General features: G+C 43.7%; 2 protein-coding genes and 1 long non-coding RNA gene across 3 annotated transcripts; 1 reads left to right on the top strand and 2 right to left on the bottom strand.

The window, feature by feature from the left end:
- Positions 1-7,293: 7,293 nt before the first annotated feature.
- LOC308566787 lies at positions 7,294-9,253 on the bottom strand. The gene is made up of 3 exons (XR_014000230.1): positions 8,909-9,253; positions 8,628-8,800; positions 7,294-7,644 (listed from the first exon to the last, which is right to left on the bottom strand). It is a non-coding gene; the product is annotated as an uncharacterized lncRNA (long non-coding RNA).
- Positions 9,254-9,344: 91 nt separating this feature from the next.
- Positions 9,345-43,081, top strand: EIF3A (eukaryotic translation initiation factor 3 subunit A). Its single transcript, XM_081157554.1, has 22 exons — positions 9,345-9,539; positions 15,733-15,923; positions 16,085-16,221; positions 16,612-16,775; positions 19,010-19,209; positions 20,478-20,686; positions 22,598-22,769; positions 25,232-25,336; positions 25,717-25,815; positions 26,959-27,075; positions 27,335-27,520; positions 28,120-28,467; positions 28,859-28,963; positions 29,044-29,157; positions 30,417-30,539; positions 31,045-31,198; positions 31,777-31,961; positions 35,188-35,276; positions 36,032-36,867; positions 39,637-39,832; positions 40,626-40,807; positions 41,867-43,081. The coding sequence occupies exons 1-22, from the start codon at positions 9,491-9,493 to the stop codon at positions 42,094-42,096; spliced, it is 4,191 nt and encodes a 1,396-aa protein (XP_081013680.1). The 5' UTR covers positions 9,345-9,490; the 3' UTR covers positions 42,097-43,081.
- A 2,935-nt stretch (positions 43,082-46,016) lies between these two features.
- Positions 46,017-47,761, bottom strand: NANOS1 (nanos C2HC-type zinc finger 1). Its single transcript, XM_081158443.1, has one exon. The coding sequence runs from the start codon at positions 47,710-47,712 to the stop codon at positions 46,849-46,851; it is 864 nt and encodes a 287-aa protein (XP_081014569.1). The 5' UTR covers positions 47,713-47,761; the 3' UTR covers positions 46,017-46,848.
- Positions 47,762-62,690: the final 14,929 nt, after the last annotated feature.

Genomic DNA, 62,690 nt, shown 5'->3' with positions numbered 1-62,690 from the left:
ATTAAAATTCTAATAACAGGTGCTAATAAAATGGTTTTCTTTAGGTAGGTAAGACTTCAGCATTTTTCTCCTTCCTTTTTCTTTTATTTCATAATTTAAAAGAATCCTGTATTTGTTGCTTCCAAAAGTTCACATTTTAAAATCCCTGAAACTATGACGCATCCTATAATCATAATCAGGTGTGTTCTTTTCTTTCTTAATGGTACACAGAATGACTGCATGTCTAGATTTGATAAAACATGGTAAACAGAAAAAAATAAGAAAATATGTTAAATCTACAGACCCCAGGTCTCTGGTCTTTCCCTTTTCACCAAGGTCATTTGCTAAATCTTACAGGGACATTTAGCCCAAAATACATAGTATAATTTTGGCTGGAAGAACATTTCCAATTAAGTTTGTAAGACTGTAGAATCAGTAAAACTTGATTTCCCTTGCTTAGTGTGCAAACATTTGCACAACAGGCTGTGACATGGGCTCAAGGGTGGGAAGATGGACACGCATATAACCATAGCAGAGCTCTCACCTGTGACCGCTTTACTATCAGGTGGGAAAACAAAAAGGGTGAGGGAGGCATGACCAGACCTATTGCTTCTGGGATTTCAGACCTAGAGATCCAAACTCGAGGAAAAGAGAAAGCAGCGACCAGGCTCAGAGGTGGAGCAGGATGGATGTGTGTTAGGTGAATTGCCTCTCCTGTTCCTAGTGGGGTGGTTCATGCTGTGTCTCCTGCAGTCCCTGACTCTAAGCACTTCCTCAATGAATTAGGGAGCAGCCCCATGTGGCCAAGGCCTGCAGGTGCCACCTTTCTCTCCGGCACATAGGGGACACTCAGAAAATAAATGAGAATACAGATGATGGTCAATAGATTCTAAACCAAGGAAGCGGAGGGAGAAGGCAGCGGGTGCAGGGAGGGCAGGCTAATGAAGGCTGAGGCCAAGCTCGGACAGTGAGACACAGGGCGGGTGGAGCGGTTATCTGTGGGTAGGACGGAGGACAGCTGCAGTTGCTGCTGCCCTCCCTCCCATTTCACCACTCACTCGGGTGCTGTCAGACCTGCCAGACAGGTTCACCATAGTTAAGGGGAAAGAAATAAAGGGAAGAGAGAAGGAAGGAAGGTATTCCCAACCTTTAGCAATAAGACTGTTGCACTGTCACCAACAGAAGGAACTGGGGTGTGGAAACAGACAAACCTGAGTTCTAGTCTCAGCTCTGCCATCATAGCTGCGAAACCTCACTCATGTTGTCTATCTTCTCTGCGCTTGGAGATCAAATGGAGCTGTTCTTCCTGTCCTCCATGCCTCTCCCAGTAAAGATCTGGATCAAGAAAACCTTTGTGCTATTTTTACAGATAGGGATAGCCTTGTGTAGGAGGTCCCCAAGACCACCCCCAGATTCCATGATTTGTTGGGGGACTCGCAAGATTCAGCATATAGCTGTCCTCATGGCTATGATTTATTACTGCCAGAGAATACAAAGTGAAGTCAGCAAAGGGAAACGCCACAAGGGGTGGCGTCCAGAGGAAAGCAGGCCCACGCTCCCAGGAGTCCTCTCCTAGTGGCATCACACAGGACACAATTAATTCCTCCAGCAACAAGTTGTGACAACACATATGAAATATTGTTGACCAGGGAAGCTCATTAAAGACCCAGCGTTCATTAGAGACACAGGTTTTTTATTGGGGGCCAGTCACGTAGGCATCTTCTGCCTAACACATCAAAATTCCAGGCTCCCAGGAGGAAACGAACCCCATTGTTTGTACAAAAAGTTTAGGCAGCCAGTCACTCTTACAAATTCTGGGAATGGTGGGAGCACTCCCGAAATCCAAGTTCCCAGGCACCAGCCAAGGGCCTACTTACCAGCAGCCTTTTCGAAGGGCGGCAGTCCCAGCCTGTTTGCACAGCCTGCTCACTCATTACAGCCAGGAAAAATGTAAGAAGTGGCTGGCACTCATGCGGATTTGGAAGATGCCCAAACTGTCGGGGCACATGGACAAGGGCCCCGACCTCTCCACAGGTGTTCTAGTTCCCAGGTCCCTGGGAGCCAAACGGGCTTTTCTTTTTATCTCCCTTCCGTAACTGGATTTAATGAGACCTTAGGCATGTGTCAGCTAAGAGAGCCACTGAGTGGCAGCTCTTTTAAGGGTTTCCAGGCTAGTTTGGGGGCCAGGACTACCTCTGTGACTTTCTAAATAAACTTTCTCTTAAGAGAAAAAAAACAAACAGGACACCAATTTGGAGCAATCTCTGATTCCTTCTTTGGGGCTTTTGCTCAACAGTCTAAATGTGTGCACTTAAATGTGACAGTTTGCCTATAAGAGTTTGCCTCTGCACGTATCCAGGTTGTTGATGGAATGCCATTCCTTGCGGTTGTAGGATTGGGGCCTCTGTGCACTGGCTGCTCGCTGGAGCAATGCCATCATCTTCTAGAGGCTGTCTGCAGTTCCTTGCCATGTGGTTCCCTCTATTTTCCCTCTCATGGTTTGAATCTCTTGGGAAGCTTTAAAGAACCTTAAAGGGCTCATGAGATTGGTCAGACCATCCCAGATACCTCCCCTTCTTCAAGTCAATTGTAACACAGTATAACCTAATCACAGGAATAGTAACCCATCCCATTTACAGTCCCGGGTACTATACAGGGTGTGTACATCAGGGAGTTGGAGTCTTGAGGGGCATCTCAGAATCCGCCTACCACAGTCTCCATTCCTTTATTTACTCACACATCACATGCTTATGGAGTGCCTTCCTTGTGCCAGCCATAGTTCCAGGAGTTGGAGATACAATGGTGAACAAGACAAGCTTGGTCCCTTAAAGTTTACCGTCTAGTGTGGCGAGACAGACAGTAACCAAGGCAACAAAGAAAACTACCGGTGAGTAATGAATGCTCTGCTGAGAATTAACATAGGGTGGGATTTAGGTTTAGATTGGGTGGTCAGGAAAGGAGGAAATCTCTGAGGAGGTGCCATTTTAGTTGCTCCATGAGAAGATAACACAATGAAAAGGTCCTGTAAAGATTGTTTAATGTCCACAAACCCAAGATGGAAGCCCACACCCTGTGGTTCCAGGTTCTCCAGGTTCCCTCTAATCATATTTCACATATTTAACAGAGAAGCCTGTTTTCAAACCACACCCAAAACCACTATGCACAGTGTCTCACTAATTCTGTTTGCTTGGCCCGAGCTGGTCTGTGCAGCTTTGGGCTTAATTTCCTAATTTCCCAATTTCCCAAGCAGGAGCTGGGCTTCAAGGCTTGCCGACAATGGCATGCGTAAGTACGTGCTCCAATTCCCACAAATCGTCCCAGCCGTTACCTTCAAGGGACTTTCAGTGTCATAGTGGAGACCAACATACAGATGGGCAATTAAAATATAGGAGGCTTGCTTAAATCAGTTAAGTCATTTTTTCAACAAATATTTCTTGAGTACTTCCTCTGTGCCAGGCAGTTCTAGACACCAGAGACACAGCAGTTGAACAAAACAGACTCAAATCCCTGCCCTCATCAAGCTTATTATAGTCTAGAGGGGTAGACAATAAAGACATAAACTCATAAAAAACATATTGAGGATCAGATGGTGATTAGCAAATGCACGCTATGGAGAAGCATGAAAAAGAGAAGGTGTTTGGAAGTGTGGGAGGAAGGTAGGTTATTATTTCATGAAAGAGTTGAGGGAAGGCATCATCGAAAAGGTGACATTGGTACAGGATGGGAGGGACAAGGGGGAGGGGGAGGAGTTGTGTAGGGCCTGCAGGCCATTATAAGGCCTTTGACTATCACTGCATGAGCTGGGGAGCCACAAGATGGTCTTGATCAGGGGAATGACACGATCATTTCACTTTTGTTCTGAAAGGATTCCCCTGCTTGCTACGTGGAAAGAGAAGGGAGTGGAGGGGAAACAGGAAGACAAATTAGCAGGTTATTATACACTCCAGGTGAGAAATGAGGTTGCCTTGGACCAGAGTGACAGCTGTGGAGGTGGTAGATATGGGATTTGTTGAAGGACTGACTGGATGTGGGGATGTGACAGAAAAAGTAGAGTTAAGGATGTCTCCAATATTTTTGGCTTGAGCAACTCTAAGAACGAAGTTGCAATTATTTTACATGGGGAAGATGACAGGAGGAGCAGGCTGGAGGCAGAAGACACAAGGAGTCTGGTTTGAGGCAGGTTGGGTTAAATGTCATCAAACATTTAATGCATGTGTCAAATAGGCATCTGGGTGTGAGACTGGCTTTCAGGAGAGAGGCTAAGTGCTGGTGACACAATTTGTAACCTATAAGCATAGAGGTGATGTCTAAAGCCACGAGCTAGAAACAAGAGGTGAATGTAGTTAGAGGTGAATGTAGTGGAAGAGGTCCAGGCGCTGAGCCCTGGGACTTTCCAACCTTAGAGGTTAGAGTGATGCAGAGACATCAGCAAAGGAGACTGAGTATTCAGAGAGGCAGGAAGAAAAGCAGGAAAGGGTGATCCTGGAAGCCCAGTGAGGAAAGTGTTTCAGGGAGGATGGCACAATGAACCCTGTGCGAGCGCAGGCAGAACCCAGTGCAGTAGCAATAGGGGCTGGATTTAGATCGGAGCTCAGACTGGAGAGTAATAGGAAGCAGGCAGTGTATGAGTACAGGGGCAGGTGGGTGGGTAGGTAGTGGAGCACCAGCTCTGCTCCAACTGCTCCACTGTTTGCAGTGCTATAGAAAAGGGGGCCATCAGTTGAGAGTGGAGGATTGGAGAGGGGACAACGCATGCAATTATCACCTGGGGGAACGAGGGAGTGCCTGGGGACCTGCAACAGGAAACTGAAGGGCAGTGCGGGGCTTGTCGAGGCATGTGGTTGGGAATTTAAACTGGTATTTGTCAACAGCATTGTGAATTTTACTCCGGTCACATTAGGCTGCAGGCAAGGAGTAGGTGGAGGGTTGGATTGGCCAGAGTTTGGGTAGAATAAAGGGAGAGCCAAGCAAGGAAAAAACTAAACGATGGAATCCAAGCTGGGTATGGAGGAAACAAGATGGGGATGAGAGCAGTGAAAACCAAGTAGGGCTGATGAGTGGGTTGCAGGGCCCAGTCAGGCAGCAGGGCTGTTGGACTTGGGGTGCAACAGGATTAATTTACCAGAGGTGGTGGTGGCCAGGAAGTGAGATACTTGAAATCAAGATTTGGGAACTGAGATAGTTGGTATGACAAGGTCTACAGTAGAGGTCAGCAAATTATGACCTATGGGTCAAATTCAGCCTGGCCTGCTGCCTGTGTTTATACAGCCTTGAGCTAAGAATGGGCTTTACACTTTTAAATATAATATACAAAAAAGAGAGACTATTTTCCCTTCAGTAAGAGTAATTGCTCCAAGAATTAAAGATATTGCCTCCTGGCCTGCAAAGTCTAAAATATTTATGATCTGATCTCCTACAGAAAAAAATTGCCGACCCTGGTCTAGAATCTAGGGTACTACCGTGAGTGGCTGAGGTAAGGCAGAGGACACCATCATTGAGGCCAGAGAGCCAGGATATTGGCAGGATCACCTATATGGGTATAGAAACTACTGATAATTATGATGGTAGTGTTGGCTAAGAGTCATGGAATGATGGGGTATGACCTGGGATCTGTAGTTGCCTAGAGAGAACTGTAACATGGAGGAATTGAACATGGTCTAGTCTGATGGTGTGAGTGTCAACGCTTGGAGTTTAAGGTAGGAAAGAGAAAGAATGCTCTGTAAGGAGCTAGTGCTAGTGGAAAGAGCTAAGCAGTCATTGATCCACCTCCAGATTCCAGAGGAAAACATACAGCCACCTGGGCTACAGGGACAGCTGAGTGCACAGGATGGGTCCGGTGATGGAGTTAATGGTGGCCTGAGCAAAAAGTATATGCAAAGCAGAAATTATGTCAGCCCTTGGCTGGCAGGAAAGGCTTTGCAGAGGAAAACTTTGAGCTGAGGCTTGAAGTGATAGCAGGAAGCAGGTAACAGTGGGTGGGATGGGGAAGAAAGAAGGGATAGACAAGTGTAGAAAAGCATGATACCTTTGAACAGTGACCTCAGAAAATCACAAATGAACTTTGGCATAGCTGGAGGTTCAGAACCCATGCAATTAGGAGCTTTTGGTGAAGGACGTTATTGTTTCTTCTTTAATATTTGCATGCCAGGGCTTAGGTATATTGAGCGCTCCTTGTTGATGGGTACATGCGTATGAATAAAAGAAGACATACATCTGACTTTCAAACTTAATACTTCCCCACAGGTATAGTAGGAAACTGGTTTATATAAATGTTTACATAATACGGGGATTCATTCATCTCTCTAGCATTTTTTGAAAGCATCCTACCTGCCTGATGCTCTGCCAGGCACTGGGGACACAATAGTGAACAACACAAAGATGGTCCTTCCCCTCTCTGACCGTGCAGTCTGCAAGTAATTGCACTGAAGTATGATCAGTGCTAAGACTGGGTGTTATTCGTGCTCACTGCCTTGGCATCTAAACTAATTGGGGGTGCCAGGGAAGAATCCTGGAGGAAGTGACATTTAACCTGAAGGAGAAATAGGTGGCTGTCGTCAGAGCAAGAAATGGTTGGTGGTGAAGAAAGTTCCAAGTGAAGTAATGGCATGCCTCAGGTTGGAGGTGGGAGAGAGCTGTCTAAGGCACTGAAAGACATTGAGTGTGTTGAGAGATGGGCCTGGAGAGACAGTGGAGGCCCAGATGGCAGTGGCGTCACTGTCTTCATGGAGCTTCTGCCAAGCTCCATGAAGTCTTTCTCTCTCTAGCAAGTCAAGTCCAAGAAGGGAGGAATCATGTCTGTCCTGTTCACTGCTGTGTAACTATAGGTGCTCACTTCCCCCGTCTGGTACATGGTACGCACTTGATAATGGTTTGTTGAATAAATGTGTAACCGTGAGCCTTAGTTTACCTCTCTGAAATGTATGGTCATCAATATAAATATCATCATTACAGCATTCTTGTAAACAAAACGATGAATGTGAAAGCATTTTGTAAACTGTAAAACATAATACTTGTGTTTTTTAAAAAAATATATCTTTATTGATTTCAGAGAGAGGGAGGAAGAGGGGGAGAGAGAGAAACATCAATGATGAGAGTCGTCATTGATCAGCTGCCTCCTGCACGCCCGACTGGGGATCGAGCCCGCAACCCGGGCATGTGCCCTGACCGGGAATCAAACCACGATCTCCTGGATCATAGGTTGATGCTCAACCACTGAGCCAGGCTAATACTTGTTTTAAAGATGTAAGATGTTATGTTGCAAATATGTAGAAGGTAGTACCTCTGTTGTTCTCTTAACAACTATTTTTTTGTGGGTTTTTTTTTGAGAATTTTATTTACTCCACTCATCAGAAAACACCCCAAAACACTATGTTAGAGAAAAAATATCCAGGCATACGTACTACAAAAGTAGCTTCATTAGGAAAAATCCTTCATCAGCCTGATCACTTCCTTTTACCGTTTCCTAAAGTAGCTTCTAACATATTCAGGTTGCTTGTTTTCTACTAAGTGAGCACTAATCAACAGCAAGTAATTATGCTTTTCTCCTGGCTCAGAATAGATCCTACCTTGTCACTCCTGCACCAGTGAATTGAGTCCTTGAAAGCAGGTATCTTGTCTCTCTTTATGCCCAGCCTAACATTATGGCTGTTAGTTGGTATTGAATACCTGTTGGTTGAATGTAATAGGTAAATTTATCCTGGAAATTGACATAGCTTTACTTATTTACAAATATGGTACTAGACTAAATAATTTTACTTAAAGTACTTAAATGATCACTGGCTATTATATTACCAAATGCTTCATATACTTTAACTTGAAAGAGAAAACATACAGAGATACTGGATTTCATTTTACCTCCCAATTTTCAAGTATTTGTCTTATTTTAGGTCTGCCAAACAATGAGTATTAATTAATGAGGTCATTTTACCATTTTCTTTCAGGTATGATAATGGAAAGATAGGAAGGTTGGAAAGCTTTTTCTGCTATTTAGGCCAAGTTTCCTTTTATTGTTATGACTACGGCCTACTAGTTTTTTCTCTACAGCATTTAAAAGCTGTATTTGCTCCTATGTGTAGCTCTTTAATTCTGACTTAATTATTATATACACAAAACGAGTCTCTTGATCCTGCCCCATAAAACAGTTCCTGCAGCTTCTTAGTACTTGTTGCTCAACCCTGCCTGGCTCTTAGTTTTGAAGGAGTAAGCTCAGGCATTTCGTGGTTTAAGCATTTTGGAGGAAGAACCCTCTGAATTTTAATTTTAAAATAATCTTTAAGAACTTGTGATTTATTTTTTGTGTGTCTGTCTGCATTTTCCAAATTTTCTTTCTTTACAGTGATACATTTTGTTGTCTGTACTGTGGTTTCCTCGTTCATTCATGTAACACTCATTAACTCACACAGACCCTCCATTACAAAATGTGTAATAAAGTTGCAATAATTCATCCCACTGCTGCTTTCTGAATTTTTCTTCTCAACTCGCCTTAATTTCATACCCGGGGCTTGAGTAATGAGATTCCGTTTAAGTGGCTTTCAAGTTCTAGGTATAAGTAGTTGAACGTTCATTAGGATTATTAATCAATAATAAAGACTGCAGCAAAGGGCCTGTTATAAGGTGACTTTCTTTTCACTAACGCTCATTTTTCTTACGTTTGTGATGTGCGCGGGATGTAAAGGCGGCAACGCTCCGCCTATTTTCACACGCGCAGGCCGGCTCCGCGGGGCGCCCGTGCCCTCCGCCAGGCTGCGGGGCCACCGGCCTGTCCCCGTCGTCAAGGTCTCCGCGCCACACTCGCCTTGTGTCACCAACTTTTAAATTTTACCTAGACAGGAAACGAGCTTGCTTATTTGTTATCTACTTCGCCGCTCCTCCCCATGCTAGTCCGCGATGCGACAGGTCCCCCCTCTTCCCAGCGGTGAGCGGCGCTGACCTCAAGACACCTGCTCAACGCCATTTCCGTTAAACGGATAAATTCCACATCTTCACTCAGCCCACGCGGGCCACCCCCGGGCCGACCGGGCCTGGTTGTGACTTTGCAGGACTCCGCGCAAATCACGGGAAAAATGAACCTGTGCAGACACCTGCCTGGTAGTGAGACGTGAACTCTGACCCGAGTCTCACCGCTCCCACCCCGAGCGTCGCCGGAGCAGCGAGGGGCCTGGGCCCCACTTCCCTAAAGTTAAACCTCACAGTTCCGAGGCGGCCCCGAAGCGCGAGGGTGACGCCGGCCGCCGCCACGTCAGCCGCCGCGCGTCAAGCCAGCGCGCCTGCGCGCGGGAAGGGGGGCGGTGCGCACGCGGAGGACCGCCCCCCTACATCCGGGGCCTGGGCGGCGGCGCCGCCGCCGCGCTGAGGTCACGTGGCTCCCTCTTTTTTTCATCTCTGGCTGGCTGGGCGCGGGCGACTGCTGGTGAGGCGCGTGGGACCTCGCGCTGGTTTCCCTTCGTCTCCTCTCCCGGCCCGGGCCGCTCAGGAGTTCACTGACGCCGGGTGAGCTGAGCCTGCCGCCAAGATGCCGGCCTATTTCCAGAGGCCGGAAAATGCCCTCAAACGCGCCAACGGTGAGTAGGGGGTCGGGGCGCCCCGGACTGGGGCGGCTGAGGCCTCAGAGGTCGAGGGGCTCGGGCCTGCTTCTCGCTGCTCCGCTGCCTGACTGCGGCGGGAGAGGAGGTCGATGCGGCCTGCCCGCCGCCGTCCCAGGCCGTAGTTGGGCAGGGTTCCCTTCTCGTTCCAACCGACCGGGGAGTGGGAGGCGCGGAGCCGGGAACCGTCGCCCTGGGGGCCCTTCCTTCCCCCCGTCACCTTCTGGGGCGTCTTGGGGGCCGCCGCCTGGGCCACTGGGCTACCCGGGCTGGCGCTAGCTCCTCCAAACTGTCTTCCTCTGCCTCGCTCTTCAGGCTGTGGGTCTTTCGTCTGCTTAGGCCCCCGTGCCCCGGGCCGCCATCTGGGAGTGCCGGGGAGGAAGAAACATGGCTCCCTCCCGGGGACAATGCACGCGAGAACCTCGACTCCACCTCCCGCGGGGGCCGGGAGCCGGGCAGTCCTACCGCCGGCCCTGCCCCGGACCCCTCCGCCCCCCAAATCTGGCGCGGTGTTTGCTGGGTCAGGGTCCACTCACCCTTCTTCTAGCCACTGCATTTCTGCTTCGGGGACTCTGACCCATATAACCTGCTTTCAGTTTTTTTTTCTGGCATTGATTATTGGCTGCCCAAAAGCCTATTCGGAGTCACAGGAAGTTGGAACAGAGTTAATACTGTAAGAGAGAGACTTAGAGTTCTCTCTTAGAGATGGCGAAACTGAGGCCTAGAGAGAGAGAATCATTTGCCCAAGGTCACTCCGGGAGTTAGTTGTTGAGCCAGGGAATAAACCTGAGGTCTCTTGACTTCGAGATGAGTCGTTTTTTCGCCACAGCGTGGCTTCCTGCGACTTGTATTTCCCTATGTGTACTGAAGCCACGAGCTCTTTCGCGAAAACTTGTGCGTGTCCCGGTGTATTCAGTAGACAAGTTATTACGTTGGCATTAGGGGGGTGCAAGTGTATCATGCATGTCTCTGGTCTTTAAAAACTTTCTTGTTTAGGGTTTTTTTTTTTAGCCGAACAATTTTTGTGGGGCATCTATAGCCCTTACTTTTACCCTTCCTCCACCCATACAAGTTTTGGTTCTCATCATGTTGGCGATGGATATTCCTTGTGTTTTATAGCATTATGTTTGTGGAGCTTATTTTTTTAGCTGATTTGAAAATTCCTTTTGCAAAAAGGTCAGTGTCAGTCATTACATAAAATTGATACTACTGATAATCTATCAGGGCCAGAAATGTGTTTGTCTCATGCTTATCATTTGAACGAAAAAGTAACAGTTTGGGGGGAGTAAACAGTCTGGAATAGGTTAATCCTACGTTCTGTGAAATAGAGTAATTATTTAAAAAACAAACATAGAACTACAACCGAAGATCTGATTGAACTACTCATTGTAACCAACCATCTAATGGTTAGAACAGGGGAGAAGTTTAAGTTTATAGGAAAGAAAAGAGATTGAAAACTTATCACTACAAAATAAAAATGTAGCAAAGTTAGGATTTTTTTTTTTTAAGTTTCAAAACTTACAATTATATTAAATGACTTGGGTAAAATTACTACTGGATTTGCCATTGTGGATCTTTTACAGTCATTTGGATGCTTTTACCAACAGGCTTTCTCCTCCATTCTAATAGGCTGAAACACTGTAACTCTGTGGCTTAACTATTACACATTTGATGTGTTAAGGCTTTATTTCCTTTATCACTCCTCCCTTCTGAATCTTCATATGAACTTAATATTTCAGTAACTTTTTAAACTTAGTAGGGATACATGATGTGTAACAAGTCATAAAAACTTTTTTCACTTTTTCTAAGTTGAAATTGATTTAACTCTTGAAGGAGAAGTTGGTGAAAGCACCTAAAATTAAAGTAGGCAAGATGAGAAGGTTACTGCTGGAGGGGAGAGGGAGTGGATTCTGTTTCTGTAGTTTTCAAAAAAGATTGTTGACTCCTTGCTGCAGCCCTTTAAAGTTATAGGATGGGTGTTTCTATGGTAGAAATACATGCCTTGCCATTCATGTAGCAATTTCTGTACCGTTGATCTTGTAAGAGATCTCTTCACAGAGTGTCAAGGTGAGCAGGATGTGGATGGCATATGGCACTGCTCACGAAATTAAATAGGATGGTAAAAGCACATTTCATTCAGTGGAAATCTCATTTCATCTAAATGTTTTATCTTTAATGTTTGTAATCTGAAACACACTAAGACCTAATCCATTGCATTATCTCAATAAAATGTGAATAAATTTAAGTAGAATTAGTCCTTTAGGTCACCCTGAGTCTGTATATCAGAGCAATTATTCAGGAAGATGAGAGCTTGCAGTTACAGGCAAAAAATTCGTACCCTGGCATCACTTGGGAAAAGCCCTTTTTTCAGATTATATTGTTAGTAGTGCCAAATTAGCTGACCCTGACCCTGTAACAGCTTTTTAAATTAAACTACACCAAGGGTTTAAAAATAAAGCTGTTATTAAACCCACAAATTTTGTAACATTATAGCTAATATACTTGGTCTGTTGTACAAATAAACTACTAAAATTTAAGGGTTCACCTAAACTTTCTTTATAGATAGATACATAGTTTCAATCTTTGTGTTTGAAAGGTATGCTCAGAGTGCACACCCGTTAATATAGTTTATAATTCCAGATTTATTTTTTGGGTATATCAGTCTGGAAAGGAACATTCTTTCAACATTGCAATAGAGCTTTTAGTGTGTGTCAGTTCTTTTCAGCCCTCCCCCCCCAATTAGATAATTCAGAGGAACTAAACTAATCCTCCTTGTATACATGTAAGGGCAAAGATTATCGTGGGAAATCTGTTCCCTTTCTAGTTTTTTCTTTAAAAATATCCTTGCCTGGTATCCATGTTTTTTTGGTGATGTTTGAGGTGTTTGTCCTATTAATAATTACTTTTTAATGGATTTGCTTTGGCTTGTTTGAACCTAATTCAGAGTTGAAAGTATGGTATGGGATTTGGAATCACAAATTTTGATTGGCTATCTAGGAAGTGAAAAATATTTTTAATTCTATTCCTAAACAAGACTTTCTTTTTTTTTTTTTAGGATGACATTAAGAAGCCACACACTCTCATTTAAAATTCAGAGATTGGGAAAGTGAACTATTTTTAGACAGTTTAGTATTTTGCTATCATACCATATTGGAGCCAGCTCTCAACTTTAACTCTCTTTGAGCCTATTTTATGTTACAAGATATTGACAGTACTTACGTACAATAGTATAAGATTTAAATCTTCAATATAAGATTGGGAATTGGGTAGAATAGGTTATTTTGGTGCTGCTGTTGTTGATATTTTTTAACGTAAAGGATAAATTAAAAAATATTTGCTCCCCAGTTTTTGGCTGATAGATACTGTTTTTGTTAAATAGTTGTGAAAAAGACCTAAAGTATTGTTGGATATTAGAAAATAACCTTATATGCATGTTCCAAGAATAAGATAGGTAGGTCCACCCCTTAAAACAGGAAAGGTTTATTCCAACAAAGTATCTAGTTGTATTACATCTTTTGTTTCATTTCGTAACATTTTGGGGGAGGGGGTATAATAAAATTGACAACTGAAAATGGACTTTCTTTCATAATGGCAATATTAATATTGAGTTTATTGAAGTTTTAAAGATGAGTTTGCATTCATTTACATGTGAGGAATAGGATTTGATATTTAACAGGATAAAGTAGGATATTGTGTAAAGGTACTTATTTTAGTACGTTTGTGTTGTGATTTATCCTGTTGCAAGCTTTCTAAAATACTAGAGTTAAAATATTGTTTGTAGCTTTCCTCGGGGAAAGAATGTTCACAGTCAATATTCCTGAAAGATCTGATAGTTGGAAGGAAAAATATTAGAGAATTACTAAATCTGTAGATTTAGTAAAATCCCCAAATAAGGGACCTTTTTCTCTGTTCTTTGCCTAGCATAGAGATGCATGGTAGATAATGGTATATACATTGTTAGTTTACTCTTATAGAATTCTTTGTCAAGGATTTTTTGTTGTTGTTGATTTTAGAAAGAGGAAGGAGGTGGGGGGGGAGAAACATTGATTTGTTGTTCCACTTATTTATGCATTCATTGGTTGCTTCTTGTATGCCCTGATGTGGGATCGAACCTGTAATCCTGGTGTATTGGGAGGACGCTCTAACCAATTGAGCTCTCAAGGCAAAGATTTTTTTTAAGGAGGAAGATAATTATTTTTTTTAAATGGAGATGTAGTGATTTAAGACACTTTTTATAGTGTAGACTAGTGCTTTAGTTCTCCCAAATTGTTATTCAAGTGTTCAATGAAAAGTTTCTGTGAAATTTGGCAACTACACATTGAATTTAAGTTGCACAAAACCAGATGACTTACATTAAATAACCTTTCCCCCCCACAGTTTATTATTTGTATAAAAGATAGCAAAAAATAAATTTCAGCTGTAGTCAGAAATAATGTGATGGAGCCTTTGCTTTTGACCGAAATTCAAAATGAGCAGTATACATGAGATTAGAACTGGATTTTGAAATATTGCCAAATATAGAATGACTTCAGGTTTAGGTGGCAGTAAATTAAAAAGTGTGTAAGTTTCTTTGCTCTATATTCTAAAACGTTTTTTCCCAGTTTTAAAAAATAAACTTTTAATTTTAGAAGTTTGAGATTTGTAGAATTATTGCAAAGGTAGTACAGAGTTCCAATGTACACCATACAGTTTCCCCTGTTAATACCTTATATCAATATGATGGTACATTTGTCACCACTAGTGAACAAATACTGATGCATTATTATTAACCGAAGGCCATTCTTCATTCAGATTTCAGATTTCCTCAGCTTTGCCTAATGTCCTTGTGTTTCAGGATTTCACTTGGGATGCATCACATTAGTTGTTCTGTCTCCTTCGGTTCCTTGGTTGTGATAGTTTCTTAGACTTTTCTTGTTGATGACCATGATAATTTTGAGGGGTACTGGTCTGGTATTTTATAGAATGTCCCTCAGTTGGGATCTGTCTTAATATTTCCTCACAGACGGATAAGTGGAGACATACTATGTGCTTATGTATTGGAAGACTAAGTTTTGTTGTCAGTTCTGCCAAACTCAATGTATAGAATATTCCAATTCAACATCCCAGTGAACTATTTTGTAGATATCTACAAATTCTAAAGTTTATATGGAAAGGCAAAAGACCTAGTATAGCCAACACAGTGTTGAAGAACAGCATTAGAACACTCACACTACCCAGTTTCAAGACTTGACCATGCGTTCCTTTATAGCAGGGTTGGGGAACCTTTTTTCTGCCAAGGGCCATTTGGATATTTATAACATCATTCTCGGGCCATACAGAATTATCAACATAAAAATTAGCTATGAAAAAAGCTCCTAGATTAATTGAATTTCGAGTCCCACCTGTGGTTGCCTTGACAGGGCAGAACAAATGATTTCGAGGGCCGCATGCTGGACATTAATCAAGACATTGAGGTATTAGCAAAAGACCAGGCACATAGATCAATAGAGAATGAATAGCATAGAGAGCCCAGAAATAGTCTGACACAGTCAATTGATCTTATAGGAACATCAGTCTAATGTATTTTTCTGCCTCAAGTCTTAGCATGAACTAGCAAAAATTACACCAGCCAGAGAACTGGTGACTAAAGTCATACTTTTCTCTGTTTGTGGGAAGATTTCTTTTCCTCCTCATGACTTCAGTCTTTGGAACTTTAAAGTCACTGGTACAGAGGAATTGAGTGAAATCTAGTTTTACCTGTATACCATATTTTGAGATAGTACCAGGTTTTCATAGTTTTACCTTGGATAATTTTGGCATAGCTTTAGAAGTCAAAAATAAATGTGACCTAAAAAGAGATGGTAATGAGTTCAGAAAATAAAAATAAAACAGCCAATTTAAGAAGCAAGAGTTAGCCCTGGCTGCTGTGGCTCAGTGGTTAGAGTGTTGGCCCACCCACCGAAGGGTCGAGGGCTTGATTCCCAGTTAAGGGCATGTTCCTGGGTTTTGGGTTTGCTCTCCCCAACCCCAAATCGGGGTGTGTGTGGGAGGCAACCAATCGATGTGTGCGTGTCCCCCCCAACTCTGAAAAGCAATGGAAAAAGTATCCTCAGGCGAGGATTAACAAAAAAAGGTAAGATTTAGACTGTTATATATTATTGCTGATTTTAATTCTCCTGAATTACTTTTCCAGAATTTCTTGAGGTTGGCAAAAAGCAACCTGCTTTGGACGTTCTTTATGATGTTATGAAAAGTAAGAAACATAGAACATGGCAAAAAATACACGAGCCGATCATGTTGAAATACTTGGAACTTTGTGTGGATCTTCGCAAGAGCCATTTGGCTAAAGAAGGATTATACCAGTATAAGAACATTTGTCAACAGGTATGAACAGAGCTGGGTTTAATATTTTTGATAAGTGCTTTTAGTAATTTTGAGTTTACCTTTCAAAGGTAATAATATGTTGTGTCATAAAATTTGCTTTTAAAATATTATATGGTTTGTTGGGAAAAATGTTCTAAGTTTTGTTTTTGTTTTTTTGTTAGGTGAACATCAAATCTCTAGAGGATGTTGTTAGGGCATATTTGAAATTGGCAGAGGAAAAAACTGAAGCTGCTAAAGAAGAATCCCAGCAAATGGTTTTAGACATAGAAGATCTGGATAATATTCAAACTCCTGAGAGGTATGTGGGTTAAACTACTGGTAAATTTTTCTCTGTGTTTTTCTTAACATGTGTCTCCTTCCTGATTTGAAGTAGATGTTTATTAAAAAGACTGCTTATCTTTGAGATTTTTAATGTATAGTAACCAGAAGAATCATGTGTTATTCAAAATTCATAAAAGTGGAAAATTACAGCCTTCAAATAAGTGGGTGTATATTAATTGAAATGGTTGTACTGCGGGTTGGGAATTCAAATACTTGGACACTAAGTGTGACAGCTTTTATAGTGTGTCCAAAGTTGTAGGAAGAATTTGCACTATTTTACAACGATCATTTGGTTTTGGTGTTTTAGTCATGGCAAAGTAGGAAACTATGTCTAAAAGTGTTTTCAATATTTTTTATGTTTTTGTAGTGTTCTCCTAAGTGCTGTAAGTGGCGAAGACACTCAGGATCGTACTGACAGGTTACTTTTAACTCCATGGGTTAAATTCCTGTGGGAATCATACAGACAGTGTTTGGACCTTCTTCGAAACAATTCTAGAGTAGAGCGTCTCTACCATGATATTGCTCAACAAGGTAAAGCAAGAACTGATTTGAAAAGTTGACTTAAGAATAGATTTTGCAGCCCTGGCTGTGTGGCTCAGTTGGGCATCGTCCTGGTAGAGGTTGCCAGTTCGATTCCCCATCAGGGCACATGCCTGGGTTCCCTGGTGCGGGGTGTACAGGAGTCAGCTGATCAATGTTTTGCTCTCACATCCATGTTTCTCTCTCTCTCTCACTTCCTCTTTTTAAAAATCATTAGTAATTAAAAAATTTAAAGAATAGATTTTGCAAAAAAAATTAACTGTTCATGTTAACCTCCTTTTTCCATAGTGCTTATTTTACATAGTTTTTATCCTTATTGAAAGGCTGGCATTCATTTGAATATTAAATAAGTGACAGAAATTTGTTTTACTATTTAAGGTAATTCTATATGAAATATATTCCATTGATGGCTGAAAGACCTTTTAAAGTCATTTTGGAATTTTCCAGGTGATTCAAGAAACAAACTTGAGTTCTACCTTTTGCTCTGCTGTGCATATTCTTGGGAAAGCTACTTAGCTGTACATTGTATTTCTAAGGTCTTTTAAAGCTCCAGACTTAAGATTCCTTGAAAAAGATATTTTTCTTAAACAGTGTTACTAAATACAGAACAAAGCCTTTTTGATGGCCCTGGATCGTCATTATAAGTATCCAGTTATTATACTGCACATACTTTAAATCTGAAGAACGTATTGTTTATTTTCCTAACCTCTTTCCTTACCCTCACTTGCTGTCATTGCAACCTTTTAACTATATGTGACTGGAATGTATGTGACCGTATATAACTTGAGAGTGGCTCTTGTCTTTTTTCTACTTTGGCCTTAGCAGGAGCTTGTGCTGCCATTCTTTTTACTGTTGGGATGATTGGCATTTGTTCAAGTTTTAAGTGACTTCGTGATTATAAATATTTTACTAGGAGTATTAGAACCTGTGTTCTGTTTTGCTTACATGGCTAGCATATATGAATTTTCACTTAACATAAATAAACTTGGGTTTTTTGATAGCTATTGATATAAATATTAGATTGTGGTTAAATTGCATCCCTTTGTCTTAGGTCTATCAAAATAGGAATACTGTTTAGAGAAGGGCAGAATAATTTCTCCGAAATTATTCTAATAGTGCATATATGACAGTAGAAAGTTACTTTAATAGTTTAAAATTATTAATAAATTTCCATTCATAATTAAATGATTAAAGTATTTTTAAAAACATGGTTTTTACTGATTTTAGAGAGAGAGGGAAGGAGAGGGAGAGAGAGATACAAACATCGATGAGAAACATCAATTGACTGCCTCCTGCATACCCCCCTACCGGGGATTGAGCCCGCAACCCAGGCATGTTCCCTGACCGGGAATTGAACCGGTGACCTCTTGGTGCACGGGGTGACGCTCAATCCACTGAGCCACACTGGCTAGGGCTAAATTATTAATATTTTAATGACAGCAAGTAGTTCATGCGTACAACTATGTACACAGTTGAAATTAGGTTACTGTAAGTTCCCAGTTTGTACGGTATTCATTAGTACAAAAGCTTGCTGTCTATGTAAGTTAGATAACAAAGTTCATTGTGCATATGACCCTTGAACAACACAGGGGTTAGGTGCTGGCCTCTATTATGCAGTTGGAAAGTCTGTATAGAACTCCTGACTCCCCAAAAACGTAACTAATAGCCTACTGTTGACTAGAGAAGTCTTACTGATAACGTAAAATTAACACATATTTTGTATAATTATTCTATTTTGTATAAGTATTATATGCTGGATTCTTATACTAAAGTAAGCCAGAGAAAGAAAATGTTGAGAAAATTGTAAGGAAGAGGAAATAAATTTACAGTACTTAACTGAAAAACACACCTGTGTATAGGTGAACCTGCACAGTTCGAACCTGTGTTGTTCAAGGGCCATCTGTATTTCAGGCTAGAATTTTTTTGCTCTTTTAGGATTTGAAATGGTAAGTGTTTGAAAGGTGAGTCCCTCCTAGACTTAAATTTGAATAATTTCTCATTCGCAAACTCAGAACCGCATTTTAGTCCTAGGACTGGATGACTATGTCCAAAAGGTGGTCAGGGCACATGAAGTGAGTTTTAGGACTCAGATCACTTCTAAAGACTGACGATGAGCTTGGTAAATCTTGTTAAAGTAACTGATCTTAATATTTGGAATAAAACCTATTCAAATCCTTCAGTTGATGGGGGCAAGTACCTAATGTGTTTTACATTTGTGCTTATAGCTTTCAAATTCTGCCTCCAATACACCCGCAAGGCCGAATTCCGTAAGCTGTGTGACAATTTGAGAATGCACTTGTCTCAGATTCAACGCCACCATAATCAAAGTACGGCAATCAATCTTAATAATCCAGAGAGCCAGTCTATGCATTTGGAAACCAGGCTGGTTCAGTTGGACAGTGCTATCAGCATGGAATTGTGGCAGGTATGGTGTGAACCACTAGCTTATCTTTCAAGTAATAATAGCCCATATTATCGCCTCCTTCTTAGTATCTTTATCTTGATATCTTTTGGTTAATTTTAATAGGTGAGGAGTTTAAGGTTGTCTGATGGAGTAGGGAGAGTCCTGGACAAGGAATCTCAGAATATTTTGATTCTAGTTGCCAGCTATGAAATCTGGGCCAAATCATGTAATCTCTTTGGACCCAGTTTCTTTCCATATAAAACAGCTTATCCTCGGTGCTGCTTAATGTGTGGCTCAATTCCTGGTGCATCTGTGAACTTTTCACTGGTTTGTGATGAAATAAGTTTAGAGGAGAATATGCATATATAAAGCGTTTTGTTTTTAAACGGCAATTTCATGATAATTTTGTGTCTGTTTACTTTGATTTAAAAAAGCTTGTCTTTCCACTTTATTTTTGTAGTAATATTATTGTATTTTGTAAAGGTATTGGTGGTAGCAGGTTGGAAATTAAAGAACAAAGATTTCCTTCACTGCAAATAGAGAAGTGCTGCACTCGATTGTCTCCTGGGTTTCTTAGCGTTGCTTCCGCTTAGTTAGCATACATGGTTGGTAATCAGTCCTGCATTGGAGGTCTCAGCCATGTTGGGAATCCTCCTCTGCTTGGCCTTCTTTCTTTAATTCCACGAAGACATTTTCACATGATTTTGTAGTCATAAGCTGAAACTTTAATATATTTGATCTCCCAAAAATCTAATAGAAATTACAGAGGAAGAAACTAAAAATCGGTAGTTTTTCAGCCTGCTGAAAATGGGATTTGATTTCCCTCTCTCTTGTGATACCTTCTTTTTCTATAGGGACACCCTTAAATTACCTAATGAACTAGAGAGGAAAAAGTTACAGAATAGAAGTAAATGTGTTCATTATAGGAAATATGGATAAGTAAAAAGAGGACAACATTCATGATCTTATAATTCAGAAATAATCTGTTGTGTTTTATGTTCTTCCGGATTTTTTTAAATATTCCCCTAAGTGGTACTATATTATGCACATTTTTCTTAAAAAGTCTGTTCTACTTTAAGGAGTTTTAAGAATTTTGTAATTTTGCAATTATGGCAGTTTCCAGTAACATACTAGATATTAAGTTATAGATGAATAAAAAAAACTACACATGAAAGCATTTTATTTACCACTTTTATTAAGTGTTTTGTGCTTTAGATTTCATAAATAAATTTCAGTTAGATTTTTGTTTTGTTTAGAATGCAATGACTAATTCATACTACTAATTTTAGGAGGCATTCAAAGCTGTGGAAGATATTCACGGGCTGTTCTCCCTATCTAAAAAACCACCTAAACCTCAGTTAATGGCAAATTACTATAACAAAGTTTCAACTGTGTTTTGGAAATCTGGAAATGCTCTTTTTCATGCATCTACACTCCATCGTCTTTACCATCTGTCTAGAGAAATGAGAAAGAATCTTACTCAAGAAGAGATGCAAAGGTAAGAATGTTATGGTCGGGTAGAACTAAGATTCTGAAACAAATGCCTACTACTAAATGGTATGGTAGTGTGTTCTAGATTAGGGTTTCTCAACCTCTGCACTGTTGACATTTGGGTTTGGATAATTCTTTGCGATGGGGGGCTGTGCCTTTAGGTTGTTTAGGCTCATCCCTTGTGTGTCTGCACTGGATTCCAGCAGCAGTCCTTCCAGTTTGTGAACCAAAAGTGTCTCCAGCAGACATGCTTCTTCTTAGATAGTATTCTTGATCTTCAGTAGCTGTCTTGTCCAGTAACCAGCTCTGTCAAAACTCAGTTGAGAAGCATTGAATATTAGGAATATTGGATATGAAAAACAGTGTTAAGATATAAGCTTTCTAGCCACATACAGGTATTTAGAATCTGTTCTTAGTAAAAAAATTAGACACTTAAAAACAAATATGTTCATGAATTCACTTTTCCCCAGTTATAAAAGGTTAACTATGAAATATTTGGGGTACATACATAAATGAATATTTTAAAAGGGTCTATAACTTAACAACGTAAAGACCTTTTTAAAAAAACATTACATGTAGTCTATTATCTTTCAGTCATTTTCCTTTTTAAAAAAAATACATTTCCGCTGGATTTGTGACTCATGTACGTTCTTTTTCTTTTATTGGTAGACCATGATATTTTGGCCTCTAGTAGAATTATGTACACAATTGTTTTTCTTTTAGTTTTACAGCAATACACAGAATCAACTTAAATGAAATTTCTACTGTATTTTCTTTGAAACTCTTAAGGACAGTGCTTATTATGTCATTTGCTGTTCCTTATGTAACCCAGGCCTGTTTGAGATTAAAAAAAACTTGGTTTCCTTTAAGGTACTTTGGTAACCTCTCTTTAGAGGGTACTATAATAGTAAGCATTAGGCTATTTAGCTCTATGTATATTGTTTTGCTTAATCTTCACAACAACCTTGTGACTTAGAAAATTAAGTATATTGCCTAAGATTTAGTCTTGAAAAAAATCTTAAAGCTGAGATGCCAACCCTTGACTCCAGGGGCTACAGAGCCTGCAATCCTTTTTTTTTTTTTAATCCTCACCTGAGGATATTTTTTCCATTGTTTTCCAGCGAAAGTGGGAGGGAGGGATGGACGGACGGCCAGTCAAACAGAGACACAGACATCAGTGTGAAGAGAGGCAGTCCTTAGTGTCCAATGGTGCTCTGAATTCAACCTTACTTTTCTCTTGTGATTTAAGGGAGCTGAAATTTAGCTTTTATTCTCCCCTCTTAATTGTGTTCACTTGGTCCTTGTAAGTTTTTCCCCCTTTCTTAGTGTCATTTAAAAAAATTTATTTTTTCACCCGAGGATATTTTTTCTTTTGCTTTCAGAGAGAGCGGAAGGGGGGGGGAGAGAGAAACATCAATGTTAGAGAGAGACAGTGATCCGTTGCCTCCTCCATGTGTCCAGACCAGGCCGGGGATCGAGCCTGCAACTATGGTACATGCCCTTGGCTGGAATTGAACCTGGGACCCCTCAGTCCGCGGGCTGATGCTCTAACTACTGAGCCCAACCGGCCAGGGCTTTTTCTTAATTTTTCAAGCTGCCTTAATTGTTTTTTTAAGGAAATACATGGTATACAAATGTGTTTCTCAACATTTAACCCAATCTTTTTCTATAGTTAGAGACCATTGACAGTAGTAAGTGGGTGGATGAAGTTCTGATCCTCCAGGTATTCATTTTAGTGTGGTCCATTTGTAATTAATCTCATGCTTTGAGGAATGTTGTTTATGAGTATAGTTGACATTCACAAGGTAGTATGCATATCTGTCACTGGCATATCATACCCGACGAATAAAGAGCAATGTCTTACTTCTTATCAAGTAACATTTACAAATTTAACAGATTTGTAAATCTTGTTCTGCAGAATGTCTACTAGAGTGCTTTTGGCCACTCTTTCCATCCCTATTACCCCTGAGCGTACTGACATTGCTCGGCTTCTGGATATGGACGGTATTATAGTTGAAAAACAGCGGCGCCTTGCAACACTACTGGGTCTTCAAGCCCCACCAACACGAATTGGCCTTATTAATGATATGGTTGGTATATGTTTGAGCATTCTTATATATAAGCTTTGAACAGAAAACTTTATGGTCAGTTCTTATAATTCATGATTAAATACTGGGAATTCTGATTCATTGCTAGGGGATTCTGATGCATGGATAAGTTTTAAAAACCTGTCTTGTAAGTCAGCACTGTGTTCTATTGAGTTGATTCCGCTCAAGTGGCTGAGCTGGATTTAAGTTTGATATAGCAAGTGAAACTCGGACTAGCTCTGAGGAATAGTATGGACCAGACTACTCAGAGAACAGTGATGGGCGAGAAGGTTCATGGCTTATGTTAGGGGGCTCTATGAAAACTAATCAAGCTTTCAGATATTGGAAATACGATGATATGGCTAAAATGCACATTTCCAGGTTTCACCCACTACATACACTAAATTTCAGAATATGATGCCTAAGGCAGGTATCTTTACAATGTTTTATGTTGATGGAATCTTTTCATTCAGCATTTATTTATCATACATGTGCCTATTATATGCCAGGCAAGTGATACTTAAACAGAATTTGTATTCCTGAGGAGTTTAGATTTTAGAGTTTCTCATTCACAGTAGTGGGACTTAGTCACTGTGGTACACCTCCAACAAATTACTTTGGCACATGGGAAAAAAGAGGGTCAGGTGCTTGAGAAAAAGCCTTATTTTCCTGCAGAAGCCATCTGTTTAGGTAGGAACTACAATAATCCCCCCTTGTTTGTGGGAGATATATTCTAAGACTCCTAGTGGATACCTGAAAGTACTGGTTTTTCCTATGTGTATATACTTAAGGCAGAGTTTTAATGTATGAATTAGGCACAGTAAGAGATTAACAGCAGAAACTAAACAATCAAAACAGTTATATCTTGTGAAAATGTTGTGTGAGTGTGGCCTCTCAAAATTTTGCGTTTAACACTGAAGAAGGTATGCCAAACCGGGAGCATGATCCATGGGTCTTGAGACCTGTCTACATACCACGCCATTTCGGGGATCAGTGATGGGGAGCCTTGGGCCAGCTGCCAGGACATCCAGATTTGGGTCCTCACTGTGCCTGTAGATAAGTGTGGATGTCTGTAAAAAGGGTACTTGTTTGTGTCGGGTGAATAGGTTAGGTCACTGCCCAGAGGCACTTATAAATCTTGGTGAGTTTATTATATATCCAAAGTCAGGACCTAAGCTTTGGGCTCATATGGGTGTAAGCACCAAGAGAATGATTCCATTATCTGAGGATCAAATTAAGTTCATAAGACACTGATCATAAGCTCAGAAAGCCAGTTGTTAATTGTAATGAGAAATACTTTAATAGGTTAGGACAGCCAATCTTAGCACATTCCCTATTTGGAGGGGTGTTAAATGGAGAATCTAAAATACCTTGATAGGAATGAAATTAGAGCTGAGGGAATTTTATTTGGAATCTTAATACCACACTGCATTCCAATAAAGATAGATATAAGGGCACTTATAAGGGAAATATCTCTGATAAGTATTCAAATGTTATAGGACATTAGTTATGCACCCATTTTGCATTGGAGTTAAACTTAGACTAGAATACTCAATTGTGTGGATACCATCCTCTTGGCTTTGGAATCTGCCCTTCGCCTCAGTCTTGCAACCTGGTCTATATGGGTACAGACTCCTGTACTTCTCAAGTTTTGCTGTGTCCCTGCAGTTACACTGTCTTTGGGTTAGCAGTTCCCAACATGTGAAGGATGAGGGTCCCATGCACTACATATTCTAGGTTAAAGCACAGGTAAGATAAGATTTGGTTATGGGTAGCTTTGGGGCTTATAAAATGGTGCCAGTCTTGTATCTCCTTTCTGAGAAAGATGACTCAAGCAGTATCTTTTTTTTGGAAGGAAGTTGAGTTCTCTTCAAATATAAACAAAATGTTATTAAACTAAAATATTTTTTTAGAAGAGTACAAATCATAAATGTAATTCAGTAAATTCTTAGACCACTTTACCACTTTTTATACCCTCTAAGGATAGCCACTGTCCTGATTTGTAACATCATAGATTTTTGCCTGTAGGGATATACTTATGATAAAGTTTATTTTATATTAAGTTTAAATGTCATAAGTGGGATCATATGTGAAATTCTTTTTCTAAACATTTTATTTGTGAAATTTGTGTTCAGCATAGCTGTTTTTTCTTTGACCATTTCTGTATTTTATATTAACCTCTCAGTTGGGGTTATTATAAATAGTGGTGCTGTGATAATTTATTGATTGTGTTTAGAGTTTTTATTTCCTTTTTAAGTTCTTATGGGGCTTTTCACTGTAGGTAGGGCAAGAGACTCAGCAGTTGTCCTGGATTCCTCTTCGGTAAATTTAAAGGTTGAGGCTAGGCAATCGTTAAATCATTTTCCAGATTCTAATACTGTATTTTTCTTTAATTTATTTTCAGTTCAGTATCCCAGTTGCAAAATTTCCTTTAGCAGTTAAACGTTTTGTTTTGTTTACTGTAGGTCAGATTCAATGTACTACAATATGTTGTCCCAGAAGTGAAAGACCTTTATAATTGGCTGGAAGTAGAATTTAACCCCCTAAAACTCTGTGAGAGAGTCACAAAGGTAAGCCTTTGTATTTTAAGTTTTGGTTATATCACTATGTAGCCTGCCCTAGTGCAGTTTTAGGATGTATTTCTGTTAAGAGAGTATTGTCCTATGTCTTTGAACTCAGTGCACATTTCATTGTCTTTTTTCTTTATGTCAAGAGAAAAGATATTTCTGATGTGCTAAACAAACCTGTGGAGGTAAATTAGCAGCATGACTTGACTTAGTCATTGCTGCCAGTCGCCTTCAGACAAATGTCCATAGCTTCATAACACATTCTGCATTTCTTTGCATTGTGTGATATTTTTGTTAAGGAAATTGAGGAAGTTCTGTAGATATATTCTTGTATCTGTTACACAGAAAGTGTAAGTCTTTTTCAATTTAATGGATTTTTATAGGTTTTAAATTGGGTTAAGGACCAACCTGAAAAGGAACCAGAGCTGCAACAGTATGTCCCACAGCTGCAAAACAACACCATACTCCGTCTTCTGCAGCAGGTAAAGATGAAAAATGGATGTTTTATGTAAGAACTGGAACTCCCCTTGAGGGCTTTGATCGCAAAACAAACTTTTAGGAATGGCCTAGGAAGTGCAAGTCTCCCCAAATTCTGTTCTCTGTTCAGAATTAGTCGTCTTATTTATTTGATTTGAAAAAAGAATTTTACATAATTTATAGTTGCTTTTTTTGTTCTGTTCTGTTGAACACTATATGTACATTTTCTCTTGTTAGTAATGTAGGGTCTACCTTATTTCTTGGGTTTAAAACCCACATGGCTTTTCATCATCTAAGGGTACCATGACTTATAAATTCAGACTATTGATGTAAATCTGTATTGCTAGGCTTTTTGCTATTAGAAAGTACTGCAGTGAGCATCTTTCTTACATTTATCTTTGCATACTTCTGTGACTTTCTGTAGCATAAGTAGTAGAATCAGTTATAGAGTTTACAAGTTTAATGCTTTAGTAGCTCCCAAAAAGGTTCTATTAGAGAGCCTCACACCAGTCATAAATGAGAAAAGCCTTTTCTCATGCTAACACTAGGTATTAAAATATTTAACATATTTTAGTCTGATTTCTTAAGTTTGGCTATTAAGGTATATAATACGGCTTAAAAGTTCCTGTTTTGCCTTCCATTTGTTGCATTTGGGGGAGGGGCTTTTAATATATGTTCACTTCAGTATTGTGCACATTTCATTGACCTGCTTTCTCGTGAATGTGAGCAGTGTTATTTCTTATGTGCTATACAAATAGTTGAAGGTTAATTAGCAGTATAACTAAGTAGTAATGCTGCCAGTCTCCTTCAGACAATTTTATAAAAAGTGTTCAGATGAATTAGGTAGCAGGTCTTAATCTGGAAATGTATAACCAGTTAGAGTTTTTTTGTTTTATGATAAAACTGTGGAACGATGATGCTTTTCAGAAATGGTATGAGGTGGTGGTTTTAAATCATAGGATTTGGGGTCGAGAGCCTTGTTTTGGAATGCCAACTCCAGCAATGGACTGTTAACATAGCTACTCTGAGCTTCAACTTTTCTGTGTAATATGGGCATAATTTCTACTTTCCCTGGTTGTATGAGACTGCACATAAAAAATGCTGAATAAATGATAGCTGTTATTAGTAACCTTATGTTTTTTATGCAGGTGGCACAAATTTATCAGAGCATTGAGTTTTGTCGTTTGACTTCTTTGGTTCCTTTTGTTGATGCTTTCCAACTGGAACGTGCCATAGTAGATGCAGCCAGGCACTGCGACCTGCAGGTATGTGCTGTAAGAGTACACAGGTGGGAGGCAAGGCCTTTGAGGACTAAAAATACATAGCTTTTGTTTCTTAGCTTTTGGTACATTGGCACTGATTTAAAGCTTTACTGAGCAAATCTTGTAGGTTTTGTATTCAACATTCTTTTGTTAATTTTTCTGAAGTTCAGTTTAAATTTTTTATCAGAAGCCATTCATTTGAAGAATGACTTCATATATGCATATAGATTTAACTATTGATGATAATATTTCATTTTCAAAGGTTCGCATTGACCACACTTCTCGGACCCTTAGTTTTGGATCTGATTTGAACTATGCTACTCGAGAAGATGCTCCACTTGGTCCTTATTTGCAGAGCATGCCTTCGGAACAGATAAGAAACCAGCTGACAGCCATGTCCTCAGTACTTGCAAAAGCACTTGAAGTCATTAAACCAGCTCATGTACTGGTATGCATCTTTGGGAGAAATGGACTACAGAACTTTTGAGGGGCCCTTACGCTTTGTCTTTCATAAAAAGGTTTGAGATGGTGTCTAAGAGAAGGGATTTATTATGTATTGTCTATTCACTTGTATTCATTAGTTTTGGTATTTTTATCAAATGCCTTTATCAGATGTACAGATCACTGAGCTGCTGCCTTCCATGGGGTAAAATAAATATACTACACATAATATACGTATTGGGCATACAACAGATCACACGATGATGATTCCCCCCCATAAAGGAGGACTCTGATTGGCTTTTCATTTTATGCCCGAGTTTTTTTTCTTGTTTGTGTACTCTGTTAGTGTTCCGCCTGGGCTTGAACATTTCAGAGTAGATTTGGTGCAGGGAAAAGCTGACCTAACAAATACAGGTTTTTCAGCTATGTCATTGCTGTGGGGGGGGAGTGATGCAGCATTTGGAACTGAAAACTAGTAGCTTGAATAATATCTTCTGTTATTAACTGCAAACACCTAGGGGTGATGCATCAGGATTATTTAGGGATTGTTAATGCCTGATACCATGGCATGTCACTTAATTTTTTAAAATATGTTCATTTCTGAAGCAAGAGAAAGAAGAGCAGCATCAGTTGGCCGTCACTGCATACCTTAAAAACTCCCGGAAAGAGCACCAGCGCATCCTGGCACGCCGCCAGACAATTGAGGAGAGGAAAGAGCGGCTCGAGAGTCTGAATATTCAGCGTGAGAAAGAAGAACTGGAGCAGAGGGAAGCAGAACTCCAGAAAGTACGGAAAGCTGAAGAAGAGAGGCTGCGACAGGAGGCAAAGGAGAGAGAGAAGGAGCGTATCTTACAGGAACATGAACAAATAAAAAAGAAAACTGTTCGGGAGCGGCTAGAACAGATCAAGAAAACAGAACTGGGTGCCAAAGCATTCAAAGATATTGATATTGAAGTACGTAGCACAGTACTCGCTAAACTTAGTTTTCTCCAGATCTCTTAGAAGTGCAGTCCTTTATCACTTACTGGTTTATTTTGGGTTATTTGGTGGTTTCACTCACTTTGATACATAGGATTTATTAACTAAAACCTGTGAAGTAAGCATTTGCTTGTAATGGTTCTGCAGTTTTTCACATTAGAAGGGAGTTGGGTGCGTGCATGTCGGAAGAAAGAAACATGCTGTCTTTGTCCTCAGAGTCAGGTGGAAAGAAAGCTATTGTAAAACATTTTTATGTCGCCTAAGTTGACCCACTGTATAGAAAGTAACTTAGGATTTGACTCTAGAAGCAGTGCTCTTCTGCATTTCTTACTTCTTGGTAACGATTGTGCATTCGCATTCCTTTCAGGACCTTGAGGAGTTGGACCCAGACTTCATCATGGCCAAGCAGGTTGAACAGCTGGAGAAAGAGAAGAAGGAGCTGCAGGAGCGCCTAAAGAACCAAGAAAAGAAGGTGTGTGGGAGGGCTGGTGAGATCTCTCAGTGGCAGGTTGAGAGATTGTTTAAAACCACGTTTGTTTTCATGCTATTCAGATTGACTATTTTGAAAGAGCTAAACGTTTGGAAGAAATCCCTTTAATAAAGAGCGCTTACGAAGAGCAGAGGATTAAAGACATGGACCTGTGGGAACAGCAAGAAGAGGAAAGGGTAAGGTTTCCGTTTGACCTGAGTGGAGGTGGCCTGTAAGTGGCAGTTGAGTCCTTGGCAAGGAATGGGGCCGGGCCTTCAAAATAGGTTTATCTTATAGTCTTTTTGCCAGAAGTGGTGCTTTAGTGGCCACATACTAACAGATTGGTGGACAGGTACAAATTTTTATAGTGAGATTAATAAATGAAATTTGTAAGATACAAAGGACAGCCGAAAAGTTTAGTTTTTACAAACAGCTTTATGGAGATAGACTTCACATGCCATGCATTTCACCTGTCTAAAGTGTGCGGTTGATGGTTTTTAGTGTATTTACGGAAATGTGGGACCATCTAATTTTAGAACATACCCCAAAAGAAACCTGGTACCCGTTATCAGTTAGTCCTGTGTCCTTTCCACCACCTGGCTGTAGGCAACCACTAATCTTTTTTGCTTTTAGATTTGCCTGTTCTGGGTATTTTGTGTAAATGGAATTATACAATATGCTGTCTTACGACTAAACAGCTCCATCTATTGTTAGTCTTTGTTTACCTAATGATACAAAAGTGAGGTTTGCTTGTAGTGACCAAATTTATAATAAAAGAAGTGACTTTGTTCTGGTTAAAAAGAGTAGAGTAACCACAGGCAGGCGATGGCATACATTTTTGGAGACTGCAGTGTGGAAATGCAGCGCCTTGATTCCATCGGATTGTTGTCATTCTGCAGCTAGTGTTGCCAGTTCTTTGTTTTTTTTAAGAAGTCAAAATTTTTGTGATAATTCTCTTAATACATAAAGTTAGGAAAAGTGCTGCTGGCCAAATAAAATATTTGAGATGATTTGCTGCAGCTGCTACTCTGAAACCTTCTTTTCACTTGGGGCACAAAAGGAAAAGCCTTCTTAAATTAGTAGTTCATCCTGCCTGAACTCAGTTCCAGTTGTTTTTAAGGAAAAAATGCCTTTAATAATTCAACCATGGTGCTTATTACCATTTTTTGGTGTTTATTTTACCATATACATTATAATTTTTCTTTTATAAAAATTTGTGGTACTGTGGGCCTAAATAAAAACTTTCTTAAAGATGCCCCGAGACTCCTTTACCCATCTCCCTGATTGCCTTCCTAGGGACCTATTGGCATGAATGATATGGTTAACCTTCCATTTTTTGTGGCAAGGTGGATGGGGCACAAGAGCTGCTTGTATTGGAATATGTCAGGACTTGGGGTAAATTAGTAATTAGATAATGAATGCTTTGGAAATGTAACTTTGTGTTCTGTATTTGTAGATTACTACTATGCAGGTAGAACGTGAAAAGGCTCTTGAACACAAGAATCGAATGTCACGAATGCTTGAAGACAGAGATTCATTTGTAATGCGACTCAAGGCAGCACGACAGTCTGTTTATGAGGTGATCTTACGGTTTCAGGGAAATGTTTATTCATAAGTTTTAGCTTTGCCTTAAGGGTTCTTCTTTAACACAGTAGCACATCCTGTATTGAGCTAACATGTAATGTTATCATTCAAATAATATTTTAATAGAAAATTTCTTGAAAATATTTTCTAGGCTAAGTAGTCAACCACTATTTTTCTGAAGGCACAGGTGGGCTGCATAAAATTTCCTGTTGATACAAGCTTTTGTTTACTATTTAAGAAAGAAGAACATCGAGTGTCCTGCTCATAACATTCCAATTTAATATTAAGGCAGACCCACCTTACTATTTGTAACAAATTAAGTTTTCAGAAATCTGACGTGAGAAAAACTTCAGTCATTTGGAAATTCTGGTTTTTATGCTTGAAGGTTGCTTTTTATGGTTCCAAGAAACCTGCAATGCTTTTGTAAAATTCACTGCTAGTTTGTAGCTCTTCAGAAAAAAATATCTCAGTTTTTAAAAACTTGGGGTAACCAATTACAGGAAAAACTTAAACAGTTTGAAGAACGATTAGCAGAAGAAAGGCATAATCGCTTGGAAGAACGGAAAAGGCAGCGTAAAGAAGAGCGCAGAGTAACCTACTATAGAGAGAAGGAGGAGGAGGAGCAGCGGAGGGCAGAAGAGCAGATGCTGAAAGGTAACTGGACCAAGACTGGAGGCGGGCTCACAAGGCTGATCTAGGTCAGGGTGTAGCGCTCTCATTTGGAAAGTAAGTGAATTGGGGAGTAGGGATCATTGGTTCATTAACTGCAAATAACTAGCTCTCACATTCTGAGGTCTTAGCTTAGTTGTCTGCAGTTTGTTGCATGTGAAGATGTTATGTCTTACCAGCTGAATTTTGCATTTCTGGTGTTCTTTTAAAAATTAATACTGCCTTTAAATTTTTTATCATTATATTCTATGTGGTATTAACATTTATTTAGGATTACCTGCCAGATGAAGTCTGTCAAGTGCTCCTTTATCTGGTATTGCAGATGCTCAGGAGTTGGGGAGGGATTGCTGGTATCTTCTTAAGTCTTAACAAAACTATTAATGATGAGTGGCATAATACTTGTTTTCTCAAATATCTTCTGCCCTTCAGCTGATTGTAAGCTACTTTTAAATTATTGAAAAGGCTTTACTTCTATATTATGCATATTTAATAACAAAGTAGACCTAGCACTAAGGGAAAGGTGTGGGTAGGAGGCACACTTCCTAACCTAATACGTTATATAGAGCGTGAAGAAAGAGAACGTGCTGAACGGGCAAAACGTGAGGAAGAGCTTCGAGAATATCAGGAGCGGGTCAAGAAGTTAGAAGAAGTAGAAAGGAAAAAACGCCAAAGGGAGTTGGAAATTGAAGAGAGGGAGCGTCGTAGAGAGGAAGAGAGAAGGCTTGGTGATGACCCGCTTTCTAGAAAGGTAAGTATATAGACACTATTTTCCCTGGGACGACTTGTGTTTATCAGCTGTACTCTACTTGCATGATACACATGTGTCAGTGATTGTGTCAATGTCTGGGCTTGGTGTTTTAAACCGGTTACATTCCCAAAGACAAGGTTCTTAAGGGGAGAAAATTAAACTTAGATTAGTGAAACTGAGATTTCTATAGGCTTTGGCTTATTGTACTTGTTGGTAAGCATGAATCTCATGAGACTAAGTAGTTGGTAAAAAGATAACAGTCAATTAGTGCTGTAGAAAGAGGGACTGTCCCGTGTTCCTTGGAAGGCGTTGCTGTGAATTAAAAGGATGCTATGAGTTCCCTTAACTCATTGGCACTTGAAGTTGGGTCTGGTGGGACCATCAGTATTCAGCATCACTTGGGAGCTTGTTAGAAATGCAGAGTTCCAGGCCCAACAACAGTCCTTCGTATCAGAACCTGCCTTTTCACAAGATTGCCAAGCAGTTCCGATATTGCTCTATTTGTTATGTTTACACACTCATGTACAAAACTCACCTGTTTCCTCCCCCTCTGTCCTGTGTCTCTTCAATTCCCTCTCCAGACTGGTGGTATTACTCACTTTAATCACAGAGTTTTGAATCTCTCTCTGGCCTGTTTCTCCTTTCCTGCCTTAATTCAGTTTTATTTTGCCTCTGTGACTTACTGGGCTCCTTGTTGCTCTCCCCCAGCGTCAGATCCTCCTCTGCATTGTGACCCACTTGATTTTTCATATTTTGTATTTGAGCATTACTCCTGCTCTCGGGTCTCAGGCCTTTCTTTGGTTGGTACTCATTACTTAGAGCCAAAGTTAAAACATGCCTTAGCATTCCAGGCCTCTCATGTTCACCGCCATTGTTGTTGTTAATCCTTACCTGAGAATATTTTTTCCATTGATTTTTTTTCTTTTTTTTTTTTTAAAGAGAGGGTGGAAGAGGGGGCAGGGGAGAGAGAACGAAACATCGATGTGAGAAAGACATCGGCTGGTTGCCTCCTGCATGCGCCCTGACTGGGGGTGGGGAATCGAACCCAGGATCCTTCTGTGCACAGGCTGACTAACCACTGAGCCAGGGCCATTTTTTCTGTTCCTTTAGTGATGACCATTACTGTTTTCCAAAATCCATGCAAACTTGAACATTGAACAGTCTGTAAAATTTGACAACTTTTCTGCCTCTTCAGAACAAAACAAAATTCTGAGCATAAATGGGCTGCATATTTTTGCCCCTAGAGCATTAAAATGTGTTCTCTTTGTGTTTAAAGACTCATTTAAGTTTTACAGCCATATTGGCAAACATGATGTAGTTTTAAATAATGTTTACACTGTATCACCTTTTTCCCTTTGCAGATACTTTTTCTTGTTTTGTATTTTATCTTAATTTTTCTTCAGAATGTCTTTGTGTATGTCTCAAAAGAGGTTTTGTTTTTATCTCACAGTTGAACAATGGTTCATTGGTTCAGCTGGTTCACAATCTTCCTCCGTAGAGACTTAGACCTGTGCTCACTGTTCTAGTGCACATTGGGGTGGGAGTCTTGATAATAGTCCTGGTGAGACACTGGTTTATTTCTTGGAAGCCTTTAGAATTTTTTCTATTTTTGGGGTAAGGGGAGTTTAAGACTATAATTAGGTGCCTAAGTGTTGGTTTTATGAGTCATTCCTTTTGGCACATGCGCCCCTTCAGTCAGAGGATTTAATTTACTTCGCTTGGAGAAGGTTGAATTTCCTTAACTTGGGGAAATTTTTTCCTCCTTGTCTCTGCTCTGGCCTTTCAAAGTTCTATTCTTTATCTCTTTAAATGTTCCACTCTTTTCAACTTTTTCCTTTTGTAACTGGTTTTCTGAGATTCCTGTTTAGCTTATATGTTTATCAACAGAGTTCTGCTGTTTGATCTATCAAGTAACTTAAAAAGTTTTGACGATCATGTTAATTTTTTTAGAATTTTTCATTTGTTTGTTTAATGGCTCTCATAGCCACCCCAAAAACCTCTTTTGAGGTGCTAACATTTGTACTAAAACCTCATAACTTGAATTCTTTGCATTTAATGAGCAGGGTGAGTATGAAGTACGGGAGGAACTTGGTCTGACCATAAGCTACATTGACAGTTGAGTTCATATTTCCTCCCACAGCATTCACTTGGGAAAGTCTCAGAACAGCCCCTATTTGAGAGATAGTAGCTGTGATGGCAGCTGACTTACTCATTTGCCTTCTTGCCCTTCTCTGCTCCTTTTGTTAGTTAATCCTCACCATAGGATATTTTCTCCATTAATTTTTAGAGACAGTGGACGAGAGAGAGGGAGGTTGGGGGAGAGCAATTGATGGGTGTCCTCCAGCACTTGCCCCAGCTGGGGCCTGGGATTGAACCTGCAACCCTGGTACATGCTCTTGACCGGGAATACAACCTGCGACCCTTTGGCACATGGGCTGCGCTGCTCGGGTTGCTGCTCTAATCATAGAGCCACACCAGCTGGGGCCTTCACTGGTTCTTATTGCTAGTTGTTGAAGGACTGTGTTGCCAAGACACTTTAAATTTTAAATTAAGATCTTCGTACTCACCTACAGGGGATTGTAGTTATTCTTAGCCTCTAGTCCTTCCACCTCACCCCTAGCGCTTGTTTTATAGCGTTCTTTTCTGATTGTGGCCTTAGGTTATGTTTGTAGGAGCAGTCAAACTGTGTCAGGTGTTTGTGATTAAAATTGTTGGCGTTGCTTTTTTATAGAGGTTGCTCCACGTTTACAATTTCCACCGTGAGGGTGTAGAGTGTCTCCCACACCCTTGCCATAATTTTTATTGACAGCATAATGTTTTGAAGAGGGAAATGTTAATCTAACCATCTCCTATTAGACATTTCATTTGCTCCACCTTTGGTTAGTAGGCACTGTGATGTACATTTTGGGACGCTCACCTTTTTTCACATCATCTCAAGAGGGAATTTTTAGGTCAAAGAAAATATGTAGACATTTTAATGAATCCAGGGGGATGCTGCCAGATTGCTTTCAAGTGGTTTATCAGTTTATAAATTCATCCACAATACATGAGAATATATTTCACTGTACTGTCAGTCTGATTTCAGGTTAAAAAAGAAACAGTTTTAAAACTTATGTTTAAGACTTAAGATTGTTTAATACAAGTACAAAAACATTTGAATGATAATACCAGTAGTTGTAATAATTGCTGCCAATGTAGTGCATCTTATTAACTTCGGTCAATGTAGGACTCTCGTTGGGGAGATAGAGATTCAGAAGGCACCTGGAGAAAAGCACCTGAAGTAGATTCTGAGTGGAGAAGAGGCCCGCCAGAGAAGTAAGTAGAGTTAAGGAAAATGGTACCAACTAATCATAGCTTCTGTTAATATCTTATTGGTGGTTTTCTAATTTGGTTTATTTTGTAGGGGTGGGGAGAGGAGAACTGTGAAGAATTGTGTGAAATGTTTTTCTAGTTTGCTTCAACACTGCTATAATTACTTCTGAACCCCACCTTGAGAAATGAGTTCAGAAATAGTACTAAAGTTAGAGAAAGAATGAACAGTTCATAACACTTTCCCTTTCTTTTACATTTCTTAGGTAGATCAAACCATCTGTTATATGAAATTGCCAAAGTGTTCTTGGAAAAGTGCATATGCTCCCCCCCCCCCTTTTTTTTAAAAGTCTTTATTGATTTCAGAGGATGGGAGAGGGAGAGGGAGATAGAAACATCAAAGATGAGATAGAGGCATTGATTGTTTCTTGCACGCCCCCTACTGGGGATGGAGCCCATAACCTGGGCATGTGCCCTGACTGGGAATCGGACTCTGACCTCCTGGTTCATGAGTCCACACTCAACCACTGAGCCACTCCAGGTGGGCCAGATACCCTTTTAAGGCAGTTGTCTGCTTATTGGTGTATTATTTGTTGATATAATATTTTGAATTTTGTTTTTTTAAATTAGGAAAACATTATTTTAGTAGGATTAATGAATTTACATTGAATTGACTTTTAAAAGTGAATTAAGTCCCAAAAGTATCATGTGCTTTTTAAGAAAATTTACTCTTAAATATGTTTGGCTTGTTTGCTCTGTAGGGAGTGGAGACGTGGAGAAGGGCGGGATGAGGAGAGGCCTCTTAGAAGAGATGAGGACCGCCCAAGGCGGTTAGGGGAAGATGAAGAGAGAGAGTCTTCTCTTAGACCAGATGATGATCGACTTCCCAGGAGGGGCATGGATGATGACAGAGGCCCTCGACGTGGTCCTGATGAAGATAGGTTCCCTCGCCGTGGGGCAGATGATGACCGGCATTCCTGGCGTAATGCAGATGACGACAGGCCCCCCAGACGAATCGGCGATGACGACAGGCCCCCCAGACGAATCGGCGATGACGACAGGCCCCCCAGACGAATCGGCGACGATGACAGGCCCCCCAGACGAATCGGCGATGATGACAGGCCCCCCAGACGAATCGGCGATGAAGACAGGCCTCCCAGACGAATTGGCGATGAAGACAGGGGAAGCTGGCGTCATATGGATGATGACAGACCCCCCAGACGAGGACTGGATGAGGACAGGGGAAGCTGGCGGACAGCTGATGAGGACAGAGGACCAAGACGTGTCGATGAGGACCGGGGGCCGCGGCGAGGAGGCGATGATGAGCGGCCATCCTGGCGTAACGCTGATGATGACCGGGGTCCCAGGCGAGGCCTGGATGATGACCGGGGTCCCAGGCGCGGGTTGGATGAAGATCGAGGACCTTGGAGGAATGCCGATGATGATAGAATTCCCAGGCGCAGTGCAGATGATGACAGGGGTCCTTGGAGAAACATGGATGATGACCGGGTCTCAAGACGGGCTGATGATGATCGGATGCCCAGCAGAAGGGGCGAGGACTCAAGACCTGGTCTCTGGAGACCATTTGTCAAACCAGGTAAAATTCTGGGGTTGAGAAAGTCAGATTGGATTCTTAATAGAATCTATTTGATGTATTTACAAGTAGAAAGTAGAAGTTTACACAGTCTAGTCTCCACTGTTCTGTAGCCGACAGTAGGTTGTTCCAAATAGCGACCATCGCAAATGACCACATTTTTGATTTTTTAGTAAGTTGTTTTTCAGCTGAAAAAAAAATTAATGGATATGTGACAGATTGGTTTATATTCCTATTAGTTTCTAGATAAACTGATCTTTTATTTTTTCTTGAGTATCTGAGTGACTTATGTCAAAGCTTACTTACCTTCTACATCCCACCAAAACAGATGACTTCACCGTTTTTCCACTTTGTTTCCTTTTGCCATTTTGACTGCTTCCCGAACGACTTTTCATCCCATGTCCATACCTTCAGTGTCCTTGCTCTTCAGGTTCTGTTCTGGACCAGCCTCCTTGTAATAAACGAAGAACAAAATAAACATACTAAGCATTTGTCTGTACTCTTGTCAACCATGGGATTATTCTTATGGCAAGAGCTCATTTCCTTATTTGTCAGTCTCAGGCCTGATTATCTTTTCATACTTGACTGTTCTTGAGCAATTGTATACAAATCTATAACTTATGTCATCTTCTCCAGATTGACTTCTTTCCTTACCTTCAGACCTGGTGTTTCCAACTGCATACTGTACACAGCACATCTCTACCTGGAAGTGTCATTGATGCTTCACACACAGTCTCTCAAAACTTACTTCATACACAAACACCCTACACACATACATACAAGCATCTGCTTCTCTTTGGGGTACCACTTTCCATCTAATTGTATAAGCTGCAAGTCTGGAAGTTCTTGGCTCTTTCATTCTTTAAGTTAAATCTTTTATTTTTAAAAAATATCTTTATTGATTTCAGAGAGAGGAAAGGAGAGGGGGAGAGAGAGAGATAGAAACATCAATGATGGGAGAGTCACTGATAGGCAGCCTCCTGCATGCCCCTGACTGGGGATTGCACCTGCAATCTGGGCATGTGCCCTGACTGGGAATCGAACCCTGATCGCCTGGATCCTAGGTCGACGCTCAACCACTGAGCCATGCCCAGCCAGGCTAAATCTTTTATTTTGTTCAGTTCTGTCTCGTCAGTGTTTGTTAAGCACACCCACTTCTGTTCCCCCTGCATGTACTTGTGTCTGGGCCACCATCATTCTTTCTTTGAACTCCTGCTATTACTAGTTTCTGCTGGCTCTCCCACCTCCAGTTCAAGTATTTGTGCAATGACCAGTGTAATTTGTTCTAAATGCAAGTTTAAGTAAGCAGCTTCCTTGCCTTTACACTTAGTGGTTTCTGTTGTGTACTTCTCTCTTCTAGTCCCACTTTATTCTACTGTCTGGCTGTGTGACTTTGGGCAAGCCACTTAACTTTCCTGTGCCTCATGTAAAATTATGATAATAGTATAGTCAATTCTCATTAATTTGTGATAGTTGTGTTTTTTAAATTTGTGAATATTGAACAGTTTACTCCCAGGGAAAATACAAGGTTAGGTGCCTGTGAGCCTTCTGGTCAACTGGTTTTGTCAACTAGTCAACACACAACTTGTTTTTTATATTTCTATTTAAACATACCTTATTTAATATATAGTATTGATTCATTAACATTAGACTCATGGCCAAAACACTAATTTATTCCTGAATGAAGCTTATCTAACATGTATTTTCTCCCATCCATTGCCTTCTTGTGCTTGGGAACACTAGAGAACACTTCAGCCCAATGCAGAAACAGTGAAATCACCAACCAAAAGCACAAAAATGCAAAACCATGGCACTAACTAGACCTCCAAAAGGACACTTACTTGAAATATGAGAGACGCAGCGAGAAGAGTGTCGCCTTATTCAACCTCTGCTGAGAATGTACTTGTCAGGCGACTCAGCTTTGCCGCGCTGCGGCATGTCTGCAAGTGACTATAAAAGTTCTTGGGTATTAATTTTGGAGGTACAAATAAATTTTAGCATACAGGCAAATCAGCAAGTACGAAATCTCCTTAGCTCAGAGCTATGGATAGTATTGAATGAGTTAACATTATCAGGGTTTGGAATAGTGCTGTGGCACATGGTAATATAAATGCTAACAATAATAATTATTAGCCTTACAACTGTTATACATTTTCATTGAAATCTCTATTGCTTTTGGCCTGTCTGTGCGCATATATAAATAAATGTTTCTAGATTTGGACATTCCCTGGATAAGTGTGAGGTACTGGGCAGGATCCAAGGATTTATCTTTGTGTCATGATTACATGAGTGGTAAATGGTGGAGGGCAGGAATATGACAAGAAAGAGTGGTTTTGGTTAGAAAGGTTTTGAAAATGTTGCAAGATACAAGTGAACTCATAATTGGGGCTCTGTTTTAGAGATCTAGCTCTAACCCTTCTCCTTTAAGTTTTCTGCTTAAATGAGTTGTTTACCATCAAAACATTGTTTATACATAGAATATCTGCATATAAAATACTCAACTTGGGCTACGTAAGTTTCTTATGTCATATGTTCCTGTATGTTAGAGAAACAGGATAGGTAGTCATAATTAGGAGCTGGGGTCTTGTGAAATGAGATAAATGGCCATAGTTTTGTTTTGTTTTCATGTATGTGTTTGTAGATGAGGTCGGAGTGTCTTAAATTAGCATTTAGAATGGTGATGGATTAATGTCAACATTAAGATCACTATTCATAGTTGCCGGTCTGTTTCTTGAGTGGATTTTTTTTTTTTTTTGCTTCTTTATAAAATAGGTGGGTGGAGAGAGAAAGAAAAAGCCAGAGAAGAAAGTTGGGGTCCACCTCGAGAATCAAGACCATCAGAAGAACGTGAATGGGACAGAGAAAAAGAGAGAGAGAGTCAAGATCGTGAAGAGAATGACAAGGACCCAGAGAGAGAAAGGGACAGAGAGAGAGACGGAGATCGAGAGGATCGCTTCAGACGACCTAGGTTTGATACTCTAGTTAAAGCTATCTGTGGAGTTAAAGTTAGGATTATCTTATGTATTCCTGTGTATTCCTAACCGCTTTTGAGAGATGGTGCTCATCATTCCTCCCTCTGCCCAAATTTATCTATTGGCATCATAGCCTTTTTATAAAAAGAACTTTAGTGGTCATTTCATTGAATGTTCCTTCTTAACAACGTGTGAAATGGAGCATAAGCTGTGCAGCTCCAGGTTGTATAACTCCTTGGTAGTGGTACAAGCCCAGGTATCTCGACCAGTCCATTGCTTTTTCCCTAGGGTTTAGGTCAGTCAGCTTTATTACCCTTAAGTTATTGAAAGCCCCTACACTTTTACTAGTGGTAATTCTTGCTTGCTGCTTTTTGCCAAAGTGGCTTTGTACTGATAAATCTGGACCATCACTGTTCAGTAGAGTTTTCTACAAAGATCTGTAATGTCCGTCACAGTAGCCTATAGACACATTGGCTGTTGACCATTTGGAATATAGTCAGTGCTACTGAGGGAATGTCTGATTTTATTTTAGTTGATTTAAATTTGAGGAGTTGATTTAAGTTTGTGGATAGTAGCTACTGTGTTGGATGGCACACATCCAGATGTTCTTATTGTGCCATACCTGAGGCAGCAGATTGAGATCAAGTGATGACTGTAAACTGTCCCTGTTATATTTGTAAACTGAGGACCATATGATATAATATGTGCACTATAGTTCTTGATATACTATAATTACCCATGTAGTCAGTCTAACACTAGAACTTAACATGTCATTTTGAATGGCTATAGGGATGAAGGGGACTGGAGAAGAGGACCAGCTGAGGAAGCTTCAAGCTGGAGAGATTCGAGTCGCCGTGATGATAGGGATAGAGATGACCGCCGGCGTGAGAGAGATGATCGCCGTGATCTAAGAGAAAGGCGAGATGACAGAGACCGCAGAGGACCTCCTCTCAGATCAGAACGTGAAGAAGGTAGGAATGGTCTGCACAGCTGCTGGACCGTTGGAGAACCATAACTGGTGGGGGAGTTAGGACTTTAATTATCTTACAAATTTATATGGACACCAAAAAGAAGATAGTGGATATTTACTCAATTTAGAATTCATGCATGATTCTCATAAACTTGGTCAGTGGCTGCTCTGTAAAGTTAGTTCACCTCTAAATTCAAAGTATAGTAGTAGACTAATTAAATTGGATAGTAAGAAGAGTATATAGAGAGAAAAAGTTTACATGAAGAAACAGTTTACCAGTTCTTTAAAAATAAGGTCATAGTAGAATAGTACAAAATGTAAATAAAACATTCTCTGAAATTGTAGCAGTTGAAACTTCAGTAGAGAAGTACTTTTAACACCTTGTTGACTGGTCATGAGTATACATGTGTTTCCGTGTTCGAATGTTATTGACTGGTCACAAGATAACTTGTGTCTGCACTTACATTAATTTAAGTAATTTTAAACACCTTGCTGACTGATCTGGATGGAAAAGTAGCTGACCACACTGGCGAGTTCTGGTTCAGAATAGCCTATCAGCAAGGTGTAATATTTAAAATGACGATTGTACTTAAGTAATTGTCTCACTAGCTTTTACTATTTCATTAGCACAACTTGATTATAAGGGTATTTCTATTGTAGCCATAATGGAAAATATTTTATGGCTAATTAGTTGTTAAAATTTCTTCAACAAGAGCCAGATAGTCTTTTTCATATTAAAATTTTCATTCAGCCAGGTTTTTGTCGCTTTGTCTTAGTTTTTGTGTTTGTTAAAACAATCAGGACACTTCCTGGGCCAATGCTTTCTTCTTGTTTGCAAATTTGAATTATATCTCTTAAATCTATTTTAAAGATTTTGTCAGAAAATGTATGAAAATGATTAAAATGTATTTCGTTTTATTGGTTTTTAATGGTGATTCTGTATTGTTACCTTCAGGACAGGATTTCTGAGTAATTTGAGGCATCCCTTTGCTGAAGTTTAGTTTAGTTTCAGGCAGTAGAACATAGTACAAACTTACTGTCTTTCCTTTAAACTTTTTAGCAAGTTCCTGGAGACGTGCTGATGATAGGAAAGATGACCGGGCAGAAGAGCGGGATGCCCCTCGTCGTGTTCCTCTTCCGGCTCTTTCAAAAGATCGAGAAAGAGACCGAGACCGAGAAAGAGAAGGTGAAAAAGAGAAGGCCTCATGGAGAGCTGAGAAAGATAGGGAATCTCTTCGTCGTACTAAAAATGAGACTGATGAAGATGGATGGACTACAGTACGACGTTAAGTCTCAAAATAACGGATTCAAACTCATGTCTTACATAGGTTTGATCACATTCAAGGATTATTATACTTGTGCTTCAACCAATCTAAATTGGATTCTTTAATGTTGTCTCACCATAACACAAAAAGCATGAACTTGTATTAATCCTATATAATAGATTGATCATGCACCGTTATCCACAGAAGGTTGGAAAACCATGCCATTTTCTGGAATTTAAGGTGTTGACATTATTTCATCAATCACTTGTTTACAAAAAAAGAAAAACTAAAAAATAAATTAAAAATGTGAACCCTTCAGGTATTGAGTAACGCCCGTTATCTTGGTATGGAACTGATCTTTTTTCCTTTTGATTTTGAAATATCTGATATTAATTTGGACTGAAGTAAGGTTCTGTTATAGAAAATGTATTTCAAGACTAAAGCAGGGAGCTGAAACAATTTCCACCATTAGCAGTTCAGACATACCTCTAGGTTTTGAGATATCTAAATATAAAGTTTTTAGGTTCACTATAAGTGCAGTAAACATTACAAACATTGGATACAGTGGATTTTTCTGTAGCTTTTACTTGAAAGAAGGTGAGTATAAAGCAATTTGCAGTCATTATTGTAATGACAACAGTACTGCTCAAGTGTGAATCCGAAACAGTTACAGCTTTTAAATTTTAAAGCATCTGGTAAACTTGCCGAGTTACTTTCTGTTGCCAATAGCAAACTGCTTTTCCATTAATGGAGAATTCATGCCTTTCAAGCATTTTAAATATCACAATATTTATAAATGTGCGGTTTGGAGGAACTGTTTAAATTCTTTTTCTTAATTTCTTTTCAGGATAGATTCTTTGAACAAGTAATTTGTAGTAACGACTGTGTTGACTTCAATTCTGGAGTGTAGTAGCTGTGTTCAAGATTAACTATTTGATCTTATTGAAGCCAACACAGAACTTGCTGCTGTGTTTTTTCTTTAATGACAAATAAAATACTTACAGAATTTGTTTCTGTGTTGATTTGTGGTTATATTTAAAGTGTTTTGTTTATAATGGTGAATTTCCATATTCAGTTGAGTTTATTTTACTTTAGTTTTACCCATGCCATTAAACGTCTCAGTATTTAGTATCGAAGAAAATAACCCAAGTATACTACAAAGCAAATGTGGCTAGGATGTTTCCCCTAAGACATCTTCATTAATGTGGACCTCTTAGTTTCCTTGTAATGCTGCACTCTCTCAGCTTGTATGCATTTGGGGGGGCGGTGCGTGTTTGTGGTGTACTATGTTTTCCTCTGAAATTAGAAAAATCATAATTCAGACTTTATAGTGGCTATCGGCACTTAAATTATTTCTCATGAGTATCGGTGAGAATTCCTGTTGGTACAGCTCAGCTGTAAGGCCAGAAGAGGGAGTATTGATGCTGTTTCACTCAAATAGTGTCAGGTGCAGCCTTTTCTTTTTGCTGTTATCAATGATGGAAACCACTTTTTAAACATTTACCTTTCTTTCCAAACAAGTAGAAGCCTTTAAAAGGTCTTTTGTGGGGAGAGGGCCTTTTCTTTTGTAACAAATAAAAGAAGTTGGGTCAGTAACCTATTCCGGGTCTTAAGTTACTAGAGCCAGACTGTACTGACATCACAGGCCCCAGTGGACAATTCGTTTAAGCGGATTTGTTTAGATGAGTTGCAGATGCATGTTCGCCGATCAGGCTTCCAGGCTCATCTGCAAGCCCACCCTTTCTGTCAGGACCCATTTTCAGACATGCGGTTCTCCCAAGTTTTGTCTTGGTAGTCAGAATCCAGAGCACAGGATAAGAGCGGAAATCTGCTGGTTTGTCACCCTGCTCTTAGGTTTCCACTCTCAGGGCCTTATACTCCCTGCACCTACACTCCTCCCTTCCCACCAATATATTTTTTCACACGTGTCAAAGCTGACCAACCAACTTACTAATGTGTACAAGTCTTTCATGTTCCCAGTGGCTACTGCATTTTTAAATGAGAATACCATTACTGTTAATACAGGTGGATGAGAGTAGGTGGAGACTGGCCAAAAAAACCTCTACAACCCCATTAGTCCATAGTGGCTACCAGGAGGAAGTTGGCATCTGTATATGTGGGATGTTTTCCTGTCAAGGACTACCTGTTTTGCCTTTTACCTTTTTGACTAGGTTGATTTACAAGGCTAACTGACATACGTGGGACACTATGGAAGGTGTTTTTCATGTTGTGGGTAAGAATAGACTAGAAAATTAGGACTGAAACCTTTTTCCCTTAAAGTACATATATTTGTGGTATTTAAAACACATAATTTTGGCTTATAATAAATCTTTGCCAAAAGTTGTAATTATAGTAATTCTGCAGCTTCCAAAAGGACTTCACAGGAAAATTTTAATAATTCAGAGACATTAAAAGCCACTGGAAATGTCACTACGGATGAGAGGCAGGTTAAGGCCGTCTGTGCCTCCATGGTTTTCCTCAGTACTCCATAGACATTGTTTTGCTTTTAGCCATTATGTAGTTTTTATGAAAATACTTGTTTTCAAGCTGAATTGGAAGGTTGATGATTTTAAATATATTAGTGTGGTTAGTATGCTTTTCATGAGAGGTCTCTAGAAAATGGTAGTAATTGTCTCTCTGTTCATGTAACTATTTTAATGTTAGCTGGAAAAGGCAAATTTTGGGGGGAGGGATACAGGGTGTGTTTTAAATGGATTAATACAGTGGTTGCTGAACTAGTTGTGAGGGTCTTTTGGATACCTTTTCCTATAGTCTCCTGACATCGGGACTTGAACTCCATGTTGTGTGTGTTCCTGGTTAGGCACATCACACCAAAGGACTTGGATATTGAAGCTGTATTAAGTAAGGCTACATGCCTGAGACCTGGAAACTCTAGAATTTTGCTCTTTTTAAAATACAAAGTAGCTGCCTGCCTACTCCTCATGGTCTGGAGAATGCACTGATCTGTTCATGTGACTCTTGAAAAGTAGAACAGCAGTGGGAGGGGTAACATGAATTAATATTGACCTGAAAACTACCCCAAAAGCACAACTAATTTAAGCTGATGAATTTTCTAGCAAAATGAGTAATGACGTGGCTTTGTTCAGCTACTTGAGTTTAGGCCCAGTCAAAGCTGAGTTCTATGACCTGGGGCTAGACTAGCAGGAGTGGCTTTTTTCCTGGCCAAAAAATATACCTGTCCCCCGTCCCTCTCCCTTGTTTTGATGCACCTATCCTCAAAAGGCTGACAAGCTATCCAAGGTTATTTACCCGAGCCTCTCTTACGCCTTCAGAGTAGTGTTCAAGCCAGTTTGCTGTGGAGGAAATTTTGCTCTTCAATATGAAAGTCTAACAACCTAGCTAAACTCACCTACTGGAATTTTTATATAGACAATCTTGCTTCTATTTTCAGAGTTAAGCATTTTGTGTTTCAGGTGAGTTATTTGCCTCCTGTCTTTATAGCGACATATCATGGTGTGGCATTCAACTTGGATTTAAAAATGAGGGTGGGAGGTAAAGTGATTGAGAACCTTTGCCTAAGGATTAGGTTTAACTCATTTATGGATAACTGGTGGGGTTCCAGAAACAGACTGGGGTCTTCCAGTGAGAATGGGAACATAGGTTTTGTTTCTTGTCTCTAGCCCCTAACTCTAATTAGTGCTTACTCTGGTTTGAGGACTGCCTACAGCCAGGCAGCTCAGACTGGAACCTTCTTGAACGCAGGTTATTACAGTAACCTTCCAGAGTGCAAAGGATTTCATCTTCCATTTAGTTTGAGGGGCAACAGCTGGAATGAGCTTTCCACTATTTAGGAATCTTAAGAGTGATTCAGGGTTAATTATGCTCCCTCCTGATCTTAGTATCACAAGTGTGTTTCAAGAACTGGAAGTGGTGGGTGGGTGCACAGACAAAAAGCCAAGCCAAGTAGCAAAGTTATAGGCAAGATTAGTGAATTCATATACTGTTACTGTATAAATACACGTCATATTTTTTTAAACAGCACCATTTCCAAATGTATACACAATATGATTATAACGGCACGATTTTTAAAGGTGGAAAATGCTAGCTGCTAGTTTAGTAATAAAAGGTCTGGTACATAAAATAAAGAGCTGTATCCTACCTGCTACAGATTGTGCATTTTTACACCTCCAGCTAGGACAGAAGCCACAAGGAAGGGACACCCACCCAAATTAATGCTGGAAAGTTGACTTTAAACCTTCACTTCTCGAAACTGATGCTACCAGGGCTTGCGTCGCCTGGAATTAGAATAACTGGTTAAGGACAACTAAGAAATACTGTCTCAAACAATAAAAGTCATTTTACCGACATTCCGTAAAATGCCGGTTTTAAGTTCAATTAAGAGGCTTTTAAAAAAATATTCTAGACCTAGTAAAGTGCCTCGATTAATAAAAATTAAACATCCAAGATTAGATTGAGACCATTTCATACTGACGCGCATCTAAAACGGGTCGACGAAATACAGTAAAGAAACAGCGCCTCTGAGTTGCCATATTTCAGTTCGCGGAATACACGCAGCCTCGCCGTCCGGATGCGCACAAACGCGAAGCCAGAGAGAAATCAGGGTTTCAGCGTCTCGTCTTCAACCACAGTCCTCCGAACGGCCGGCTCGCTTTGAAAAAACCAAGACGACATCCCAAGTCGAACCCACCGCTGAGCTCCCCGGCTCCCCGGCAGCGAGGAGAGACCTGGCACGCAGACCACGAGCGGGAGTGTGCAGGCGGCGACCCTGGGGGCGCCAGGCGGCAGCAGGCCGGGCTCAGCGCAGCTTCTTGCCGGGCGCGCCGTCCCTGGTGCCGCGCGGGGGCGGCCGGGCGGCGGGCGGCGGCGGCACTTTGGAGAGCGGGCAGTACTTGATGGTGTGCGCGTTGTCGCCGCTGGCGCCGCACAGGGGACAGGTGTAGCGGCGAAGCACCGGGCACAGCACCCGCCCGTCGGGTCCCTTCAGGATGTGGGTGGTGTAGAGCGCCACCGCCTCCTTGTTGTTCCGGCAGAACACGCACACCTGCAGCTCGGGCTTGAGCAGCCGGGCGGCGGCCGCCCCGGAGGCTGCGTGCAGCCGGGCCTCGGCCGCCCACGCCGGGGCCCGCTCCTCGCGCGGCGCCACCTCCGCCGCGGCAGCAACGGCCGGCGCGCAGCCCAGCAGCACGGCGGTGGCGCGGCCGGCGAACGGGCTCAGCTCGGCGAAGCGCTCCTCCAGCAGCCCGGCCTCGGCGGGGCCCGCGCACAGCTCCAGCGCGCCCCCCAGGTAGCGGGCCCGGGACCCCGGGTCGTCACTGTCGTCGTCGTCTTCGTCGTCTTCGTAGTCCGGCGGCCCCAGCGGCGGCCCCAGCGCCCCGGGCCCGGTCCCCGCGTGGGGGGAGCAGCAGGACGACGAGGAAGAGGAGGGCGGGGATCCGCCACCGCCGTCTCCGTCGCCACCGCGGGCGCAGCCGAAGCGCTGCTCGCCGTCCACCGCCTTGGTGATGAGCGTGGCAAGCCCCAGGTAGTCGTTCCACGAGCTGAAGGGCTGCGGGTGCGCTGGGCCCTGGGCGCTCACGTAGCGGGCGCTGGGCACGAGCGCCATGGGCGGGGGGGCGCGGCCGCGGCGGGGCGAGTGGGGCGCCCACGGGAAAGCCTCCATGGGCGGGCTGCGGGCCGCGCGCGCCGCCTCCCCGCCGCCGGCGCGGGCCGGACGGAAGGGACGCGCGGAGCTCTCCCGCCGGCCTGCCGCGGGGGTGGGGCCGCCTTGCCGCCTTTTATCAGGCCGGTTCCTCCCCGCCCCTCGGCCTCGCCGCCGCGGCCCTGCCCCCCTGCGCTCCCCCGCCCCGCCACCTCGCCCGCGCCCCGGACGGAGGCGGAGCGCAGGCGGGCGCGCCCGGGACGGGCGGGCGGTGCGCGCGCTCCGCTCCGGCCCGCGCAGATCTCGCGCCCAGCGCGGCGCCGGCCTCGCCAGGTGCGGGGAGGCTTTCATTCTGGGAGGGGGCGCGCGAGGCGCCTCCACGGGCTCCGGCGCTAATTGGCTGCCGACCGGAGCCCCCCTGCGCCGCGGGTGCCGCTCAGGACGCTGATTGGTGGAACCGGGGGAGGGGCGTGCCCTGCCCGCGCAGCCCGGCGGGGCGGGGTACGTAGCGGAGAGAGGAGCCGGGGAGGGGCGGCTGCTGGGGCTCGCCTCCGCCTGCGCCCTGCGCCCTGCGCCCTGCGCCCTGGGCTTGAACAGGTGTCGGGGCCCGGGGCTCGGTTGTCCTGGTGGTGAGACTCGCCGAGGACGGGGGTAGGTATGGCGACGGGGGAATGCCCCAAGGCGCACGCACCCACCTCCCAGCCCGGGCCAGAAGCCCCTCCTCGCCTCCCCCCTCCGCACCAGCATCCGCGAGAAAGGCTGTGGGCAGGCAGGACTGGGCGCGATCCGAGGGTGCCGTTTTAGAGTCAGCGCCGCCCAGCAGTCAAGCAACTTCCCTTTGCACAGCACTTTGGAGAGATTTCAGCTGGATGAAATCCTCGCGCAAACCTCTGAGGTGCACAGAAGTTCGGGTTCTCCCCGTAGTTAGTGGAGGGACGCAGCACTTCCCACAGGGCCTCGGTAGGGATGGGGACCGGGCCAGACAACCTCCCAGCCCTAGGATTGGGGGTGTGGGGGTGTGGTGTGTGGTGTAGCTCCCCTCCAGTCCCCCCGGGGGGCTGTACCGAAATCTGAGGTGTAATGCGCAATTTGAAAAGCAAAGCATATTCAGCATCACAGTTGAATACTTTGAAACGAATACAGTGTTTTTGTAAAAACAATGGGAAAAAATCTTACTAGGAGGGTGCCAGGTGGTCATGCCCTTCCCAGGAGAAGGGGCAACACTTCTTTTGTGTTTCATGGGAAGGTACTGGGCTCTCCTTGCAGGGCTCTCCTCTGGTGGCTGGGCTGGCAGGGCAGGGCTTCCCTTCCCGCATGGCTACTGGGACAAGGAGCGGGCTGCTGGTGCTGGCAGCCCTCATCAGGCGTGAGGCCTGCCCACAGCTCTGGCTGCGCCCAGGGGAGGATGCCCAGATCCTAGGGCTGGCGCCAGTTCCCAACAGAATGAATGAGTGGATCAGAATGTCAGCAGTGGACAGGGTGCCTGGGGTCATCCAACCCCATCTTACTGTACAGATGGAGTAAATGGACTCGGGGGAGAGGAGGACTTCCTTCAGGTCATACAGGGAATATGTACCAGCAGGAACTAGGACCTGGGCCCCATCGCGCCTGGCTTGGTGGCCTTCCTGCTTCACCATGGACCCCGAAGGCATTTCACAACAGGAGTTCACATGCACATCAGAGGCCACCAGAAGATGCGGCCATGCCTTTGGCTTGGGCCGCTGCCCTCGAGGACAACCCAGGGAAGTGGCAGGCACAGGGAAGGACTTGAGGCAGTAACATGACGCCTGTTCTGGCCACCTGTCCGTGTGAGGGGTTGAAGATACGTTTTCCTAGTCTCTTCCTCACCTCCTACTCCCTGAAGCTTGATCTAAGTCCTGAAACCAGGCAGTAATATTCTGTACTTGCCAACCCAGTTCCTTTTTCAAGTTTGTGTTGGCACCCAAATGAAAAGACCATTCCTTTATTTCCTCCCTTTCTCCCACCAAAAATAAATAAAAGAGCCCGTAAGGCATGGGGCTCCCGCAGAAGCGTGGCAGGTTTGCTGACACAACTCTGAGCTCTTAGCACGAGAGCGAGGCCCCCAGAGTGGTATGAAGGTTATAATTCTATAAATGGAAAATTCCACTCTGTTCGCACAGCCCTGCAGCCTGCATACTTTCAAGGTATGCAGACCTTGCAAGCTTTGAGGGGGAGCCGCCGTGCTGAGGACAACTTCTGCAAGGAAAGTTTAAAACCGCCAGCTGCTGTGTCTGTCTGATCCCCCTTGGTCAGCCCCAAGAGAGGCCGGCAAAAAGTGAGGCCTCTCCTCTCCTACATGTTGTCTGCCTGTGGTTTTACAAGGGGAATAAAAATCTTTAACTGCACGTGAAGAACCGAGTGCCTTGATTTAGAGCTGCAGGCTGGGTGGGTGGGTAGCGACGATCGCCAGGAGATGCCCCGCAAAGGGGTGGATGGGACGTCATGTGTTCTGGGGACCTGGCTCTGTGCTGTTTCCACAGGCAGCTCACCTTGTCTGCTTTCAGCCTTGTCCACTGTCAAACCCTAGTAGGTCTTTGTCCCGGAAAGGATACCTGGAAGTGGAGCCCAAAGTGCATGAAGGCTTTTGTTCTTGGGCACATACTGGCCTCAGTGCACTGGGTGGCCGTAGGCAGGCCGAGGTGGTGCCTGGTTCAGCTCTGGGTTAACTATAGTTACTTTTGTCTCCAGGCCTAGGCTGCAGCCTGGCTGGGAGCTCGCCAGCTCTCCTTGAGGTGGTGGAATTGACTTCAGAGGTGTGCTTAGCACCTTCCCTTTCCAGAAGTCTGAAACAAAACTGACAGAAATAGCCAGAGTATGCAGGTGTCTTCGAGGGACACCTCAGATTGGTGGAGGCAGGAAGACATCAGGATGGGCCTCATCACAAAGGTGAGGGTGTTGCTCAGTTTCCTCTGGAATGGGCCTGCAGGCACAGGCAGGAGGCTCTGGCAGCCCAGGGGTGGGTGGTAGGAAGGCCACTGGGCTCTGTGTCCCCACTTCTCCCTGTGGCCCCCAGCCTGGGCCATTTCCTTTGCTGGCCGCAGAACTGAACCAGAGGAGGCAACACACAGGCCTCAGGCGTCTTGAGGCTCTTCAGAAACATGAGGTCAGCCCCGGGGAATGAAGCAGCTTGGCGGGTGTCCAGGCAGCCACAGAGATGCTGTTTGTCAGACTCTGGGTTCCCGCTGACTCGCCTGCCAAACTCTTTCGAGGGGCAGGAAGCGCTTCGGCTCCCCAGCCGTGGGGCTCTGCTGCGGGTGAGGCTCATCTGGGCGCGTTGGGGGCTCTCTCTGTAACAGTGTTGACTTTGTCCATAGCCTGTCCCTGGCCAAACTCAGAGAGTCCCGGGGATGGTGCTCCTGCCCTTTGGGGGCTTGGAGTTGGCCGTAGTGGGTTGAGAAGGCACGTGGTGCAGTGGCGGGAGCTTGCTGAGCCCGTGGCTGGGTTTTCTTCCTGGGCCTCCTGCACAGTCGCATGGCCTTAGATGAGGGACTTAACCACTCTCGGCCCCAGCTCCTTCCTGTCTTCAAGCAGGGCCTCATCAGTGGACAGTGGCAGCCACTTCCCCCTTCTTGTCTGCCCTTGTTCCAAGTGAGTCCCCTCCCTCAGCCTCGGGGATGAACTGTGACAGGTGGAAGGCAGCGGAAACATCCCATTTCCCCTGGGCAAGGGTTGGGTTAGGAGAGGGCTGGTGACCCTGTCCCAGTCCCTGGTATATAAGAGGACGTGTGTTAGGAGGACTCTGGGAGGGAGTTTGCTCCCTTGTTGAAAAAAAAAAGTAACCAACAAACTGCCTCACTTTCTCCTGGCCACCGGCAGGCTGTGGAGCTGAGGCTACCCCGAGGGACAAGTCTCAAGGACAAGAAGCTGGCACACTGGTGATGGCTAACCTTAGGGACATCTCCCTTGATGACTTGGTGACTTGTTGCACAAGATAAACATCTTTGTGGTTTTAGCCACTGAGTCCGGTTTTCTTTTACCTGCAGCTGAATTTGTTCTAATTGAAATGTGCAGTAATATGGAAAAAAACGCGCTTGGTGGCCCTGTCGGGAAGGGAGGGTACAGTATTCTGGCCAGAGGAGGTGGCAGCCAGGCTGGAACTGTGTATGTGGACAAGAGCAGGAAGGAAATGAGAGAACTGAGAACAGGGGCTTTGCCGGGTCTCCCGTCACGGGGCCTTGCCTGGCGCTAAGGCCTCCCAGCTGATGGTGATGATAGTGACGCGACCGCAGGTCTTCAGACCAGGTGCTTCTCGGCGTCGGCTCACGGACCTCGACGCAGCAGCCACGTGAGGCAGGTGCTGCGCTTGGCCTCGTGTTACAGCCGAGGGGCAGGCCCCCCAGCTCACGAGCAGCAGGGCTCACGTGAAACCTGTGTCCATCTCACTGCACAGCTGGGCCTGCTTCGTGCAGCTGGTCATCCTCCGGGGACACATGGGAGAGCCTGCAGGAGCATAGGTGGCAGGGACAGGAGGAGATGGGAGAGGGAGCTGCCTGGGGCAGAACGGGGCACACGCCACCCTGTGTCAGATTGCCCCCCAAGCAAAACCGTTTCCATGTCAAAATGGTCTGGATTTTTCTATTTACCCAGCAGTGGATTCTTAGGTACAGTGAGTAATCCTTTTTGTCTGTAACACACCCGTCCTCCTCCCCAGAACGTGGTTTGCGTTTAGAAACCTGGGTTGTCCACGTTTTGTTTAAAGCAGGATATGCTGGGAAGCTGACAGTCTGAAAGGCAGGTATCCTGGGGCTGATGGTGCTAATAATAATAGTAATAACAATAGCTCTCAGGCACTCAGCATGAACTCATATCTCTTCTTAAATCTTCCCAGCAGTCCTATAGTGATACCCATTTCAAGAAAAGGAAATGAAGTTTGGGGAGGCAAAAAGAGTGTACCCAGCATCTCCCAGCTGGTTAGGTGCCCTGGGCCTTTCTAAAGCTTCAGGTGAAAGTGTTTCCCTCATTGAGCTGCTCAGGCAGGTGCTGGTCCTGGTAGGCACGGAGGGGTCAGCTGCTCTGGTGGGGTGACTGTTTTCAAGATTGCTCAAATCATCCTAGACATCTGCTGGTCTTACCTGACTTACACGTACATTTCCCCAGCTGTCCCAAGTTCCCTAGGGGTTTCTTGTGCCTTGACAGTGCCTGTCTGTGATGGAGAGTTGGCAGTAGTGTCTGTCCTGGGGCTTCTGGGGCTTAGTGACCAGAAAGAAGGAGGGTGATGGCTTAGGCTGGAGTAAATTGAACAGCCTTGAGCAAGTCATTCCCCTTCTCTGGACCTTGGTTTTCTCTCATTTAAAACAATTGGATGGTCTAAGTGTTTTCTTGCCTCTTTCTAGCTCTAAAGTTTGTTTGTTCACCATCAAGGCCTAGGACTGAGTGGTGGGTAAGACTGACATTCTCCAGAGCTCCTGGAGCTCACCTCTATTTGGGCAGACAGACGTGCAAACAGGTGATGATGCTTTGGTGGGATGCTGATTGGTTTTCCCTGGCTGCTGTGATAAATTGACTACCAACATAGTGGCTTAAAACACACTTATTTTCTCACCACTCTGGAGGTCAGAGGTCTGAAATGGGTCTTGCTGGACTGAGATCAGGTGTCTGTCTGCAGGGCTGGCTCCTTTCTGGAAGCTGTAGGGGAGAATCTGTTTCCTTGCCTTTTCCAGTGTCTAGAGGCCGCCTGGGTCCCTTTGACTTGTGCCCCCCTTCCCCGCCCTTCTTCAAAGCCAGCATCAGGAACTAAGTCCATCTGACCTTACGCTGCCATCTCTCTGTTTTTCCTTCCGCGTCCCTCTTCCACATTTAAGGACCGTTGTGATGACGCTGTGCTCCTAATCCAGGGAAGCCTCCCTGTTTTAAAGTCAGCTGGTCAGCAACCTTAATTCCATCTCCAATTTTAATTCCGTTTGCCATGTAAGGTAACGTGGTCACAGGTCTGTGTGGCCACTGTTGTGCTGACCGCACTAGCTGTGTGACCTTGGGCAGGTATTCTCTTTGAACCTCAGCTTCATTTACAACAGGGTTTCTTTTTATTATTTTTAAACCCTCATCCGAGGATAAGTTTATTGAATTTTTAGAGAGGAAGGGAGAGAGAGAGAAACATTGATCAGCAGTCTCCTGCACACACTCCAACTGTGGATCAAACCAGCAACCCAGATATGCTCCCTGACTGGGAATCGAACCCGCAACCTTTTTGGTGTATGGGGCAATGCTCCAACTTAACCTCAGCACCACTGACATTTATTGACATAAAGAAAGAGAATTCTTGGTTCTGGGGAATGATCTGTACATTGCGGGATGCTCAGCAGCATCCCTGGACTCTATCCATTCGATGACAATAGCAATTGCCTCCTTTCCCACAATGTGACAACCAAAAATATCTCCAGACTGTCACATAGCCCTTGGGGGCACAAACGCCCCTGGTTGAGAACTGATCTATAGAATGGGTACTTCACAGGGTAGTTATGGGGATCAGACAACATGGTGAGAGTAAAAGGTTCATTAGGATAGTGGCTTAGGTCCCTCCCCTAAGTGGTAGCTATCTGTATTTTACTTCTCTGAACGCACATTACTGTTATAGTAATTAAAAGTTATTAGAAACAAACTTTTAGCAGTTGCGCACTAGGCTTGAAGATGAAATATTCCCCAAAGCCCAAGGTACCTTTTCAATAAAAATACTACAAGTGAATTTTAATTATTCAAATAGTGGGTTAATTCCTATTATGAAAAATTTTAACAATATAGACAAGGCTAATGTTTTCCTTCATCTCCTCAACCCCCACCCTCTTACCATTTCCTTCCCAGAGGTGACCCCTGAATATAAGTGCCATGAGGACAGGGACTTCACTTGTATTTTTCATCGTTTTATCTCCAGAGGTAGAAGTGGTGCCAGGCACATTGTAGACATTCAGTCCATGTTTGTTGAATGAATGAATGAGCTTAGTGTGTATTATTCCAGTTCTTTTTAAAAATTTGCTATATATATATCTTACTGGTTATTATTACACCCTGTTTTCACAGTTTACTAGCCATATGGTCAAGTTACCGAACCTCACAGAACCTTAATTTTATCTGCCAGACAGGGTTAATAATACTACTGCCTGGGATTTTACAAGGTATGCCACGCACTTATATGAGCATGCCCACACATTCTTTTAAATTTAAATTTAGTACATCTGCGATCCTATGTGTTGTTCTGCAGTTTGTTTTTTCCACTTAATATGTCTTAGGAGCTTTCCAGGCCAGTACATATAGAATCATCTCCTTTTTAGCTTCTATAAAGATGAACCATGGTCTATTTAAGGGTTGGTGTCAAACTCCCTGCTCTCCAACTCCCAGTGTCTGGCAGGTGCTCAACGAATAAGTATCTTTTGCTGAATCATTGGACAAAGTGCTCCACAAGCCGGAGGAGCCCGTTGATATTTTAGTTTCCATCAACTGTTCAAATCTTTGAGTCTCTTTAGTTTGAATGCGTCAGAGTCTGGTCTGGAAATCTACCCGAGATTATTTTTAGCCTTTTTGGCCAGGGGACCAGCCGCTCTGTGGAAACGTGCGCTCAGGGCCAGAGGCTTGTCTACACGTGCTGCCTTCAGCAGGCGGTCACCGGCTCTGGGTGACCTGCCTGGGCCCAGGGTGGACCTGCCTCGGAAGCTGGTGCGGAACCTTGAGTCCCGAATCTTCCAACAGGACTGGGGGCTCTCCTGGGGTCAGCTCTAGCCAATAGGGAAGGGACCCGAGGGGATTCCTGGGTGCTTTCCTGGTCCTGATCAGACTGTCTCTATGACGGTAGCTGGATGCTGATGGGACATTGCACTCTGGCCGCAGCTTCTGCCCTAGCTGGTTTTGCTCAGTGGTTAGAGCGACGGCCCATGGACTGAAGGATCCCGGGCTTGATTCCAGCCAAAGGCATGTACCTCAGTTGCAGGCTTGATCCCTGATGCTGTTCAGGTTGTGTTCGGGAGGCAACCAACCAATCGATGTGTCTCTCTCACATCGATGTTTCTCTCTTTCCCTCTCTCCCTCTCTTTCCCTTCCATTCTTCTGAAAATGCAATGGAAAAATATCCTCAGGTGAGGATTAAAGAAAGAAGTATAGAAGGATAGATATAAAATTGCTAACAGTGGTCATTTCCAGGAGCTGGAATTATGGGTGACCTTTTTTGCATAGTAATAGATACATTTTTAGAAAAATGGAATCGGAGCAGCAACATGCTTCCTGGCCTGCAACTTGTAGAAAGCTTGGCAGACAGTGGAAGAAATGTTTTCCTATAATAAATTAGAAAGTGTTTTATTTTTCCTTCAGCTAATCTTTCATAATAAATTTAATTGTGGTGTGGCAGGGCTCTTTCAAATAATTCTTTCCTGAAACAACATCTGCTGGTCTCACATTGCCAGAAAGGACCCTTGATAAGTTTGAAGTTGGTGAAGATAAAATACTAATTTTACAATTTGCCCATATTTTGCTTTGATTTGAGATGAGCTGCATGGGGGCCATACAGGGAGGACCCAAAGACACCTGAGAGTAACCTTTGGGGTCCACAGAGCAGGAGAGTTCTGCCGGGGCTGCAAATCTGTGATAGTGGAACCTTCTGCCACCTGGTGGGGCCTTTCCTCCACCTTCTCCAACACCTGTTCCTCCTGAGTGCATGTGGCTCCATCACTTGGACGTCCCTTTGGGTGATGCCACCTCTTATATCAGCCACCTTCATCCTGCATCTGATGTCTGGAGCCCTCACAGAATCCTGGAGTCTCAGGGCTGCTCATGGATCATGGTGAGGCCCAGGAGTGGTCAGAGCAGAAGAGCTGGCCAGTGGGGGTCAGGGCCAGCATGCCTGGGAGATCCCAGCAGGGCCCCTGCTCCTAGTGTAGGGGAGCAGGAGGCCCCAGGTGGCCCTAGAGAGAGCAACAGTGCAGGGAGGAGGCAGGAGGATCTTCATGGCACCAAGCCTAGGAGCTGGGCTCTGCTGTTACTTGCTGAGGGGCCTCATGTGTGTGGTTTCATTTTCCCTGAACCTCAGTCACATGGTCAATACTATGGGGCAGGAGCTCCCCAGCCAGCTGGTGTGAGGATACAGTGAGAATAGATGGAGGCATTCTGTAAACCATGGAGTGCTGGGCAGGGCAGTCGCCCCTCAGCCCTTCCTCCTAGCGCTGACCTCCCTGGGGAAATTCTGACCCTTTGTCACCTGGCTGCCAGGGACAAGCTGAGATGGGGACAGCAGTGAAACGGGGGGCCTGCTTTACTCCAGCCAGAGCTGCGGGCGGGCTGTGCAGCACTGTCTGAAGGGCGCCCCCTGGTGTCCATGGCGATGGGTTCCACCTTCCCTGAGTTTACAGCCCCTTTGCAGGGGGAGTTGCACCCTCATGGTAACGCAGGACTTCAGGGCTGGGACCACCCTCCGTCTTTCCTCATCTGCAACTTCTGCTGCACAGTAGAGTCACCTGGGGGATTCTTACAACTAGGATGGCTGACCCTCCCCAGTTAATTAAATCAGACTGGAGGGTGGGGCTCTGGGATGGGTATGTTTTCTAGGCTCCCCAGGTAATTGTAATTGCAGGCCAAGTCGAGAGCCCTGCTGCAGGGTGATGAAGTTCAGCTGTCTTGAGAAACAATAATAGCAGAAACGTGAGTAGAATCTGCAGACTTGTAATCGTGCATGTCAAACAGTATACTATTCCCCATCTAAAACAGAAGCGGTAGGAGATAAAGCAGGAAATCGTGTGTTTTTGTTTTTTTTTTTTGACAGAAGTCGATTCTAAGTTAAGTATTCCCGAGAGAAAAGCAGGGGAAACATTTTTACCTGTCCATCACTTGTCCTTAGAGGACACAAATAAAATACGTTAGCTCCTTGACTTGGTCAATGCCCCATGAAGAATTTCCCAATCTCCTGCTTTTTTTTGGCCAGCATTCTGAAATCTGAGTGGGGGAAGAAGGCTGTGGGTCTCCATGTCCAATATGTCAGCTTTGCTTTAATTTCCTGTTTTCGGCACAGGTCCTCCCTCCCTGTAGTTCCTTGATGTCCCCCAGTGGAGAGAGCCTCTCTTCCTTCCTCCAGGGAATCGGCATCCAGTCTTCTCTGGGGCAGAAGGGGCATTTGGCCAAGTATGGGGAGTGGGAGAAGTAACTGGGGTCTAACTGCTTCTTAGGTGGCCTTTCAGCTACTAACCGTCATGTTTCCAACCCCCCCTCGCCCCTCCTGCCGGGGTACCTGGTGCTGGGTTCTCCCGTGTTCGTCAGGTTGGGTCTACAGCTTTCTCCCCTTGTCTTCCTCTGTCAGTTACAACTTACCCATCTGCTTTCCAGCTTCAAAACGTGGCTCCTGCTGTTTCTCATTCCTTGTGTTCTTGTGCATTTGTTCCTTCCAGAATCCCTTGACTGCGGTTTTAATGGGGTGCGGGAGGCGTCCCAGGTGAGCGTGGTCAGCCCCTCATCGTCATCAGCCGTCTTCCCCATCACCGTAGTGAGAACTTATGGCATCACTTTGTGTGGACATGTGAGTTATTGCAACTCTAGCGAATGGCTAGTTAACAATTTCAAACGAACTGTTCAGGTGTAATTTATTTTCCTGGAGGTTCAGTTTACACTGTGAAGGAAATGGCCTCTTAGAATCTTCTAGGGCAGCGATTTTCAACCTTTTCCATCTCATGGCACATAAATTAATTACTAAAATTCTGTGGCACACCAAAAAATATATTTTTTGCCAATCTGACAAAAAAAAAAGCATGATTTTGATTGAATCCCCCCCCCCCCCAAAAAAAATGTACCTACCCTTTTTGCTCCAAATTGACTCTTTAAAAGATCGGGGGCCTATACTTGTATATAAGGATTTCTGGTTCCAAGAATTAACCGATCAGAGGCAGCCTTATTATGTGACGTGACCAATAATATTATATGACCTATATAAGGTTCAAGACGGGGTTCACACTGGACGGTTATTGTGTTTCCTGTTGCCATTTTGTTATTTGACAATCTAAGGGAAAAGAGGTCAGTGCCCCAGACTAGATAGGTATCGCATGTTCTAAAAATCTTGTGGCCCGGCCGGCATGACTTAGTGTTGAACGTGGACCTATGAACCAGGAGGTCACAGTTCTATTCCCGGTGGGCTCGATCCCCAGTGGGGTGTGTGCAGGAGGCAGCCGATCAATGACTCTCTCATCATTGGTGTTTCTCTCTCCCTCTCTCTTCCTCTCTGAAATCAATTTAAAAAAAATTCTTGCGGCCCACCGGTTGAAAATCTCTGTTCTAAGGTGATGGGTTGTGTGAGAGGAAAGTCTCTGTGTTGAACATTGATGGAACAAACTTTTTAAGAGACAACTTTGTTTTGCACAGAAATAGGATGGAATGTGTCACAGGTGCTGCTGAGTGGTGAGCTCAGGGATTTACACCACACTTCTGGCTTTGTGTGGCTTTCCATTCACAGTTACTGCTGGAATGTGTCCTGTGGACTTTCTTTCCCCAAGAGCGAGAGTTGTGCATTGGATTCTCTTTGGACATAAACATTTCTTCCTTTGTTGTAAATGCCAGGATTTGTAAAGTCGAACTCCGAGCTGTGGACTGAGAATGCACTTGACTGAACTAGGCGTCAGAGGTTCTGGGTATTGGATTCGGGGAGGTGTCTTGAAATAGGGCTCCATGTGCTTCTACTTTTTACTAAGTAGTTCAGGCAGGAGTTGGAGGCGAGTGGAGGGATTTGGGGCCCATGGAGAAGCTGTTTGTGCGTGGCTCCTGTCTGCTAGTTGGGGTGGGAGGAGGCACAGCTGTGGCCAAGTTGAGAACCAGGTTACTTGAGTAAGACCCCAGACGGCAGGTGGGGAAAGAGGCGGCCGGAAATCCCGACTCTTGGCCACAGGCAGGTTGCCAACTCCAGTGAACTTCTGACGAACCTTTCCGATGTGTTATGCTCCCCAAGGTGGAGGGAGCTCTGGGGGAGCAGGCGGAGGCCATGTCACCAGTCAGGAATGCAGAGTCTACTGGTTTAGAAAGTCCCCTCCCACTAACTCTGCAGGGGTTGGCGCACTTTTTCTGTACAGGGCCAGGTAGCAAACATCTTAGGCTTGGCGTCTGGAGGGTCTCTGTTGTATGCTCTTTTTCTTTTTTACAAACCTTTAAAAATGTGTACCAGTTCTCAGCTAGCTGCATACAAAGAGGCCGAGGGCAGGATACGCCCGCGGGCCATAGGTGGCCCGCCGGCCCCTGCATCACATCACTCCTGTTTAGTTCCTTCCTGAAACCTCCCATAAGCGGAATCATTTTGTTTTTTTTTACTTTCTTTCCTCTACTAGTGTATGAATGCCACAGGGGCCAAGGCCGTGGCTATTCTGTTCTCCGCTCTGTCCTGCAGGCCTAAGGCAGTGCCTTATGCAGGGTGGGCACTCCAGCCTGGGCCGAATGATTGATTGAATGCTGTATTAGTTCTAATTTCATCGCTGGCAACTCACCTGTGAAACAAGGGACATGAACTGGGCAGTCTCTGAGGGGCCTTCCAGAGCTCAAGTTCAGGCATTCTAATTTACCGACAATTACAGCTGCATGGAGGGAAAGCAAATGGGCCCCGTGAGCCGAGGGCTGGCTCCTGCCCGCGTCTCCCCTGCCTGTGCTCAAAGAGAGAGGTTTCTATAAAAACCAATCTGATCCTATCAATCCTCTGATAGTTTGCTGTTCCAGCCCTCATCTAAGCAGGCACCAGAGTCAAATTATTCAGCAACTGGTACAAGCACAGGCACTGACCAGTCAGGGTAGACGCTGGAGCTGCCATGGTGACACCTACAGCTCCTCTCTCCACCCCTCTCAGCATTGCCCTGACTGTTCTCTACCTGGGCCTGAGCATTCCGTGCCTCCTTTCGTCATTCATGCTGCTTCTTCCATCTGGAATGTCCTTCCCCAATCTAATTTTCTTTTGCCTGGCAAACTCCTATGCATCCTTTAAGACCCTACTCACCATCAGCTCCTGTGTCACCCAGACACACTTAATTGCCCCCTTATCTGCATTTCTGTAGCATTGAACGCTTCTCCATGGTCACACTTTGATGGTGGTGTTGTCACTGATTTGAGTTTGTCTCCCCCCTGGATTCGGTCCTCAATGCCTGGCTCCTAAAAGCCTCAATACATGTTTACAGAACCAAAGGGATTTAAATCGGAAGAGTGAGACTCACATGGCAGATTTCAGGGACCGTGTGTCTGGGATCAATGTGACATTTCCTCTCCTGGGTTTTGACACTTGGCTCCATCACCATCACAAGTGGGCGTTTTTGTGAGGCTCTTGCATGTCAAGAGAATTGGATGGCAGCCCCAGGCAGCTGGTCCTTCAAGAACTGGCACGTGGCCTAATGATGCCCACGCCACTGGCCATCTGCAGGAGGCGGGCCATTGGGAGGGGGCCATGGGCCTCCCGCCAGGAGTTACCTCACCTTTTGGGGCCCTGGTTTCCTAACTTTTCTTCTGAAGGGATCACTGGATTCCCTCTGAGGTTCCTTCCAGCGGTGAAGCATCAGTGACTCCACTAAAGAAATGGATCCTTTATCTTCTGATCAAATACCACCCATTCTTTAAATTCATCCTCTGGGGAGTGTCCCGGGCTGCAAGTGAGAATCCCTGTGTGGGACTGGGGTGTGTACGTGTGCACACGGCACCGCTGTAACCCTGGACGGACAAGGCTGTCTGCCCAGAGCCCTCACTGGGCGCCAGGCGCAGAGCCACGAGGGCACCTGACACTTTCTGTTGCTCAGCCTTCTCGACACTCTTGTGCCCATTTCACAGTGCGGCTCGGAGAAGTGAGTGGTTGAGGGTGTGCTCTTTGGCACACCCCTGAGGTCACCTATAGATAATTTGTACACTGTGGTGACTTCCTGCCTTTCTTCCTGAGGGTATTCTCTGTCCAGGGGTGTGTCCTGGCCTGTGTGCCAGGGAGTTGACACCCGGAGCATTCCTCAAATTCCCAACCAGTGGTGGGGAGGGGGCCTGGTAGATAAATGCTCAGCTTCCATGCCCTCGGTGCGACAACTCCAGGGGGCTCTGCCCAGTGTCCCAGGGACTCACAGAGGTAGATGCTCCTCAGCATGTCTTTTGTTGGTTTTCCTCCCTTCCCCGCCACACCTGCCCACTTCCAGGAGCCTGTGCTTCCTGGGGTCATATCTCAGATAACCTACCTGCCCCCAATCTGTGCGTCACGGTCTGATTTGGAGGAGCCCACACCTGCTTAGTGGTCAAGGTCTGACTGTGTCAGGCTGACTCTGAATGTCTACGGTGGTGGGTCTTGTAGGGTTGAAGCTGGAAGATTCGCCAGAGCCTTGGTCCTGTTTGTTTCTGGCTCTGATGCCTGATTTCAGCGTGACCTCGATGACTTTTCCGAGGATGTTCACTGAGCGGATATGCTTTCTCCCGGGAAGCCAGAAGCCAGAGCTTGAGGGGAGCCCTGCCTTTTCCCAGGCTCACGTAGGCTCCACTTGTCATCTTGGCCACTGCCCACAGGTCCATGAACTTGACATGGAGAAGGGGGTTTCGTGCTGACCAGCTCAGCCACCCTGTCCCACCCCACAGCCTCCTGCTGGGGCTTCCCACTGGAGGAGCCCCACGGAAGCTGAGCTGCAGGGCAGGGTGGGGAGGCCAAGCAGCCGTTTGAGCCTGGGGCTTCATGGATCCCAGCCTGCATTTCCATCTGAGCAGCGTCTGCACCACCACACTGCTCCTGTTTAATCAGAAAATGCACCTGCACTCGGTGTGTGTTTTTATTTCCGACTGGATGCCTCCCTTTCTCTAACCGTGAAGCACCCAGAGGCCCCACATCGGGAGTAATTGCTCCTGCTGCTCCTTGCTCGCACTTCCCTGACCTTGAAAGGGCCATTTTCTGGGATTGTTGCGAATGGACCTTCACACAACGACTGTAAAATATCTCGGCGCTTGTAGAAAAGAAAGGAGAAGCTGCCCAGAGTGATTCTTCACTTCTCCAGTGTCGTCCCATGAAATGGCCAAGGTGACAGATTCCCGGG

Source organism: Miniopterus schreibersii (genome assembly GCF_964146895.1).
Source record: "Miniopterus schreibersii genome assembly, chromosome: 14".
NCBI lineage: Eukaryota > Metazoa > Chordata > Mammalia > Chiroptera > Miniopteridae > Miniopterus > Miniopterus schreibersii.
This window is presented reverse-complemented; position numbering and strand designations above follow the sequence as displayed.

Bases quoted from the DNA above. Each gene is read 5' to 3' on its own strand.
- EIF3A (XM_081157554.1), top strand. From the start codon at position 9,491: ATGCCGGCCTATTTCCAGAGGCCGGAAAATGCCCTCAAACGCGCCAAC. The intron at 35,277-36,031 runs GTAAGTAGAGTT...TTTGCTCTGTAG, and splicing joins AGAAGAGGCCCGCCAGAGAA to GGAGTGGAGACGTGGAGAAG. The intron at 39,833-40,625 runs GTTTGATACTCT...GAATGGCTATAG, and splicing joins GATCGCTTCAGACGACCTAG to GGATGAAGGGGACTGGAGAA.
- NANOS1 (XM_081158443.1), bottom strand. From the start codon at position 47,712: ATGGAGGCTTTCCCGTGGGCGCCCCACTCGCCCCGCCGCGGCCGCGCC.